Genomic DNA, 72,089 nt, shown 5'->3' on the forward strand with positions numbered 1-72,089 from the left:
TGTAGGGTTTTTGTAAGGCTTTTACCCTTTCCATATCTATACACATTTCATTTGCCACTTCTTCTAGTCTTTCATGTAGACTCTTTGCTCTCGATGTTATGCTTTTACATAGAAATAGTAATTCTTCATCCTGATAGTTTTTCAGCTTTTCTGTGGGGATAGTCCCTACTATTAATTCTTCCAAAACCATCCTTAGCTTGGCCACATCTATAGATTGGGATTCTCTGTCTTTTCTCTGTAAGATCCTCAACCATTCGCTTAATTCTTCTGAAGTGGGACCTACTGGTTTCTCCTCATTACCTCGTTCTGGGTCTCTTGGAGTTTCTGATACAGAATCTGTAGTCATTATCAGTCTTTCCACTAAACCTGGATTTTCTGTCAAATTTTTAGGCGAACTCTGTTCTGATGTACTTACTGTTTGTCTCCATGGGTTCTCATCTGATTTTATCCTTGGCCTCTCTGTCTGTTTATTGCTGTCATAAGGGACCGTTAAACAATGCTCATTATCTTTCTGTTTGTCAAAAATAGGCATTACAGGACCTATAGTTACAGGAACAGTCACGGCTTCTAAGTTTTTAGTCAATTCCCTAATCTTTTCAGTTAACTCTAAAGTTGTTTTTGCTAATTCTGCCGAATTTTCATTACTCATTTTACCATCCTGTTTCCTCTCTATTTCTCTGAAAGAATTATTTCTCCCTATCTCTTGGAGTAGTGATTCAACTTTTATGTTTTGCAAAGTCTCTCTCATTGGGGCACTTGGTGTCAACATGTCAGGATCTGGTTGATACGGGGGTGGATTTTTATAAAACATGTCGTCAAGAACATCATCCTCCGATTCATGCACTCCATACCCTCCTGATTCTATATTATGTCTCTTTTCTGTACATTTTCTTCCACTAACTTCTTCAGCGTGTCTCACAGGAAATAAACCATCAGCCATATTTGCACTTTGCCATCTCCTCATTCTGCCATCATGATTCTCCTCTCCATGTGATCTACCAACCATGTATCTATACCTTCCACCACTCCTCTGTCGTTCCCTATCATGCATCTCATCTTCCCATTCAGTCAATGCTTCGAACTGTGTTGGTCTAGGTCTCTATTCTAGATTCATCATTCTCTCTCTCCAATTCCTTAAAACCGCTAAATTAAAAGAACCATGTTCTGGAAATGCCAAAACTCCATCATCTGTTGTATACTTTGCCCAATTGTCCAACCAAACACAAGTATGATATCCGTATTTAGCAACCATAAAGGATGCGGGCGATTTCGGTGGAGGGAGCAACTGTCCCTCTCTAGTCTTAATCGGTTTATCCTTTTTAAATAAAATCTTGATTTTTCCAAATCAGGACTTTTCTCTTTTTCTGGTGGATCGTAATACATCATTTTGTCTTCCGTGTATTGCTAGATTTTCCCTACGACTATCCTGTTGTTTTAACCAATCGTAGCGTGACTCACACTAACGCACCAATCAGGAGCGTCTACGTCACCCTGTAATTCTCAACTACTAGAGCGGCGTACAGTAACGCACCAATCAGGAGCGTCTACGCTTCTTACTGACCAGCCAATCCCAGCGCGGTCTTTCTGACGTCAGCTTTTCTAGCTACTCCTGCTTCTGCTGACCCCTCCTTTACAAAATTTTCTCTGTAAGCTCTTTGCGCTCTTTTAACTTACAAATCTGTTACTAACGACATAAAAACGCCACCATTATCTGTTTCGCTAACAAAAGAATAGTTAATGACCTTTCTTACAAGAATTCCGTCTTTCCCAAGAGCAGCGCTTACCTCTGCCCTACTACGGAATCGTTACTTCCGTTGATAAAGTAGCACATCCCTCTACCTTACTCTTCTAGCAAGCATCAGCTAACCGTTTCTCCAGAATTAAGACACCTAGTTGGAGACCCAATGCTCCTGAGAAATAAAACCAGAGTTTCACAATTAACCTGAATGGTATTTCATTCACACACTTTCATACGGAAAATGTAGTTCATTCACACAGAATTCTGTCTTTCCCGAGAACAGCGAACAGTCTGCCCTACTACAGAATTATTACACTTGTTAATAAAGTAGCACATCCCTCTACTTTATCCTTCTAGCAAGCTTAGGGAACACCTATTACCTTTTCAGTGATAAGCGTAATCAGAGTGCCTTTTGGACTCCTGGTACCTAAGACCAAAATTTCACAGGTGACCTTCGCTACCATACATTTCTCTCATACAGAAAATGTACCTAATGGCAACACACGACGATGTTACCAAATCGAACCCAGACAATGCGTCGTGCAACTCCAATCGTTACACGTTTTCCCCGTGTACCTACAGGGCAACAACAATTCCGTCTTTCCCGAGAGCAGCGCTTACCTCTGCTCTACTATGGAACCGTTACAAACTTCCGACTTCCTACATCCCAGAAGCCGTCAAACAACATAGAACTCCACGTGACTCAACATAGAGTGTTAACACATAAACCAATACTTATCCACAATCAATAATCAATAAGCTATTTACAAGCAATAATCACCAAACCAAAACAATAAAAACCATCATCCTGCTGCCAGAAAAACTGATCCAGCGCAAAACCCTAGCAACGGGGTAATAACCTGTACCGGTATCCTCCCCATAGCACAGACCCGACGTCACACTAACTCGTTCACACATGCAATCATTGGTGGGGCTCATAACACCAACACTCACACGTCACTTCCACACCGGTCTGCACCCACAGGAAGGATGAGCGAATCAAGTGCCAGACATGTGAGGGGAACACCTTATAACCTATAGGGAAGGAAAAGTAATTTACAAAATATACATTAATGCCATTTCACCTACAGATCCTCAATCCCAAAACATCAAGGCACTCCTCCCTCTTCGGTCGATCGGACCAAATTAGTTGGATTGGTTGATGGTGATTTAGAACCAGCTAAAACACATTTAAGACTTCAGATCTATCTCTAAATGAAACACATAAGTCATAAATTCTCGTTAATCAATAATTGTTTATCTAATATTTCATAATGTTTTAAATTTGCATTCTAGTCAAAGTTTCAGAAAATTTTATACCAAATTTTTAGTAAGTCGCAGAGTATCATATTTACCTAATCTGGCTATTTGGAGTCCTCTAATTCATTGGCCCTGCATAATCAAATTGTCAGTCAATCGTCCAAAAGCAGGCCAAATCTCAAAGTTCTCTGCTCAGTACGCTATAGTCCCAAAGATCGGCAAAGGACCAAAAACGTGCAAGCATCTATCATAGTCCATAGACTTTAAGAAGGGTTTGCAGTCATCAAATGGTCGAACAGCATCAGGACCCTCTAAGATTCTGGAAAACAGCGGATGGAAGGCAGATCCCTCTCTATTCTACTACGCATTTTTATAATAAAATGAAGCAAAGATGATACAAATTATTATTTTAGGTCAGTCGTGATTGGCTGGTTGTGATCGTCCGATGTTAAATCTTAGCGTTTCAGTTCAGTTCGAAGGGTGAGGTCATAAATTAGTTTCGAAGTCAGCTTGTTCCGGTTTACTGTGAGGTCGATTGTTCTCAGTCTTGGCTGTTTTCCCACTGTGTCCTTGCTAGGGTACATGGTGTATATAGGTCATGACGAGGTTTAGGAGAATTCTTTGCGCAAGCGCAGCACACTCCGCACCTCGTGGAACAGGGGCCACATCGTCGTGTAGCATCGGCAGCCATCTTTGATTTAGGCCCAAACGCTAACTTAAGCGAAACAAACACAAAAGTGTAATTAATACATAGAAATAATAAATCTAATGTTAACCCCTTACTAATCCCTCTATGTGCTTGTATTTATCTAGCGTATAGCAACATTTAAAGCAATTATATTCACCCTTTTGGTCCTCTTCTCGGGCAACATTACAAGACCTTACAAAAGCAACATTTATCATGCAGTATTCTAATTACTACATATACTATTTGTTAGTATGCGTACGGATTTTAGTCATAAAGGTTATTTTGCCATGCAAAATGCAAATCCCACGTGTGATTCGAATATTATTGATGTTGATTAATAAACATGCAACCTCATTTAATAAAATTATAGTTAATGGATTACTTAATTAATAATTTTCATGCAAAATGGTGGAGGTATACAAAATTTTGTACTACCCGCTCCATCAGGAGCAAAGACCAAATTGTGGAAAATAAATCAAAGTATAAATTTAAAATGTATCAAGAAGATGACAAACATTTTGTTTATGAGATTAAGAAAAAACAAGCCTTCAAGATGGATCCGTTAGTCCATTTATCGAAATCCAGCGAAATCAAAAAATCACATGCACCTTGGAATGCAATCAGCTCCAAAAGGCCATCCATACCTTCCTTTGCAAAGAGGGCTGCCATGCAATTGAGCAAGTCAAATGAACAGACATGCTCTTCATCATGCTGTGCAACCAGGAGCATTTCCGGGCAACCTGCGTGATATTCAATGATACTCTGCTGCAAGAGGTGCTGCGCATAAGCACAGGTACTGGTTCACTATGGTAACCTCTGCCGCGCTGTCGTGGAGGGTCACCACCCAACTCCTGTCGAGGAGCAGTGTTCTCACCATCTGGGGCATACTTTGCTGTCAAAGCGGCAACTTTTTTCTTCTGAAATGGGGCACGATATGGAGATGAACCCTCCTGTTTGACTTAAACGTCAAACTGGTGCTGCTGGTCATGTCCCGCTTGCGTAGATTTGCCTTGTCTGAGATCCTGACGTTCCCGTCCGCTGAACTGTTGATCCGACGTTTCCTGAAAGTAAAGAGGAGAACGAGGATCAGGGACCTGGAACCTCTCTAGTGTCTTAATTTTAGAGCGGTCACGCAAATCATATCTACATTCGGAAGCGTCAGGTGGAGGCGAACCTGCACATGAACAAGGCTTCTGTTGCTGCTGCAGCTTGTTCCAAGCCTTTTTAGGAAAGACTGGACAGCCCTTTTTTCAGTAGGGGGCTTATTCTGTGCTTGAGCAAAAGGTTGAATTCCCAAGCTATTGCGTTCTAAAGATGTATACACATCCAAAATAACAGACGGCAGCTGCCACTGCTGATCTACATCTGCCAGTGCGGCTTGAGCTGGTGCACTTGCAAGCAAACTGCTTCATCTTTAATGTTGGCCAGAATCATTTTGGAGAAAATAGGGAGCATGCCCACTAATTTCTTCCCCAAGTCCATTGCTGGACCAGCCCCGTGTTCATCCTGAACCTTCTTCAGAACATTTGGCAGAATACTAATGGAGAGGGCGAAAAAGCACAGCGAATACATGTAGCAAACACCGTCCCCCAGGTGGAGCAGTCAGCTAAAGTAGGAATCAGACCACTTGGCAAACTCATGGTAAGGATCCTGTGTTTCTCAACTAGAGTCGTATGTGGAAAAACAGCCTTGAGCTGCTCAAACTTTTATGCAAGCCAAAATGGCAAGTCACCTCCATTTTGCCCATTACTGAGAATAACCAGACCACCGTGTCCAGGCGGGGGAAGAGCTGCTCCAGCCAGAGCCACTTGAATGGCACGTGACATAAACTGTATGACACTTCTATGTATGTGAATCAATGTCGTATGTAGCTAACGCAGCTCTGCAAGAGTAGCATTCATATAATTAGGATGCGGAGTAAAACCAGCCAAAACCGGCAACGTGGCCACATCAATAGACACGGGGCCCAGCCGGACAGCTGTAACAGGGTGAGGAAGGGTGCCATTAAACCAAATGGTATGCTCCCATGCTGTCAATGGCACTTCAAGTAAAGCATAAGGACGATTAACAAGCAGCTCCCGTATATTTATGAAACAAATTATCATTCCCAACCACCGCAGGAAAGCGAACCCAAGAGTAGAAGACCTCGAAGCGATAAGCAGCATCCGCTTCCACAACAAAAATAATATTAGCCCCTGCAACAGGGACTCCATGACCAGTCAAAAACACTGTAATAGCAGTGTGATTAGGCGCTGTAATAGCGACAGCCATGATAGACACGAAAAAAGAAAGCAAGAAAAACGGTAGCGCAACACTGGGTCAAAACAAAAACCTTTTAAATGTGAAGCTTGAAAACCTATAAACATGAAATATAGGAGGCCTAGCCCCTCCACCACGGAAGTCTCCGTAAATCAGTGAGCGGGATCGTGGACAAACACTACTCAGGGGCTCGTGAATAAATACCAGACCAAATGTTGGCAGCAACATGTTTCAGGGATTCTGCCCAAGAACAGAACTATGCGTAGGATTATGGGCCCTTAGTCAGTAGGGACTGAGTCATCCTACCACCTGAGTACCCGTAAGCCCAGGACCGACTAGCTATGGTGTCTCACTTTCTCTCTCCTACTCACTCACAGAGAAACAAGTGATTAAACACCCCAGAACACAACACTCCCAGATCTCTCAGGAATCGTGGTAACAAGACACACCCTTTCACTCTCACTTACGTACTTGTCCACAATAACATCTGACAGAGACACGAAACAGTAGGGAAAGTGTTGGAAAGCAGAGGGGTAAAAATTACTATTCCCTCTCCAAAGAGTGCAAAAGTAGGGAAAATGTTGGATAGCGAAGGGGTAAGAATTACAATTCCCACTCCAGAGAGAGCAACAGTAGGGAAAGTGTTGGATAGCAGCGGGGGAAAAAATTACTATTCCCAATCCAAAGAATGGAACAGTAGGGAAAGTGTTGGATAGCAGTGGGGTAAACATTACTATTCCCACTCCAAAGAGTGCAACAGTAGGGAAAATGTTGGACAGCAGAGGGGTACAAATTATTATTCCCACACAGGTGAATTTGAATTTGAATTTAAATTTGTAGTGCGCAACAGCTACCCAAAAAGGGTTTCCCGGCGCAAAAGCAGATCCGAGATGTAGAATAGAAATATGTCAGCAGGTTAGTTGTCAAAAAGCCATGTCTTCAGGGATTTGCGGAATTGAACATAGTCAGTTTTGTTGCGCAATGCTTTAGGCAGAGTATTCCATAAAGAGGGGCCCTGATGCGAAAACAACCTTCCGCCCGTCCGGGATAGTTTGATTTTGGGAACGATGAATTTCCCTTGCGTGGAGGAGCGGAGGTTTCGAGAGGGGACGTAGGGACAGACCATAGATTGAAGATGGTGCGGGGCATTTCCGGTTTGGCTCAAGGATTAGAGTGGCAGACCCTGATGCAGAGATCTGGCCCGGGACCAGGGTTCAATTCCCCGCCTTGGCGGGTCTTGGGCTCAAAAATTCCACGGACCTGATAATTCTCGCCTCAGTGCCATTTCAATCATGGAGTCCCACTCTGCAACTCTGGGGAATAGCTTGCTTAATCTCCACAACGGCCCCCACAACGCTAAGGATGCCTGGCCTCCACCTTGGGGGTGCCCAGGAGTGGACGCCTCACTGGGAAAGCCAGGATGGGTTCCCACAGTGGTATTCGTACAAGCGCCTTGAGACCCTTGCGGGTGAGTAGTGCGCTATACAAGTATCAATTTACAATTTTATGCATAAAGCTTAGGGCTTTGAACTTGACTCGGTTCTCTAACCTGAGCCAGTGCAAATTTCGTGAGCAGAGATAGAGGTGGCTCTCGGGACACCGCACAGGAACCTGGCTGCAGAATTTTGTACCATCTGTAGCCTTCGGGTTACGGCTTTGTTTGAGCCCAAATATAGGGCATTACCGAAGTCTATCCTTGACGTGATCATGGCATTGACCACGGTTCTCTGAGTGGACTCTGGAAGCACCAACAGATTTTTTTTAACCATTTGAGAATGGCAAAACGCGTAGCTGTCACTTTCACTGCTTGAGGATGCATGTTAAGCGAATCATCAATAGTGATGCCCTGATTTCGCGCTTGGGGGGAAGGCGTGGGTAGAGCGCCCATTTCACTTGGCCAATGTTGGGGGCCCCAGAAGTCCTTGTTTTTACCAAATACAAGGACTTCGGTGAGAGCAACAGTAGGGAAAGTGTTGGATAGCGGAGGGGAAAAAATTACTATTCCCACTCCAAAGACTGCAACAGTAGGGAAAGTGTTGGATAGCTGAGAGGTAAAAATCACTATTCCCACTCCACAGAATGCCACAGTATAAAAACTGTTGGAGATAGCGGAGGGGTAACATTTTTTATTCCCACTCCAGTGAATGCAACAGTATGGAAAGTGTTGGACAGCGGAGAGGTAAAAATCACTATTCCCACTCCAGTGAGTGCAATAGTAGAGAACGTGTTTGATAGTGGAGGTATAAAAATTACGATTCCAACTCCAGTGAGTGCAACAGTAGGGAGAGTGCTGGATAGCAGAGAGGTAAAAATTACTATTCCCACTCTAGTGAGTGCAACAGTAGAGAAAGTGTTGGACAGCGGAGGTATAAAACTTACTATTTCAATTCCAGTGAGTGCAACAGTAGGAAAAGTGTTGGATAGCGGAGGGGTAAAAATGACTACTCCCACTGCAGCGAGTGCAACAGTAGGAAAAGTGTTCGATAGTGGAGGGATAAAAATTACTACTCCCACTCCAGTGAGTGCAACAGTAGGAAAAGTGCTGGATAGCGGAGAGGTAAAAATAGCTATTCCCAAAGCAGTGAGTGCAACATTAGGTAAAAGTGTTGGATAGCAAAGAACCAAAAATTACTATTCACACTCAGTTAAAACAAAAATAAAAAACATTAAAAATGATAACAAAATCATAAAAAAGAATAAACAATATTTTGGATCAAAAAATCAAATATATTAAATATATAAAAGAAAAAGGTATATAATATTAATTACATATAAAAAGCTACAAATAAAATAATAAATACATTTATAAACAAATTCTTGTAAACTAGAAAATATTTACAAACAAATAATTGAATTAATACATACATGTAGTTATCATATTTCCTACCCTATAACACCACACCAATAACAAAACACTTAAAAAATTTTAATTACATTTCCCCCAAATTAACATAATTATTAATATAAAAATATTATTAATAAAAAATAACTAATAAACATTAATTGACTACACACACTTTAACACTAAGATATCCACAACACACACCTAAATTAAACTCTAAAATATTAAAACACAATTAAAACTTATTTATAAATTAAAAACTATTACTATTAAAAGCTAATAATAAAGTAATTAAAACATATTTATTACCCACCCTTTACCCCTTTAAAAGTAAAAACAACATACAAAAAAATGAACAATTTCCCAAAATACATATAAAATAATTAACATTAATTAACAACTATGGGGTCGACTCCGATCCTGGAGAAACCGGGTACGAACCGTCGGTCGGAGCGTTTTCTCCGTCTGACTCGTACCCGGTGAAAACACCATACAAACATGCAAGTACAATTCGTACGGAAACACCATTTCCGTACGATTCGTACAAAACAGCGACAGACACAAAAACACATACAAATGTGATCCGGGACGGCGCGTACGCGACATGCGGATATAGTTAGGCAGCTTTTTACGTACCAGCAAGTACGATTCGTTCCGACAGCACTCCGGACGGCTATATTTTTACGGCACACAAAAAGTGCCGGTAAAGCTAGGTACGCTGTGAAGCGTGAGGAAAAGGGGGCCCGGTACGTGCCGGACACCCCCCCAGCCCCCCCGTATGTCCGCGACGTCCCCCAGCCCCCCACAGGTCTGCGCCGTACCCCCAGCCCCCCCGTAGGTCCGCGCCGTACCCCCAGCCCCCCCTCGTATGTACGGTGCGGAACCTCACCCCCGTATGTACGGTGCGGACCCCCACCCCACCCCCGTATGTACGGTGTGGACCCCCACCCCACCCCCCGTATGTACGGTGCGGACCCCCACTCCCGTACATACGGGGGTGGGGGTCTGCACCGTACATACGGGGTGTGGGGTGAGGGTCCGCGACGTCCCCCAGCCCCCCATAGGTCTGCGCCGTACCCCCAGCCCCCCCGTAGGTCCGCGCCGTACCCCCAGCCCCCCCTCGTATGTACGGTGCGGAACCTCACCCCCGTATGTACGGTGCGGACCCCCACCCCACCCCCGTATGTACGGTGTGGACCCCCACCCCACCCCCCGTATGTACGGTGCGGACCCCCACTCCCGTATGTACGGTGCGGACCCCCACCCCCGTCTGTATGGTGCGGACCCCCACTCCACCCCCCGCATGTACGGTGCGGACCCCCACCCCCGTATGTATGATGCGGACCCCCACCCCCCGTATGTACGGTGCGGACCCGCACCGTACATACGGGGGTGGGGGTCCGCACCGTACATACGGGAGGTGGGGTGGGTGTCTGCACCATACATACGGGGGTGGGGGTCCGCACCATACATACAGGGGGCTGGGGGGATGTCGCGGACCTACGGGGGGGCTAGGGGAACGGCGTGGACATGCCGGGGGGATGGGGGTACGGCGCGGACATGGGGGGGGGTGTTCGGCACGTATGTGGGCACATGTTTGGACGTCTCCATGGTTGCTGTGGAGGTTCGCTCCGTACGGTGTTTTTACCATACGTGTGTGGATTTGGACAGACGGGACAGATCGTACTTGCGCGTTCGGACGTTGGTTTACCGAGTCGTACGTAAAAACGTCCGGGGATGTGTCGGACACTTTTTCCGACCCGAGGACGTGTCGGGGTATATTCCCAATGCGATTGGTATGGTGTTTTTTACATACGAATCGTACTTGCCAGTTTGTACGGGACTTGTACGATTCGTACGTAAAAAAATCCGGATACGATTCGTACGGGGAATATTTATCCAGGATCGGAATCGACCCCTATATAATAATTCATTAAGTACAAACTTACTTCCCGCCCTTTACTCCTATAAACACCAAAACATACACAGGGGTGCCGATCACGATCCGGTAAAAAAATTCCCCGTACGACTCATATCCGGTCTTTTTACCGTACGAATCGTACAAGTGCCGTACAAACTGCCAATCACGATTCGCATGGTAAAAAGTCCATACGATCCGCATTGGGATTTATTCCCCACACGTCCTCGGGTCGGAAAATGTATCCGACACGTCCTCGGACGATTTACCGTACAAATGTGAAAAGTGAAGTCCGACCGCGGAATCACGATCCATCCCGTGCGTCCGATGTTACAACTGTATGGAAAAAACACCGTCCGCACCGAACTCCCATAGCAACCATGGAGACATGTGCCCGCATACGTGCCCAACACCCCCCCAGCCCTCCTATGTACGAGTCGAATCCCCACCCGTGTATGTACACCCGTGTATGTACGAGACGTACCCCCACCCGTGAATGCATGGAGCGTACCCCCACCCCAACCCTGTATGTACGACCGGTCCCCCCACCCCAACCGTGTATGTACGATCCGTACCCTCACCTGCGTACGTATGGAGTGTACCCCCACCCCAACAGTGTATGTACAGACCCTAACCCCACCCCAACCGTGTATGTACGACCCGTACCCTCACCCGCGTACGTATGGAGCGTACCCCCACCCCAACAGTATATGTACAGACCCTACCCCCACCCCAACTGTGTATGTACAACCCGTACCCTCACCCGCGTACGTATGGAGCGTACCCCCACCCCAACCGTGTATGTACAACCTGTACCCTCACCCGCGTACGTATGGAGCGTACCCCCACCCCAACCGTGTATGTACGGACCCTACCCCCACCCCAACCCTGTATGTACGACCGGTCCCCCCACCCCAACCGTGTATGTACGATCCGTACCCTCACCTGCGTACGTATGGAGCGTACCCCCACCCCAACAGTGTATGTACAGACCCTAACCCCACCCCGACCATGTATGTACGACCCGTACCCTCACCCGCGTACGTATGGAGCGTACCCCCACCCCAACAGTATATGTACAGACCCTACCCCCACCCCAACTGTGTATGTACGACCAGTACCCTCACCCGCGTACGTATGGAGCGTACCCCCACCCCAACCGTGTATGTACGACCTGTACCCTCACCCACGTACGTATGGAGCGTACCCCCACCCCAACCGTGTATGTACGACCTGTACCCACACCTGCATACATATGGAGCGTACCCCCACCCCAACCGTGTATGTACGGACCGTACCCCCACCCCAACTGTGTATGTACGACCCGTACCCTCACCCGCGTACGTATGGAGCGTACCCCCACCCCAACAGTGTATGTACAGACCCTACCCCCACCCCAACCGTGTATGTACGACCCGTACCCCCACCCCAACCGTGTATGTACGACCCGTACCCTCACCCGCGTATGTATGGAGCGTACCCCCACCCCAACCGTGTATGTACGACCCGTACCCTCACCCGCGTACGTATAGAGCATACCCCCACCCCAACCGTGTATGTACGGACCCTACCCCCACACCAACCGTGTATGTACGACCCGTACCCTCACCCGCGTACGTATGGAGCGTACCCCCACCCCAACCGTGTATGTACGACCCGTACCCCCACCCCAACCATGTATGTACGACCTGTACCCTCACCCACGTACGTATGGAGCGTACCCCCACCCCAACCGTGTATGTACGACCCGTACCCTCACCCGCGTACGTATGGAGCGTTCCCCCACCCCAACCGTGTATGTACGGACCGTACCCCCACCCCAACCGTGTATGTACGACCCGTACCCTCACCCGCGTACGTATGGAGCGTACCCCCACCCCAACAGTGTATGTACGGACCCTACCCCCACCCCAACCATGTATGTATGACCCGTACCCCCACCCCAACCGTGTATGTACGACCCGTACCTTCACCCGCGTATGTATGGAGCGTACCCCCACCCCAACCGTGTATGTACGACCCGTACCATCACCCGCGTACGTATGGAGCGTACCCCCACCCCAACAGTGTATGTACGGACCGTACCCCCACCCCAACCGTGTATGTACGATCCGTACCCTCACCCGCGTACGTATGGAGCGTACCCCCACCCCAACCGTGTATGTACGACCCGTACCCTCACCCGCATACGTATGGAGCGTACCCCCACCCCAACCGTGTATGTACGACCCGTACCCCCACCCCAACAGTGTATGTACGACCTGTACCCTCACCCGCGTACGTATGGAGCGTACCCCCACCCCAACCGTGTATGTACGACCCGTACCCTCACCCGCATATGTATGGAGCGTTCCCCCACCCCAACCGTGTATGTACGGACCGTACCCCCACCCCAACCGTGTATGTACGACCCGTACCCTCACCCGCGTACGTATGGAGCGTACCCCCACCCCAACAGTGTATGTACGGACCCTACCCCCACCCCAATCATGTATGTATGACCCGTACCCCCACCCCAACCGTGTATGTACGACCCGTACCCTCACCCGCGTACGTATGGAGCGTACCCCCACCCCAACCGTGTATGTACGACCCGTACCCTCACCCGCGTACGTATGGAGCGTACCCCCACCCCAACAGTGTATGTACGGACCGTACCCCCACCCCAACCGTGTATGTACGATCCGTACCCTCACCCGCGTACGTATGGAGCGTACCCCCACCCCAACCGTGTATGTACGACCCGTACCCTCACCCGCGTACGTATAGAGTGTACCCCCACCCCAACCGTGTATGTACGGACTCTACCCTCACCCCAACCGTGTATGTACGACCCGTACCCTCACCCGCGTAGGTATGGAGCGTACCCCCACCCCAACCGTGTATGTACGACCCGTACCCTCACCCACGTACGTATGGAGCGTTCCCCCACCCCAACCGTGTATGTACGGACCGTACCCCCACCCCAACCGTGTATGTACGACCCGTACCCTCACCCGCGTACGTATGGAGCGTACCCCCACCCTAACAGTGTATGTACGGACCCTACCCCCACCCCAACCATGTATGTATGACCCGTACCCCCACCCCAACCGTGTATGTACGACCCGTACCCTCACCCGCGTTCGTATGGAGCGTACCCCCACCCCAGCCGTGTATGTACGACCCGTACCCTCACCCGCGTACGTATGGAGCGTACCCCCACCCCAACAGTGTATGTACGGACCGTACCCCCACCCCAACCTTGTATGTACGATCCGTACCCTCACCCGCATACGTATGGAGCGTACCCCCACCCCAACCGTGTATGTATGACCCGTACCCTCACCCGCGTACGTATGGAGCGTACCCCCACCCCAACCATGTATGAACGACCCGTACCCTCACCCGCGTACGTATGGAGCGTACCCCCACACCAACCGTGTATGTACGGACCCTACCCCCACCCCAACCGTGTATGTACGACCCGTACCCTCACCCGCGTATGTATGGAGCGTACCCCCACCCCAACCGTGTATGTACGACCCGTACCCCCACCCCAACCGTGTATGTACGACCCGTACCCTCACCCGCGTACGTATGGAGCGTACCCCCACCCCAACCGTGTATGTACGACCCGTATCCTCACCCGCGTATGTATGGAGCGTACCCCCACCCCAAACGTGTATTTACGGACCGTACCCCCACCCCAACCGTGTATGTACGACCCGTACCCTCACCCGCGTACGTATGGAGCGTACCCCCACCCCAACAGTGTATGTACGGACCCTACCCCCACCCCAACCGTGTATGTACGACCCGTACCCCCACCCCAACCATGTATGTACGACCCGTACCCTCACCCGTGTACGTATGGAGCGTACCCCCACCCCAACCGTGTATGTACGACCCTTACCCTCACCCGCGTACGTATGGAGCGTACCCCCACCCCAACAGTGTATGTACGGACCGTACCCCCACCCCAACCGTGTATGTACGATCCGTACCCTCACCCGCGTACGTATGGAGCGTACCCCCACCCCAACCATGTATGTACGACCCGTACCCTCACCCGCGTACGTATGGAGCGTACCCCCACCCCAACCGTGTATGTACGGACCGTACCCCCACCCCAACCGTGTATGTACAACCCGTACCCTCACCCGCGTACGTATGGAGCGTACCCCCACCCCAACTGTGTATGTACAGACCCTACCCCCCCCAACCATGTAAGTACGACCCATACCCTCACCCGCGTACGTATGGAGCGTACCCCCACCCCAACAGTGTATGTACGGACCCTACCCCCACCCCAACCGTGTATGTACGACCCGTACCCTCACCCGCGTACATATGGAGCGTAACCCCACCCCAACATTCTAAGTACGGAGCGCACCCCAGGCCCCAACACCAGCACCTTCACACAACATCGCGCATGTACGAGTCATACCAAGCCAGACACAAGGACAGCACTGTACAACAAAATGCCCGAAGTACACACCGTACACACGTTAAAAACGCACGTACACAACCAGGACAAAGCAAAACAACACAAGAATACACCATTCGAATGGCACAAAGCCTCAAAACATGTCCAACAAGCACAAAAACAACACATTCACTGACCTGCAACTGCCAAAATCCCAAACAGAGGCCCAAAACACAACCACTCCTTATAACACACCCACCCAAACTTCAAACACAGCCACACCCACCAACGGACCAATAAAAAGGGCACACACACACAAACCATGAGCCTTTGCAACAGACTCACTGCTGCCAGACCCCACAGACAACCTACAGCACCATACTAGAATCTTTACTACACCTTACACTTGCACACCTTCACACACACCTTCACAAACACCCCCTCATCACATTCACACACACACCTGCACAACCACACCCACACACCCACAACCATCCACACACACCCCCCCACCATCCACACCCACACCCCTCACCATGCCCACTAACAAGAATCCAAAGTTCACTAGCCGAGAGTTGGAGGTCCTTGTCGATGAAATCCTCTGAGTCGAGCCACACCTCTTTGGATCATTGGTCAGACAGACCAGCATTTCTGAAAAAACCGCCATGTGGCAGACGATTGTTGATGCTGTGAATGCTGTTGCGGACACCAGAAGGACCAGGCATGAATGCCAAGCCAGGTGGTACGATCTGCGGAGGAGGGTCCGAGCCAAAATGACCGACGACCACAACCAGGCCAACGTCACTGGAGGAGGGCCGCCCCGCAGACCCGTACACTACCATCCCTGGGAGGAGAGGGTGATGGCCATACTGCCGGTGGTGGCAGTGGACGGATTAGAAGGACTCCGAGACCCGGGTGAGTACACAAACAACTCACCTCACATGGGGGGAACATCATCCACAACCAAACTCACAAACAGGCACACAACCACCCCAAGCTATCGCATGACTCAACCACACTCCATGAACACGCACATGCCACTGGCGCCACCATGCTCCATGCACCCAGCTGGACAATGCCAAGTCACAGGCCACAGAAAACACCAACACAAGACACGGTAGGTCGGATGGCGGGAGTGTGGGCCCCAAAAATCACATAGTGCAACTCAGAAGCAGACAACAATGCCCCCTGCCCATATGGCCTAGGTCACAGCCAGACAAACAGTGTGTCCCCACACAGGAAAGACTTGCCAGCAAATGGCGGACGCCTTGCATTAACACATGGGGGTGACGGCACGTTCTTGCACATGACAGCAGCTAATCAACAGCCAACACTGTGAAAGTGGCAGCACACACCACCACAGCAGCAGCGCAGACACAGACACTACACCCAATGGGTGCCTGGAGATCAGAAACAAACTCACATCAACAATCCAAGGGCCATTCAAAGATCTGCTAACAGTGTGTGCCCAGGAAGATGGGCTGAGGTGACAGAGGGTGACACACAGAGGGAGGGAGAGGGGGACAGAGAGGGAGGGAGACACAGGGAGACGGACAGAGGGAGGAGGCTGACACACAGAGGGAGGGAGAGGGGGACAGAGAGGGAGCGAGAAAGGGACACACAGGGAGAGCAAATCAGCCTTGTGCGGTGTGGGAATGTCTGCTCGTCAGCAGGTGGACTGCGTGCATGTAGACAAGGGTGGCCAGTGCCAGAACCCCCCCTCTTCTCCATGGCAAAACACAGGGCCATTTCACAACCTGTGCACGAGCACAACGACAGCTACCTGCATTATCTAAGTGTGTGGAACCACTCCATGTGCCCACGTACAGTGCAACACTGAAGGCGCCAATGCATGGCTCGCCACACCTGCCCACTCCACTGCTGACTGCAGTCACAATTGACGCAGCAAGTAACACTGTGCCACACATAGGTAAAGTCGCAAAAGCTGTGGCCAAGGGACATACCCATGCACAAGTGCACTGTGAGTGGAATGCAAGACATATCCAAATTCCCAGAGGAAATGTGCCAACTTAGAAACCAATGAAACATGGATGTTGCATGGAACAAAATTAACATTGTCTCTCTCACACACAGGTCAACGTCGTGGATCACCCCCCAACACTGGGGGGGAAGACTCACAGGACCCGGCTCGGCGGGATGACGGAGCCACCGGCAGCGACGACTCTCACCACTCTGTGGACAAACCCGACCCCGACCAACCTGGCCCCTCTGGTGTCCAACGACCTGCAGCACCTGCGTCAGGTACAACTGGGCCAACCACCACCCCCACTCCTGCCACATCCCAGGAGACACCCAGGATCCCTGCCCCACCACCACAATGCAGCCAGGCTGGCCAGGAGGGACACGGTGTACCGGGCACCCAGGAGGAGGCAGGCGACAACGCCAATGCCACCCCTCAGGGGTCCCGGAGACCCGATGTGCCCACAAGGGCAGGCCAGGTGCAAGTGGGCAGGGGTGGTGGGAGTGGAGGACGGCGGAGGCGCGAGCCTGACCTGTTGGCTGGGGAACCGGTATATTCCCATGTCCGAAACATCCTGGACACCTACCGGCAGGACACCACGGGCATGGCCCAGGTTGTCTCCATCCTCGAGGAGATCAAGACCCAGCAGGCCCAGCAACATGCGGAGCAACATGCCTGTCTACTGCGACACCAACGGCGGATGGAGGACAGACAGGCTGAGCTTGTGACGGTGTTCACGGCAATTCACAGTACACTCCGTCGGATGGCCGACAACATGGGCAACCCTCCCTGTGCCACCAGGCGTAGAACATCACCACCCACAGGGAGGGATGAGGAGGAGGAGGAGACATCCGACGGAGCATCCCAAACATTGTCACGGCCTGCTTCTGAGGGTCCCCGCAGGAGGGCGGGTCGTCCACGGAAAAGACCGTGAGGGTCGGCGCAACAGCACCATCTCCCAGGACACCTGGCCTGGCCCACTGGAGCAACAGCAGCACAGCAGCGAAAGACATTCTCTGCCACATGGACTTGCTGGTCACTGTCTGACCAATGTTGACAAAGACTGTGGCATGGACTCTGAGGATTTCAAATGGTAAGGACACCAACTCCCCTAGAGAACTTTGGATTCCACACACCCGGAAAGCCCCTCATGTCATACCCCCTTCCCCCCGGTACCCCAACCAAAATTAAAAGATACACCATAAAGAGAAGATGCCTACCTTTTGCATTATTACCTTACATGTGTCTTGTAAAGTCTAACCATGCCTGAGTTCTCATTTGACTTCAACCATCCACACCCTGGGGCTTGAGTCTGGCACAGGACACACATGGGTCACATTGTATTAGGCAAGACAGACATGGAGCACCATACACACCCGTGATGGGCCCAACCAGCTGAGGGGGTGGCCGCACAACCGTGCCGACAGACATTTTGAGTACAGCGACAGCCATGCGCAGAGGTCAGGGATCATGTGGAGTGTCCTGGGGGGCACCCAGGTATGTGTGGAAAGGTGGCAGAACCATGTCCTGCAAGTTTGAGTCAGGTGGATGCAGAGAATGGTGGCCTGGCCAACGTTGGATGCATGGGGATGGCACATGTCACAATACCCACACAGTCATGGACATCATGCACAATGCAGTCTAATCCCACACAAACAGCTTGCATCTTGCCACTCTACACATAGACACATAGCCACTATCACGGAAAACCATGCCAGACATGCCGGATGCACCGTGGCAACACACCAGCATTGACTGAGAATAGGCACCTTGGAGGCATAGGGACACCTTTATTAGTCATGTATTCGGGATTGCAGAGGCAACTCGGAGTACACATGAACGGGTCATGTGGAGTAACATGTGGGTCCAACACTGGAACCCCCCTTCTGCAGCACAAATGCGTGATAGCCATGCAACTGGCACACAAGTGTCGGCTAACAGCTAAACACCCCCTGCTGCTCACGGAGAGACTGCCATACACCATTGATCCGCTGATGTGGAAGTCCCACACCATGTCAAGCCAATGCAAACCGTATGTGTCCGAGGGCAGTATAACACACATTGATGCCATCATCACATTCCACAATCCCTTCACTGATGACTGTCAACAAGTCTGACCATCTATTCAGGTGTACCCAGCTGCATGTCATGTGTATCATGGTGATGCGACATGTCTGCAGAGGAACCAAACATCGACAGGGGCAGTGTGCATACATCGTAAACAACTGCCACACCCAATACACCCCTGATGCATCCCTTACCCTAAGGAGACTTCCAAACTTGTCCGTGCGTGTAACGCTGAGTCAGCACACGATGACGTGTCCATGAGGAATAGCAGTGCCACAACAATGCAAGCAGCAGACGGCATGCGCAAGTACCTGGGGAAGAGAGACACACAAGAAGTCAGCCACAAAAAGCACAGCCACTTGCATGTGCATGTACTCGACACATGTATGGATGACAACATGCTAGGTCACAATTATGACTGGGGAAATACACATCACTGGCACCATCACTCCAGTGACACATCCACGCACACCTCTGACACACGTGCCATACATGCAGATGGACACACACATCGCAACACATGCCACACGGGGACCAATGCGTGCACACACAGACACTGGTACTCACCACTAAGCAAAGAAGTCGCGTATGAGCCGAGTCCGGATGTCCTCTTGCGGAACCACATCCTCCACATCACTAGCCCCATTGCCAAGACCTTCGTCCTCCACGGGTGGGTGGTCCTGATCATCTTGATCCAGGATGAGTGGCACAGCTTTCTCAACTGCCATGTTGTGCAGCATGCAGCAGACCATGAAGATTTTGCAGACCTTCACCGGGGCATATGGGAGGGCGCCGCCGGTCTTGTGGAGGCATCGGAATCGGCTCTTCAGGAGGCCAAATGTCTTCTCTATCACTCGCCTTGTCCGGCCATGGGCGGTGTTGTAGCGGAGCTGGGCCGGCATGATGGGGTTGCGGAGAGGTGTGATCAGCCATGGCATGTTGGGATAGCCAGCGTCCCCTACATGGAAAGCACATGGACATAAGTAGGACAGGAGAAGCGGTCATGCTGGAAGTCTACGTAAAATACAGGACAGACACAACACATGCTCGTTCGTTGCGCAGCTGCGTCATCATTTCAGGCACCCTGCTATGCCTCATGAGGTAGGCATCGTGTGCTGATCCTGGAAAACGAGCACAGACATGTGAAATCACCATGTTGGACAGACACACCACAAGGGCATTGATGGAGTGGTAGTGTTTGCGATTCCTGTACGCTACCTCCTGTGCCTGTGGTGGTACCAAAGCCACATGTGTCCCATCTATGGACCCAATGACATGGGGCATCCCTCCCAGGGCATAGAATCCACGCTTGACACCAGTCAACATTTCAGGGGTTGGGAAATGGATGAACTCATCCAGGTGAAGCAACATGGCCTCTAAGAAATCATGCAGCACACGGCAGAACATGCTCTGGGACATGCCACCAACATGAGCAATGGTATTTTGAAAGGTACCCGTGGCAAGAAAATGTAGGGCTGCCATTACCTTCAGCTTGGGTGTCAGTGCAGTAGGATACCTGTGCAGCGGTTGCAGGTGTGGTGCCAGCCTCGCCGTCAACTCCAGAATCAACGGTTAGGGGAAGCGGTAGCACCGGATACAGTCATTCTCCCGCATGTCAGCCAAGTCTGGAATTGCTCTGGGAAGAGGCGGCGCTCTGCATTAATTTGGAAGTGACAAGGAAGAGTGAGTGCACTACTACAACAATTTTTGGGTGCTGAGCACATGTTAATCTGTCAATACACATATGCGACATACGGAGTGAGGTATGTGCCACATGCCCTGGACACGTATGGCTGCCAGGTGACACTCCTACCAAGACACACGGAGATTGTGAACCTCCACATGCCATGGCATGGGATTAGCTGTGTCCCAGTGTAAGTGAACAGCCAGACGCAACACAGGAGTGACATACATCAACACATCAGCAGAAGTAGGATGTCGATTGCAGAGACTGGTAGCGGAACACTGGAGCCACAGGTCACATGACATTACACTAGGACAGCCCACACACCTTGCCAATAAGGTGTACATGTAATGACTCAGCACACATTCATAGAGAGGATGCAGACATGTCCTTGTTACGCTACTCCGTGTCCCATGCATACATACGCACCTCACATCCGATACCACATGTGGCCTGGTGTGCGTAACAGTGTGCCATGTCCATCTACACACAGAAACATGTTGGTTGCTGCAACAGCTGATGCTTTTGAGGGAGCTCCAACATCAAGCAAATGGCCACCCCCCACACATACATGACATAGTCACATCGTGCACCGTGGGTAGTCACATTTCTGGTGTGGTAACCCCAGTAGCGGGCATCAGGGGACACTTGCGTGTGTTGTTGACTGTGCCATGCCAGTGATGCTCATCCCAAGTGTGCAGTACGACATGCACACATGTCAAAGGAGTTAAGGCCATGCCTGGCACACATTGCACCGTCACACATAACATCTGTACACATCTCATCATACATCTGGTGCCTTCTCCACTCAGGAGTAATGTGCCACATCACAGCCTTTCACACCTGTGCCCCACACATGTAGTACTGCCCAGACAATGCCTCGATGTCCATCCATGGACAAGTATGTCAGCCCTATTCCTTCCTGTGTGCTGCCTGTCACCACTGTGATGTGTGAAAGGCACCGTACTTTCGCTCAGAGGGCCTGTGTACGTTCCCTATCACCATGGGAGTGCTGCCGTATGTGTACACATAGTGATAGTGAGCGTACAGGCGTGTGTACGGTCCGTCTCACTATGGGTGTTCTCGCGTATGCGTACTCATAGTGGTACGGACCGTACACACGCCTGTACGCTCACTATCACTATGAGTACGCATACGCGAGAACACCCATAGTGATAGTGAGCGTACATGCGTGTGTACGGTCAGTCTCACTATGGGTGTTCTCGCGTATGCGTACTCATAGTGGTACGGACCGTACACGCGCCTGTACACTCACTATCACTATGGGTGTGCTCGAGTATGCGTACTCATAGTGATAGTGAGCGTACAGGCGTGTGTACGGTCCGTACCACTATGAGTACGCATTCGCGAGAACACCCATAGTGATAGTGAGCGTACAGGCGTGTGTATGGTCCGTACCACTATGAGTACGCATACGCGAGAACACCCATAGTGATACGGACCGTACACACGCGCGTACGCTCACTATCACTATGGGTGTGCTCGCGTATGCGTACTCATAGTGGTACAGACCGTACACACGCCTGTATGCTCACTATCACTATGGGTGTTCTCGCGTATGCGTACTCATAGTGGTACGGACCGTACACACGCCTGTACGCTCACTATCACTATGAGTATGCATACGCGAGCACACCCATAGTGATAGTGAGCGTACAGGCGTGTGTACGGTCCGTCTCACTATGGGTGTTCTCGCGTATGCGTACTCATAGTGATAGTGAGCGTACAGGCATGTGTACGGTCTGTACCACTATGAGTACGCATACGCGAGAACACCCATAGTGATACGGACCGTACACACGCGCGTACGCTCACTATCACTATGGGTGTGCTCGCGTATGCGTACCCATAGTGGTACGGCCCGTACACACGCCTGTACGGGCCGTTGCTAGGCATTTGTGGTGCCCTAGGGCCCCGGTACGCACTGTACCTGTGTGTGAAACTCCAAATTACATAGGGGACACATGAGGGACAAGTATAAAGGCCTACATGCATGCTGGTTGTCATGGAGACCAAGTTTAAAGTTTGAATTTTTTTCTGCAGGTGCACAGCAGTAGTCAGTTTGAATGAATCTACTTTGTTGCAATGTGGTTCTGGAGTTGACATCATGCTCAAGAAAAAAACACAATAAGAACCCACTGACTGTGCTAGGTATGAAGGGATTGGAGGAAACATAGGATGCAAATGTGAGTGACCAATCACTCTGTACTCCTGTGCATGAAACAGGCCAGCAAGGCAGATATAAGGCAGCCAGGTCCCATGAGGGAGCACTTGCCTGCACATCTTTGTATTCGACGACCCAGCTGCTGCTAGTGATTCCCTGGAACCATGTCAAGGTCTGTGTAGAGGTCACAGCCTTTCACCCTGGAGGAGAACCTGGCTTTGCTGGATGTGATCCTCCCACAGTACCCTCTGCTGTATGGCCGACCAGGGTATCAGGTGAGTGCAGAGTCTACTAGCACAGACTGTGTCCCTTGTTTGTGACTGTGACTTCTGGCATTGTGTCCAGGTGTGGCACACATGCTATGTACTGTAGGAGGGGTCCCGGGGGGGGAATGCCTGATGTCTCCCAGCCAGTGCATGCTGTGGTGCATGCCTGCCGTCCTCACTTGCATTGTGTTTACTGTGACAATCACTGCATGGTGCATGCCACATTCTGCCTGTCTTGTCCTCCTAGGAATGTAGCCTCTACAGTCCTCATTTTATGATGTGGTCAGCCCAGTGTGACAGGTGACTGTACCCACAGATGTGTGTTAGTTCTGTGTACCTGTGCTGAGAGTGTCCACATGATGTGTTCATACCCTGGACATCGGTGTGTGTGTAAGTCCCCTGTCATGTGGGTGGGTGCCTATGTGGAGTGTGGCACCCGGGCTGCATGAGGGATGGATATACCCTGCCCATGTGATGTGAGCAGGGAGCAGTGCTGTGTGTCTGACGTGCAGGGCCAGCCCCACACCTGTGAGCCCCCCCCGTCTAGTGGCACATGTGCAGAGTGAGGTTTGTCGCTGCATTTGGCAATGGCAGGTGCATGTCCTGTGCCTGTGTGTGTCTGTGTACTCTGCTGCGGTAGCGTCAGTGGCCTGTGGCATGTGACTGCTTAGAGGTGCTGCACATTATCCTGGTGTAGCTTGTGATGCACAGTGTGAGCCTGGATCATTGATTGTGTCGTTGCCCTCATTCCACCTGTGTACTTTCAATGGCACGTACTGCTTTTGCCCTTCCCCAGAGGATCATGTCCCTATGACAAAGGTGCAATGCGTTGGATGCATACTATGCCTTGTTGTAAACAGCAAATTTGTTCCAATATGTCTCTCTGTGACATGTGCCTGGTGTATTGATGTAGTGTCACTTGTTCATCCTCACAGGTAGGCGCCTCTGCCAAGAAGCAGATATGGTTGACCGCCGTCAGTGCCGTGAGGAGTGCGGATGGTCGCAAGCGGCGCCTGGCCCAGGTGAGGAAACGCTGGCAGGATATCCGGTGCTGGACGCGGAGGATCGCACGGGTCCTGCTGGGGGACTCACCTGAGACCCATAAGAACCGCGGGTGCCGCCGTCTGACCCACATCCACAAGTGTGTGCTGGCGGTGGTATTTCCAGACTTGGACAGGCGCTTACAGGAGAAGCAGCAGCAGGAAGGGGGTAGGTACATGTGTGTTTGTTGTGTGTCACCAGCATTTGTAAGTGCACAGTTGCATGGATACACTGCAAGGGTTTAAAGGTGCTGTGCAGATCCAGTTACCCACAGTATAGCGGTGCTCTCCTGCCTCCCTTCCCCTCCTTGCAATGTGTTCCCTGGTCTGTGTGTAGTCACTCCTTCACAAGGTAATGTAGGCTGGCGCTTTCTCCACGTGAACTATGCCTGTAGCATCATGTGTGGGGGTGGTGTGTAACAGGTTTTGGGACCTTGCCTGTGCCCTGTCCAGTTCAGTACATGTGGGTTCCATGTCAGTTGGCACTGATGCTGAGTCCAGACATGGGAGTTAGTCTCTCAAGTGTCATGCCTCACAGCACGCATGTCCTATGTTGTGGCCTGTGACATGATGTGCATGAGTGTGCGATACGCATAGTGCAGGGATGGTGGCGTGTGTTGCAGTCATTCCCATTCAGGACCATAGAGTTGTGTGGCCACTACTGTCCCCTGGGGCATGTTTTCATAGGTGTCATGTGTGTCATCACAAAACGTGGACACTCTCAGTGTCTACAGCATAGGTTGTGCTCTGTGCCATTGTCCCCTGGCACCATGTATATTGACGTAAAATGTAGTACAAGTGTCAACTGTACAGCCTGACCTGATTTTCCTTGTTCATACTCACAGTGGCCAGTGCCTGTGTGTCTTGTTACAATCATCTGATGATGGCCATTTGTACATGATTATTTGGACAGGCGCACCTTGGGTATTTGGCGTCCAATCTTGCATTTATGCAGCCCCTGTGTATTTCACCCAGACTAAGAGATGTAAGTGCCACCTGTGTCTCAACAAATTGTCTCATGTAGGGGGTGGTTGGTGCGGGCAAAGCCTACATGTCAGAACCAGAATTCTCCTTTCTAGGTCTGGCCAGTGTGTGATGTTTGTCTGGACATACACTCAAGGTGCAGTGAGCCAGTCATGGTGGGCATGTTTTCAGTATTACCTATGCAGCATGTGCCTCAAGTTCATGGATATGGTCCCCGCTCATCCCTATTTTCGGGAACGCTGTGTGGTGCAGATGCAGTGCTGGATTGTCCCCAGGGCCTGGCTCCTATGTCAAACTCCATTTCATGTCATTTGCTATTGTGTCATGCTCTCCATGGATTTTCAGTGGCATGATGGGTCAACCAACTGTGTGTTGCATGCCCTACATCTGTACCTTGTTTTGTAGATGTTACTGATCTTTCTTTTCAGGCTATGCACTGTAACCTATGTAGATTGGACTCATGTGACATATGTATACAGGTGTGATTAATTGCTGTCTCTTCACCTTGCCCACAGCATCGTCGGGGGACACGGAGGGAGACATGAGCACAGACGGAGCTGAGGGACCGAGCACCAGTGCCAGCGTTGACATCGTGGCTGGCACATTGAGTGGAACTGAGGCGGAGGAGAGTGAGGCCGAGGACCTGTCCACTGGCACGACAGAATATGAAGCTGACGGGTCCAAAGATGATCTCTCCGAGTGGGCGGAGGCTGCACCAGCAACTGACAGCGGCACTACATCTCACCCCGCCCCCTCCATTGCCACCAGCCACCTCCCACTTGCTCGTGTCCCTTCCCAGCGTGCCCGGTCACCACATGTCTCCTTCCTGCCAGGCACCGCACCCCCTGCCCCTGTCTCCACTGCTGCCGCCAATGCCGAGTCAGTGGACATCCAGCGGCAGTTGCAGGTTGGTCAGGCTGCGATGCTTAATGTCCTCCATGGCCACAGCCAAGTGCTGAACAACATGGAGGCATACTTGGAGGGCATTTTTTCATCGCAGGCTGACCAACGCAACTTGCTGAGGTCCATTGAGTCGACACTGACTGCAGCAGTGGGTCTCCTGCAGCGCTACGTCCAACCCCCTACCCCTGACCCATCCACACTTCCCACTCCCATGCCTGTCCCAGGTACACCCAGACGTCAGCATGCACCCACCACAACAGACACAGGCACCACACCAGCAGGGAAGGTCATACGCACACCTCCTGGCACGCACACACAGGGTGAAGTAGGCACACCCACTGGGTCGGGGGCAAATGTAAGTCACGCAGCCAGAGTGGGAGTCCGCATTCCACCAAATCCACTCCCTCCAAATCCCCTCCCCTCAGCTCTCCTGGCCACATATCCGGCAAGGACTCCTTCATGGCCGCTCTGTCCCTGAGCCCCACTGTGACACCACCCCGCAAGCGGTCAAGGGAGTCCCCGGTTGTTAGACCTGGCACCTTGGCGTGAGTCTCCCTTCCTCTTTTTGTCGCTGTGCCTCATGTGTTTTTATGGTGTTGGCCGCTCAGCGCGCTGTGCCACTGCCAACCAGTGTCGCGGTGCGAGTGCTCCCTATATAAATTGTATATGTTGGTTGGATTCCATGATTGGATTGTTTGGTTTACTATCAGACCCCAGTAAAGTGTGCCAGGAGCGCCAGGGCATGTAAATGCAAACACCACTGGTGGGCTTGCAGCACGGGTTGTGCCACCCACAGAAGCGGACGGTAAAATATGTTTAAGGTCTGCCATCGCAGAACCTGCGTGCAGTCTGGTACTGACATGCTGACTGGTAAGTGCCCACACTTGCCGGTCCCTAAAACCTTCCCTTAGCTGCATGTTAGTCACCCCTCTGGTAGGCCCACGGGCAGAGTGCGTTGTGAGCATAAGGTAGGACAAGCCTAGATGCGTGGCATGTCCTAGTAGTGAATTACCTCCATCTTGTTGTTCACTACTGCAAGGCTACCCTGTTCTCATAGGCCAGTATGGGCGGCTTGGATTGTTACACCCTATGATCCTAACCGACCCAGGGAACATGGTAGAATATCGAGTTTAGTATGCCTGAACTCTGAATAATAAGGTACATCTTTTCGCAAGGTTTATTTTAATATTCCGGGTTTGCAAATGCCGCTTTTAGAAAGCTGGCCTTTGCTTGCCTAAACATTTCAGCCCGCCTCTGCGTGATGTGTATCTGATGTCTGGCTGGTGTGAGTGACAGGGCTGGGGAACCCAGATGGGCAGGGCTAGGTAGCCTGGTGGTGAATAGGACGATCAACAGGTAGGTGGGTGGGAGGAGTACTCCTAGGCTCTGAATAGGACAGTGCTCTGCCACCTCAATGCCGGCTCTGCCCCCTGTGGAGCGTCTGAGGACTCTGCCCTGCACTCTGAAAGAAGAAGCCTGCATCGCGTAAACAAAGTGCTCCGAAACCGGACTGAACTAGGCAAGGGCCCCCCTGGCCTGGGAGAACAAAAGATTTGCTGTATAAATGGAGGAGCCCTGCTCCTAAGAAACTAGATCCGCTTTTGACCAAGAAGAATCTCTGCCTGAGGAGGAGGCACCGGGAAAGCTGTAGGAGGAAGACTGTCCCTGTCCTGGGGGATTGCAGTGGTGACCTTGCTGCCAAAGGGGAGAAGAGAAACTGTTGCTGAAGACTTTGCTTTATTTTTACTTTCAAGACTTGTGCTTTTCCAAAACGATCTCCAAGGGCTTGGAACTGAGCTTGCCCCCTGAACTGAGCCCCAGGACCATTGGGCTCTACCTGATCTTCACTCGCCTGCCGCTGGACTGTGGTGTCCTGTCCCTCGCCGGAGCTGTGACCCTCGTGCCCCAGTCCCTCCCTGAGCCGTGACCAGGACTGCTTAGCCGCCCCCGCCTTGGGAAGAGCCTCGCTCGATCGGAGCCGCTCCCCCTACGCTGTGCTGGGCTGCCCCTGTCACCTCGCTCGCTGGAGGCTCGCTGTGCACCTTCACCCTCCCGCCGGAATCGGCGTTTGTGAGCATCTCCAAGCCTCGGACGGCCCGGACGTAATCTGCGTGCCCGGCTGCCCCGCTTTGTTCACCCGCCACCTGCAACACCCCGCTCTTGTCGTGAGCCTGAAGATCAGACCCCTATCGTGAAGTGTGGGAGCCCCGGACGCCACCTCGCCCTTCTGTGGAAGAGCCGCTGAAATCCCGCACCCACCTTCGCGTCAAGAAACAAGGTACTGTACTTACGAACTCGACCGCGAGCTCGCATCGGATCCAGGGTCCGCAACGTTCTGATTTCCCTGTCATCTGCCGTATACTTCCCGGTCGCCGCCTCAGCACGAAGTGCGCTGAGGCCCACAGTCACCTTGTGCCCGCCTAAAGAACTTTCCGTAACAAAGAGACTTTACCGTATTTCAAAGAGTTGTGGCCCCATCAGTTTAACGTTACTGGGCCTTGTATCGAACCTGCTGAAACTACATAAAAGCTTATTTTTATATACTTCCTGATTGATGTCCGTTTGTGGTGCATGCAAGGGGTTTACTGTATGTGTAATTGCAGTTGCTTAACCGTGAACGCCTGAGACTTAGCCTAGACTGCTCGCGCCACGCACCTAGAGGGTGAGCAGGGGTTATTCTGGGGAGTCATCCTTCGCCCTGACAAGAAGTAAAGGGTCCCTGCTTGTTGTGGGTTCACACCTGCGTCAACCAGAGCCCCCTCATTTCTAACATTGGTGGCAGCGGTGAGGATTTACGGATTTGCATTTGTCGTTTGCGTATAGTGAATCACTGATCACCACGTAGTGAGAGCAGACCAGTAACACAGCCACAAGACTAGAAATTGTTTTTGTTTTGCCAAGAATCTCCGTTGTTTAAACCATGCCTGGTTCACTTCCCGCCGGAAGGGCAGCTTCTATAATCTCTGGATTTGAGGACATAGATTGGGAAGAAGGCGCACTTCAGAATCATACCAATGAAGAATTGAAAGGTTTTTGCTCCAAGTTCAGAATTGCCCAAACTGGATTAAAAAACAAGGCCCAACTCGTGAAGGCGCTGAAGGCCTGGTATGAGTCAAAGGCACCAGAGAATCAGGTGGAAATGGTTCCACCAGAAAGTGTCCATGAGTTTGGCAGAGGCCTGTCGCCAGAAGAGTTGGCAGACAGGGCAGCAACCCGGGCACACGAAGTGGAGATGGCAAAACTTCATGGGCAAATGGATATGGAAAAACAAAGATTAGCCATGGAAGAAAATAAACTACAATTAGAGTATGACATGAAGCTGAGGGAGCTGGAGCTGAAAGCAAAAAGTTTGGAGCTTAATCCCTCTGGTGGCAGCACACCGCCAGTACCGGCGGAACCAAGAGTTTATATTCCCAAGGATGTAGTGAAGGAGTTCTTCAAGAATGACGACATCGGGCAGTGGTTCAGAGCCTACGAGGTAGCCATGTCTTCCCACCGGGTCCCTGAGAGAGATTGGGGAGCGGGGTTGTGGGGACGGTTCCTGAGTGAAGGGCGGGACACACTGTTAGATTTACCTGCTGATGTTCATAATTCTTATGCCCATATGAAGGAAGCATTGATGACTAGGTATGGGTTGACCCCTGAGTTATATAGACAGAGGTTCAGGGGTTGCACTAAGATTCCCAATAGTACGTATGTGGAGTATGTGACTTTCTTTTGCAGAGCGCTGGATGGTTGGGTAAAGGGTAGTAAGGTGAATGATTATCAAGGGCTTCTTGATTTAATGGCATGGGAGCACTTGTCCAGTAATTGTTTTCCTGAGCTACGCCAGCACCTGATAGATAGTAGGCTAACTAACCCTAGGAAGCTTGCTGAGGAGGCGGACCGCTGGGTCAGTACCAGGGTCCATAAGGGTCCCGTGGGAGATTCCGCCAAAGGTGGGCAGGGTCCCCAGCAGAAGAGTGGGGGGGACAGGGGTAAACAGAAGCAGTTCCAAAAAGGGCCCCAAAGTAGTCCCCAAGGGAACCAAGGGAAGGGTTCTCAGCCTCCCCCACCCCAGAAACCGACCGGGGCCCCGACAGGTCCTCCTGTTCAGAAGAGGCCCGTCAGATGTTACAGGTGTAACAATTTGGGGCATTTTGCCTCTGATGTGAAGTGTCCATTGTTTGGTAAACCAGCACCCACTGGTGCACCACCCCGGCAGGTGACTAGTGTAGCCTTGGGGGAGGAGAGGGATGTCCAAGGTGGGTGGGGTCCCGCAGAGATGTCCCTGGTCTCGCTAGGAGACCGTGAAGTGGTCCCTCCAACCCAGCTGCCTGAGAACACTAAGAAGTACAGGCAGTGGGTGACCATAAATGGCCATAGAGTGGAAGCTCTTTGAGATACAGGAGCCAGTGTGACAGCTGTCAGGTGTCACCTGGGGTCTCAGGAGCAGGTAGTCCCCAATGCATTCTATCCCGTTGTTGCCGCTGACAACACAGAGAGGCACTGCAAGGTGGCTCAGGTTCCCTTTGAGTGGGGGGGGGGTCTCTGGTACTCTTCAGGTAGCTGTGAGGCCCGCCATGCCTGTAGACTGTTTGTTAGGGAACGATTTGGAAAGCTCACCTTGGGCTAAGGTGGAGCGGAGTGCTCACCTGGAGATGTTGGGTATGCCGGATTGGGCGTGTGTCACCACACGGTCCATGGCAGCCAGTAGAGGGACTCAAGAGGTCCTGGAGCCTGAGAGGGAGGCCCAGGAACCGGCCTCAGAGAGAAGGAGCAAGGGGCGCGGGAAGCCGGCCCCTGAAATTCCCACGGTCCAGGAGGAAGCAGACCTTGAGGGGGATGCCCTGGAGCCTACAGGGGAGCAGATAGCTGAACTGGGAGACCTGCCGGAGCTGACCCATTGGCAGCAGGAAGGGGGTCCCACCAGGGAGGACTTTTGCAAGGCACAGAAGGAGTGCCCTTCTCTCGTGGGTATGCGGCAGCAGGCTGCAGACCAGGCCGCAGGTGATCAGTCAGGATCACATTTCGTTTACTGGGAGAACGACCTCCTATATACAGAGCCTAAGGTTGCTGAGCCTGGGTGAGCCCGTGCGCTGGTGGTACCCCAGGACTTCAGAGCCTTCCTACTGGGGCTGGCTCACGATGTGCCCTTGGCAGGGCATTTGGGGCAGGACAAGACCTTTGAAAGGCTTGTCGCCCACTTTTATTGGCCTCAAATGCGCAGGAGTTCAGATACTCACTGCAGGACATGCCAGACTTGCCAGGCAAGTGGAAAGAGTGGAAGGAAGCAGAAGGCTCCACTCCAGCCATTCCCTGTGGTCGGTACCCCATTCCAGCGAGTGGGGATTGACATTGTAGGGCCACTGGACCCCAGGACAGCGATGGGCAATAGGTTCATCCTGGTCCTAGTGGACCATGCCACCCAGTACCCAGAAGCCATTCCTCTGAGGACAGTGACGGCCCCCGTGGTGGGACGTGCCCTGATGGGAATTTTCTCCCGAGTGGGATTCCCTCTAGAGGTGGTGTCTGACCGAGGAACCAATTTCATGTCCAAGTACATGAAATCTCTTTGGCAAGAGTGTGGTGTAACCTACAAGTTCACCACACCTTACCACCCCCAAGGAAACGGGTTGGTTGAGAGATTCAACCGAACCCTCAAAGGCATGATAATGGGCCTGGAAGGACCCATGAGGCGTAAGTGGGACGTCCTCTTACCATGCCTTCTCTTCGCTTACCGTGAGGTGCCACAGAAGTCTCTGGGGTTCAGTCCCTTTGAGCTTCTGTATGGTCACCCAGTCAGAGGACCTCTAAGTCTGGTCAAGGAAGGCTGGGAGCAATCTCCCAGGAAACCTCCCCAGAATGTATATAGTTACATGCTGGCCTTCAGGAATCAGACTAGGCGATTCAGGCAACTTGCTGAGGCAAATCTGGAAGCCAGCCAGGAGGAGATGAAGCGGTGGTACGACCAGAATGCCACTCTGGTAGAGCTTCAGCCTGGACAGAAGGTATGGGTCTTGGCCCCCGTGGAGCCGTGCGCACTCCAGGATAAGTGGACCGGTCCCTTTGAGGTGGTGGAGCGCAAGAGTCCTGTTACCTACGTGGTGGACCTGAAGTCTCCTAGGAACCCCTTAAGGGTCCTACATGTCAACCGCCTCAAGCCCCACTAGGAGAGGTCCCAAGTGGGCAAGCTCTTGGCAATAGATGCTGGGATGGAGGAGGAGACAGAACCTCTTCCGGACCTCCTGTCAGCCAAGGAGCAAGATGGGTCAGTGGATGGTGTCATCCTCTCTTCCACCCTGACCCCTGAGCAACAGAATGGTTGTCGCCAGTTGCTGGGACAATTTTCTGATCTGTTTTCCCTGGTCCCTGGTGTCACTGATTGGTGCGTCCATGATGTGGACACTGAGGATAGTCCACCTGTACGGCACAAGGCCTACAGGGTGACTGACAGGGTGAGGACATGCATCAAGGAGGAGGTCTCCAAGATGTTTGCACTCGGGGTAATTGAGTCTTCTAGCAGTCCTTGGGCCAGCCCGTGGTCTTGGTCTCAAAGGCTGCAGCGCCGGCAGCCACACCCGAACTCCGGTTCTGTGTGGACTACAGAGGACTCAATTCGGTCACTAGGACCGACGCACACCCCATCCCCAGAGCTGATGAGCTGATCGATCGGCTAGGGGCTGCCAACTACCTCAGCACGTTTGATTTAACGTCTGGGTATTGGCAGATCGCCTTGACCGAGGGGGCCAAAGAGAGGTCAGCATTTTCCACCCCAGATGGGCACTACCAGTTCCGGGTTATGCCATTTGGGATGAAGAATGCCCCTGCCACCTTCCAGAGATTGGTCAACCAGGTGTTGGCTGGGCTGGATTCGTTCAGTGCAGCCTACCTGGATGACATCGCGGTGTTCAGCTCCACTTGGGAAGAACACCTGCGACACCTCTGGGAAGTGTTGATGGCGCTGCGGAAGGCAGGCCTCACGATCAAGGCGAGTAAGTGCCAGATAGGGCAGGGTTCCGTGGTGTACTTGGGACACCAAGTGGGGAGTGGCCAGGTGGCACCCCTTCAGCCCAAGATAGAAACCATCCTGAATTGGGAGGCGCCCAAAACCCAGACAGGGGTGAGAGCCTTCCTAGGTCTCACCGGGTACTACAGGAGGTTTGTCAAGGGGTATGGCAACATGGTTGCCCCCTTGACAGCGCTGACTTCGAAGAAGCAGCCCAGGAAAGTGATTTGGACTGACACCTGTCAGAAAGCTTTTGAGGCCTTGAAAACTGCTATGTGCACGGCGCCCGTGCTCTTGGCTCCCAACTTCTCCAAAGAGTTTATCGTTCAGACAGACGCTTCAGAGCATGGTGTGGGGGCTGTTCTTTCACAGATTAATGAGGAGGGCCTAGATCAACCCGTAGCCTTTCTTAGCAGGAGGTTACTTCCACGGGAACAGAGGTGGAGTGCTATTGAGCAAGAGGCATTTGCTGTGGTCTGGGCGCTGAAGAAGCTAAGACCCTACCTGTTTGGGTCTCACTTCCGGGCTCAGATGGACCACAGGCCCCTCAGATGGTTGATGCATATGAGGGGTGAGAATCCAAAGCTGTTGAGGTGGTCCATTTCCCTACAGGGTATGGATTTCACGGTGGAACATCGCCCTGGTACAGATCACGCCAATGGTGACGGTCTGTCCAGATTTTTCAGCCTTAGTGATGAGGAACTCCCTGGGGTAGGGTAGTTCTCCCCACTTTTCAGCTGGAGGGGACACGTGTTAGACCTGGCACCTTGGCGTGAGTCTCCCTTCCTCTTTTTGTCGCTGTGCCTCATGTGTTTTTATGGTGTTGGCCGCTCAGCGCGCTGTGCCACTGCCAACCAGTGTCGCGGTGCGAGTGCTCCCTATATAAATTGTATATGTTGGTTGGATTCCATGATTGGATTGTTTGGTTTACTATCAGACCTCAGTAAAGTGCGCCAGGAGCGCCAGGGCATGTAAATGCAAACACCGCTGGTGGGCTTGCAGCACGGGTTGTGCCACCCACAGAAGCGGACGGTAAAATATGTCTAAGGTCTGCCATCGCAGAACCAGCGTGCAGTCTGGTACTGACATGCTGACTGGTAAGTGCCCACACTTGCCGGTCCCTAAAACCTTCCCTTAGCTGCATGTTAGTCACCCCTCTGGTAGGCCCACGGGCAGGGTGCGTTGTGAGCATAAGGTAGGACAAGCCTAGATGCGTGGAATGTCCTAGTAGTGAATTACCGCCATCTTGTTGTTCACTACTGCAAGGCTACCCTGTTCTTATAGGCCAGTATGGGCGGCTTGGATTGTTACACCCTATGATCCTAACCGACCCAGGGAACATGGTAGAAGATCGAGTTTAGTATGCCTGAACTCGGAATAATAAGGTACATCTTTTCGCAAGGTTTATTTTAATATTCCGGGTTTGCAAATGCCGCTTTTAGAAAGCTGGCCTTTGCTTGCCTAAACATTTCAGCCCGCCTCTGCGTGATGTGTATCTGATGTCTGGCTGGTGTGAGTGACAGGGCTGGGGAACCCAGATGGGCAGGGATAGGTAGCCTGGTGGTGAATAGGACGATCAACAGGTAGATGGGTGGGAGGAGTACTCCTAGGCTCTGAATAGGACAGTGCTCTGCCACCTCAATGCCGGCTCCGCCCCCTGTGGAGCGTCTGAGGACTCTGCCCTGCACTCTGAAAGAAGAAGCCTGCATCGCGTAAACAAAGTGCTCCGAAACCGGACTGAACTAGGCAAGGGCCCCCCTGGCCTGGGAGAACAAAAGATTTGCTGTATAAATGGAGGAGCCCTGCTCCTAAGAAACTAGATCCGCTTTTGACCAAGAAGAATCTCTGCCTGAGGAGGAGGCACCGGGAAAGCTGTAGGAGGAAGACTGTCCCTGTCCTGGGGGATTGGCCTGCAGTGGTGACCTTGCTGCCAAAGGGGAGAAGAGAAACTGTTGCTGAAGACTTAGCTTTATTTTTACTTTCAAGACTTGTGCTTTTCCAAAACGATCTCCAAGGGCTTGGAACTGAGCTTGCCCCCTGAACTGAGCCCCAGGACCATTGGGATCTACCTGATCTTCTCTCGCCTGCCGCTGGACTGTGGTTTCCTGTCCCTCGCCGGAGCTGTGACCCTTGTGCCCCAGTCCCTCCCTGAGCCGTGACCAGGACTGCTTAGCCGCCCCTGCCTTGGGAAGAGCCTCGCTCGATCGGAGCCGCTCCCCCTACGCTGTGCTGGGCTGCCCCTGTCACCTCGCTCGCTGTGCACCTTCACCCTCCCGCCGGAATCGGCGTTTGTGAGCATCTCCAAGCCTCGGACGGCCCGGACGTAATCTGCGTGCCCGGCTGCCCCGCTTTGTTCACCCGCCACCTGCAACACCCCGCTCTTGTCGTGAACCTGAAGATCAGACCCCTATCGTGAAGTGTGGGAGCCCCGGACGCCGCCACGCCCTTCTGTGGAAGAGCCGCTGAAATCCCGCACCCACCTTCGCGTCAAGAAACAAGGTACTGTACTTACGAACTCGACCGCGAGCTCGCATCGGATCCAGGGTCCGCAACGTTCTGATTTCCCTGTCATCTGCCGTATGCTTCCCGGTCGCCGCCTCAGCACGAAGTGCGCTGAGGCCCACAGTTACCTTGTGCCCGCCTAAAGAACTTTCCGTAACAAAGAGACTTTACCGTATTTCAAAGAGTTGTGGCCCCATCAGTTTAACGCTACTGGGCCTTGTATCGAACCTGCTGAAACTACATAAAAGCTTATTTTTATATACTTCCTGATTGGTGTCCGTTTGTGGTGCATGCAAGGGGTTTACTGTATGTGTAATTGCAGTTGCTTAACCGTGAACGCCTGAGACTTAGCCTAGACTGCTCGCGCCACGCACCTAGAGGGTGAGCAGGGGTTATTCTGGGGAGTCATCCTTCGCCCTGACAAGAAGTAAAGGGTCCCTGCTTGTTGTGGGTTCACACCTGCATCAACCAGAGCCCCCTCATTTCTAACACCGGTCAGGGTGGTTGAGTCCCCCCCCTGTCCACACCCTCCCCCAGTGGCGCTGCGACCTGCGACCCATCCCTCTGACCCCCCCCCCCCTCCTTGGGGCCTGTGGTTCCTTCGGGTGCAGGGGAGACACTGGAGGACCTTGCTAAGGTGTGCAGCGACATCCTGGCCTCCGCCTTTGGCCCTGCCCCACCCCCTGTGGTGGTGTCCTCCATCCCTGCACCCACGACGCCTACCCTTCGCCCTCATGTCCCTGCGGTGCCTGGTCCTTCCCCCCCACATGATGCCCTCCCGGCTGTGGAAGACAAAGGGGTCTGACTGTGCAGGCAAGTCCCACTGTGTCCCCCATCCAGCTGTGACTCATGGACTGCCCTATGGGCTTTGTAAATATTGAACTTTATCCACACACACTTTATTTGGAAATGCTGAATAAATCTTTTTTTTTTTCCTTAGAACACTACTGCTTTTGTGGTTTTGCTGTTGGTGGGGCTGCTACATGATTTTGGGTGGTGATCATGTGTTGGGTGTGTGGGAAATGTAGTAGTGTGCTGGTCATAGGGGGTACCCTGGTATCTGTGTGCCATCACAAGGTGTTAGCTAGGTTTCTCTGTTCATGTAAGCAGTTCCTGCATGGTGAAATTGTCCCAAGGTGTGTTCCTTCCTCTGTGTACCCTGACATCTTCCCTGCAGGGTGTTCCCAATATTTAGCGGTGAGCTGTGTCTACATTAGCTGGGTGTGTGACGGACCCCTTCAACTTTGGCCATGCAAGCAGAGCGATGTCTCCACCTGCATCATTCGTGGCATCCTTGGTGATCACTGTACTTGTGTATGTAGTCTGTTGACATGACTTCATGTGGACATGTTCCCTTTTAGGCTGTAGGCATGTGTGTACTCCCAGCCTCGCACACATGTGTTACATGTACTGCAGGGTCTTTGTGCACCTGACTGACAATTGTGGCAATTGGATTTGTGGGTACTCCACCCTTTTTTTCCATGGGCACTGCTGGGGGGCTCTGCACCCACCCCTCCTGTCTCTGGGCACTGCTGGGAGGACTCTGCACCCACCCCTCCTGTCTCTGGGCACTGCTGGGAGTACTCTGCACACACCCCTCCTGTCTCTGGGCACTGCTGGGAGGACTCTGCACACACCCCTCCTGTCTCTGGGCACTGCTGGGAGGACTCTGCACCCACCCCTCCTGTGTCTGGGCACTGCTGGGAGGACTCTGCACCCATCCCTCCTGTCTCCGGGCACTGCTGGGAGTGATAGGCACACACCCCTCCTGTGTCTGGGCACTGCTGGGAGGACTCTGCACACACTCCTCCTGTCTCTGGGCACTGCTGGGAGGACTCTGCACACACCCCTCCTGTGTCTGGGCACTGCTGGGAGGACTCTGCACCCACCCCTCCTGTCTCTGGGCACTGCTGGGAGTGATAGGCACACACCCCTCCTGTGTCTGGGCACTGCTGGGAGGACTCTGCACACACCCCTCCTGTCTCTGGGCACTGTTGGGAGGACTCTGCACATACCCCTCCTGTGTCTGGGCACTGCTGGGAGGACTCTGCACCCACCCCTCCTGTCTCTGGGCACTGCTGGGAGTGATAGGCACACACCCCTCCTGTGTCTGGGCACTGCTGGGAGGACTCTGCACCCACCCCTCCTGTCTCTGGGCACTGCTGGGAGTGATAGGCACACACCCCTCCTGTCTCTGGGCACTGCTGGGAGGACTCTGCACACACCCCTCCTGTGTCTGGGCACTGCTGGGAGGACTCTGCACACACCCCTCCTGTGTCTGGGCACTGCTGGGAGGACTCTGCACCCACCCCTCCTGTCTCTGGGCACTGCTGGGAGGACTCTGCACACACCCCTCCTGTCTCTGGGCACTGCTGGGAGGACTCTGCACACACCCCTCCTGTGTCTGGGCACTGCTGGGAGGACTCTGCACCCACCCCTCCTGTCTCTGGGCACTGCTGGGAGTGATAGGCACACACCCCTCCTGTGTCTGGGCACTGCTGGGAGGACTCTGCACACACCCCTACTGTCTCTGGGCACTGCTGGGAGTGATAGGCACACACCCGTCTTGTGTCTGGGCACTGCTGGGAGGACTCTGCACACACCCCTCCTGTCTCTGGGCACTGCTGGGAGGACTCTGCACACACCCCTCCTGTCTCTGGGCACTGCTGGGAGGACTCTGCACACACCCCTCCTGTGTCTGGGCACTGCTGGGAGGACTCTGCACCCACCCCTCCTGTCTCTGGGCACTGCTGGGAGTGATAGGCACACACCCCTCCTGTGTCTGGGCACTGCTGGGAGGACTCTGCACACACCCCTCCTGTCTCTGGGCACTGCTGGGAGTGATAGGCACACACCCGTCTTGTGTCTGGGCACTGCTGGGACTGATTCTGCACACACCCCTCCTGTCTCTGGGCACTGCTGGGAGGACTCTGCACACACCCCTCCTGTGTCTGGGCACTGCTGGGAGGACTCTGCACCCACCCCTCCTGTCTCTGGGCACTGCTGGGAGTGATAGGCACACACCCCTCCTGTGTCTGGGCACTGCTGGGAGGACTCTGCACACACCCCTCCTGTCTCTGGGCACTGTTGGGAGGACTCTGCACACACCCCTCCTGTGTCTGGGCACTGCTGGGAGGACTCTGCACCCACCCCTCCTCTCTCTGGGCACTGCTGGGAGTGATAGGCACACACCCCTCCTGTGTCTGGGCACTGCTGGGAGGACTCTGCACCCACCCCTCCTGTCTCTGGGCACTGCTGGGAGGACTCTGCACCCACCCCTCCTATTTCAGGATATGTACGCTTAGAACATACACGGGTGTGGGTTCGCTCCATGCATACGAGGTGGGGCTAGGGTCCGTACATACACTGTTGGGGTGGGGGTACGCTCCATACATACGCGGGTATGGGTACGGGCAGTACATACACGGTTGGGGTGGGAGTAGGGTCCGTACTTACACTGTTGGGGTGGGGGTATGCTCCATACGTCCGCGGGTGAGGGTACGGGTCGTACTTACACTGTTGGGGTGGGGGTACGCTCCATACATCCGCGGGTGAGGGTACGGGTCGTACTTACACTGTTGGGGTGGGGGTACGCTCCATACGTCCGCGGGTGAGAGTACGGGTCGTACTTACACTGTTGGGGTGGGGGTACGCTCCATACGTCCGCGGGTGAGGGTACGGGTCGTACTTACACTGTTGGGGTGGGGGTATGCTCCATACGTACGTGGGTGAGGGTACGGGTCGTACTTACACTGTTGGGGTTGGGGGTACGCTCCATACGTCCGCGGGTGAGGGTACGAGTCGTACTTACACTGTTGGGGTGGGGGTACGCTCCATACGTACGCGGGTGAGGGTACGGGTCGTACATACACTGTTGGGGTGGGGGTACGCTCCATACGTACGCGGATGAGGGTACGGGTCATACATACACTGTTGGGGTGGGGGTATGGGTCATACTTACACTGTTGGGGTGGGGGTACGCTCCATGCATTCGAGGTGAGGGTACGGGTCGTACTTACACTGTTGGGGTGGGGGTACGCTCCATGCATTCGATGTGAGGGTACGGGTCGTACTTACACTGTTGGGGTGGGGGTACGCTCCATGCATTCGAGGTGAGGGTACGGATCGTACTTACACTGTTGGGGTGGGGGTACGCTCCATGCATACGGGGTGGGGGTACGGTCCGTACATATGCGTCCCCACGCTATGTGATGCTTGTGCGGGCCGTACCTAGGCCTTTGCCACGTGGGTACAGCCGTCCCGCCATTGTTGGGATGACGTAGGTGTGGGCGTGGTACGACTCGTACCCACGCTCTTAAGGCGTGGGTACGGGACGTATCTGTATTGTTGTGTTGCCGGTTCGCGTCGTCAAGCACTTCCGTTGTGGCGGACGCTGGCTTTGCTGGACACGCCCCCACCCCCTCGTAGTGACCAGGGCCTGGGGGTCAGGTATGTCCAGGGCATGTGTGCTGTGTGACTTTGGTGGGGGTTTTGTGGCCTGCCCCTGCTCCTGCCCCGCACCTCTTTCCCCCCTCTCTTTGTTGTTCTGACCTTCTGCGGCATCTGCGTCATAACCTGTGGAGGAGGTCGACTGCTATGAGGGCCGGGATGACACGTAGGTTCGGGTCCATGTCTGTCCGTCGCGTACAGGTACTCCTTGTTCGCGTCGTCCTGATTTCCCGGCAGTTTTTGGCTGCCGGAAAATATTCACCGTGCGGGATGACGTCGGTGCGAATCGTGATTCCTGGTTCGTGAATGGCAGGCTGCGTGCGTCCCGACGTCACGTCGGCGCTTTCCCGGATCACATTTGTATGTTTATTTTCGTCGGTCGGGGTTTTGTACGATTCGTACGGAAATGGTGTTTCCGTGCGAATCGTAATTCCATGTTTGTATATTTTTAAGACCGGGTACGCGTCAGACGGAGAATATGCTCCGTCCGACGGTTCGTACCCGGTTTTTACCGGATCGTGATCGGCACCTCTATATTAATTACACAATTACCATAACTAATTAACAACTAAAATGTCTTAATATCAAATTATTAACTAATCAATTAAAAATAAATTACTTCCCATCCTTAACACCTAGAAACACCACAACACACACCTTCAATTAAAAATAAATTACTTCCCACCCTTAACACCTAGAAAACCACAACCCACACCTAAAATTAATTACTCAATTACCATAATTAATTACCAATTAATTAATATAAATTAATTAACAACCAATTGTTAATTCATTAATAATACATTACTTTTCACATTTAACACTATAACATCTAAATCAAACAGATATTAATAAATAAAAAATAATCAATACATTTAATATAACTAGATTACTTTCCACCCTATTCCCCTATAAACCCACAACCCGGACCAGAACTAAAAACGCAAAATTCAAATACATTTTTTTTAATACCTGCTAAAAATGTAACACATATATTAAAAATACAAACAATTCTTATACAAAAAACACATACATATACATATAAAATATATACTACAATATATGACATTAATCAAGAAACAATATTTTTAACAAATATTTTTTTGCAAACGATATTAAACACTTCGACATTTTTAAAATCGATATTCCTCACCTTAAGTCAATATTCTTGGCCACAATATTCTTGCTGTTGATATTTCTGACCCACGATATTTGCAGCCCGATATTTGTGCAACTCGATATTTGTGATTCGATATTCTGTTTCTGCACCGTCCAAGGCAGGACCTGCTGGTCACCTCCAGCAGCACTAGGGCGGCCGGGTGCAGTGGTGCAATATAGCATCAGGTGCCCAATGTTAATCTGTGGGGATATGTCTTTGTGAAAAGACGATGCAGGTTTTAACTGGGAGCCCAATCTGGCTGAACCAACGGGCGTGTGTGGCTCTGGTCTCACCATGCTCTGGGATGTGGGGATATCTTTGGTACTATTCTCCTTGGGCCAGGGGTGACGGGTACAGAGGTGTTCTTAGTCATTCGGCCTTTGACACCAAGAGCGGTCTCTGTAGAGGGGGCCTGCAACAGAGGCTGCAGACAGCATCTAGAAGTCTAAAGCAGAGAAAGGTAAGATGGGCTTTGAGGCTGGAGGATCTGGGGACCACATTGTCACCATAGGCCCACTTCAGCTCAGGCTAGGCCGCTCCTTGCAGTGGTGGTTTCCTTCGTCAGGTTTTCGCGGTCTTGGAGTCTCACAGTTCTCTCTGGGTGCCTGCAAGATGCAGGAAAGAAGTTCTGCAGCTCCACAGAGTTCTTGGTTCCTGGGAGAAGTTCTGGCAGGTCTCCCAGACTTTGGAGACTCAGCAGCTGCAGGACAAGTACTCTCTGGCGCAATTGCCGAAGACAGCAGACAGGCCAGCAGGGTTGGTGCCAAGTAAGTTACTGGTTCTTCTGTGCTTTCTTCTTGTGATTCCTCACGTCCGTCTTCTTCTTTCAGGTCAGCAGGATATGCTTTCCTGGTGCCAGGGGCACCCCTAAATACTGAATTTAGGAGTATTATGAGAGTGTAGAGTAGTAGCCAATGGGCTACTTGCCCCTGGAGTCACTTCACACAAAATATGACAACTTCCTGTGGGAAGTGGGCAGAACCCTGTCCCAGTGTTCCTACGTTTGCCATCACCAAGATGATAGACTCTGAAATGTTGTCTTTACTTCAGGTAGTCCACCTTATGCGTGGGACTGGCCTGAAGGTGAACACACCTGTCTGACTTACTCACTTTTCCACCTTGTCCAGACGCCAAATGGGCCAGGGCAAGGGCGTCAATCCTCTCCTGTGAGGGAAGTGAAATTTGCATACCAAAGTCGGTTGGCTCTTTGAAGCTCCCTGCCTTTGCATGCTAATTCGCCGGTCATCCTATAGGAGGTGGTGTTAACACCCTTTGCCTGAGAAGGATTTGTCTCGGGCAGCAGGCTTGCTTTGACCAGTCCACGTACACACATTAGTAGTTGGTAGGTTTTCAAGGGGCACCTCTAAAGTGCCCTCTGGTTGCATGTGTTAATAAATCCAACACTTAGATCTGTGTGGGCTTAGCTTATTCATACCAGATGTTTGATATCAAACATCTTTAGTTTTAGTGAAGTCATCATGTAGCTGGGGAACTCGTTTTCACCATGGTCCAGAACATTTACTAAAAATGGCATCAGAACTGCCCAGCACAGAGGCACATCCTCTCATGCAGATATGTCTGCACCTAGTATAAACCCTGCCTTAGAGCTGAAAGGCCTGCTGTAGGGATGACTTACCTATACTTCATGCAATGTCTGTGAGCATGTCACATATTGATGAGTTTTAGTCAAATTGCAAATTCCCTCTGGATTCCTATATTGCAGCTATAGTAGACTCAACTTTCACTTCTTGTCATATACTCACACTCCCTACCCCCAGTAGTACAAAGGTTCAGTCCCACAATGTACTCATTTATATATAAAAGGAATTATTTTCTTTATTCATTAAATATCTTCTTAAGGTCCATTAAAAATGATTATTTCCCTTTTGTCTGCATCAAGACATGCAGCCTGCACTGACAGCCTGTTTGTGTTGATGAGGAGTCCTCTAGGGTGGAAAAAGTCGTGCTACATACCCTAAGGACCCTCTTTAGCCTCCTTACCCTAGGTACCTGGGGTAACATTGCCTAAGGACTTACTGGGAGTGCTAAAGGTATTGCCAATTGGGGAAACAATTGTACAGTTTTGGAAAGAGATCTAACACTGGTGACCTGGTTAGCAGGTACCTAGTGCACTGCAGTCAAAATCACATCAAATACCAGGCAAAAAGTGGGGGCAACATGTAAAAATGGGGCCCTTTCCTACAGTCGTCTAGGATGATCCCCCGATTTCCTATGTGGTCTATGGGTGTGGGTGTTGGTCTTAGCTCCAACGGCCACCAGGTAAAGTCCTTTCGGGAGGTCTTTTTGCCAAAAAACAGTACTTCTGTCTTGTCAGAGTTGAGAAGAAGGCAGTTGGAGCTGGTGTAGTTGATTCAGGCGGCGGTTTTTGTCCGTCAGAGTGAATGAGTTGAGTGTCATTGGCATAGGAGAAGACAGTCATGTCTTGTGATCGGATGATGTTGGCAAGTGGTGTGAGGTATATGTTTAAAAGGGTAGGGTTGAGGGGCAATCTTTGGGGGCTCCACATATCAATTTCTTGATCTGTGATGTGAAGGGTGGCAGCTTCACCCTTTGGGGTCTTCCCTTGTGGAAGGAACAGATCCATTTGAGAGCCGATCCTTGTAATCTTTAGGAGTTTAATAATGAGGGTGTAATGGGAGACAGTGTCGAAGGCTGCAGAGAGGCCTAGCAAGATGAAAACTGCTTTTGCTCCACGATGATTTGAATGTCATTGATGGCCGTGATGAGTGCTGTTTAGGTTCTGTGGTTCTTTCTTTGCTGGCTAGGGGATGGTGAAGTTCAAGATGAGTTGTGAGTTTCTTGTTGATGCATTCCCATTCACTTTGCCTGGATAGGGAGGAGGGAGGAGGGAGATGGGTCAGAAGGTGCTCAGTTGATTCGGGTCGGCTGTGGGCTTTCATCTGGGAAAGTGGCAGATGTGATGGAGATGTTGATGATATCGGTCAGGGTGGTGCAATTTGGTGAGATTCCCAAGTTGTAGATGGGATGAAGGCATGTGTCTGTTGGAGCAACTGAATACATGGTCCACATAAATGTCACTGTGTCGTTTCTGGTGTGGGTTGTCCATTTGGTCAGATGATAGGTAGGTTAGCAACACGTTCTCTGGTGTTGGGTTGGTGTGCAAAGTTGATGAAGATGTTTGCATTTTTGCTGTGGAAGAAGTTGGATAGGTTGTCACAGAGTTATTGGAAGGCACTGATGTTGGTGACAATGGCTTTGAAGATCTCATTGCAGCTGTTGTCGCTTTCGTTCGATGAGGTCCACTAGTGCTTTTTAGGTCTCGCTTACGCAGCGCACATGCGCTGCTTGGAAGAGAGACCTAATGCCATCGGGACAGCTTTGGGGGCAAAAACGTGCACGCGTTGCATTGCTTGCAATGGCAACGCGTGCACGTCTGGCGATTTCCTTGCGGGACCGCGCGGCGCCATATGGTCGCGTGCTCCCGCAAGGGAATCTCGCAGGCCCCTTCCCCGGCGCAAAAGTAAATAAGCCTTGGCATATCCAATAGGTCTCGCTTTTGGGACCTTATAAGTATGTTTACTTTTGCTATAATCACGGCACGTAAAGTGCGGGTGCTGCGATTATAAGAAAAGTAAAGAAATAGATGTTTTTTTCTATTTCTTTACTTTTGCTATAATCGCTGCACCCACGCTTTACGTGCCGCGATTATAGCAAAAGTAAATATACTTATAAGGTCCCAAAAGCGAGACCTATTGGCTATGCCAATGCTTGTTCTCTTTGTATCTCTTATTAGCTGGTGATAGCGTCTAAGTATAGCCTTGTAGATAGTTCTGTTTTTGGTGTTGTGGCTGGCTCTCCATTTCCTTTCTAGCTTTTTAAACTGTTGTTTGGTTTCTCTGAGATCTTCTGTTTACCAGCTGGCCTGCTAGTATGATCTATGCTTGTTTTGTTTGATGGGCATTAGGGGGTCCACGCAGTTCTTGATCCAGTTGTTGAAATTTGTTAATGTCCTTTTTGAGGTTGTCTGTGGGGCTAGGCTGATCTGTGGTCAGGGCTCGGAGACAGTCTATTTCTGTGATTTTGCCCCAGCTTGGAGTTTGGAACCTGTAGGGTGTGTTGCCTTTAAGTGTATTGATTTGAAAGTGGATGATGGAGTGATTGGTTCATGTGAGAGGTGGGGTGGAGCAGTATTTGATGCTATCGCTTGTGGTAATTATGGGGTCAAGTGTGTGTCTTGCAGGGTGTGTTGGTTCTGGGACGAGCTGGGTGAGTCCGATGTTGCTCAAGCTTTCAAGGAGTGCGGTAAAAGTTGAGGTATTGTCAGAATATAGGCTTTGGAGTCGATGGTGGGTGGGCAACAAAGTTGGTGATGAGGTTGGTAAAGTGGCTTGGGGTCCTGGTTGTTAGTAGGCGACGGTTCTGTTCAGGGTGAAGTTTTCTGAGATTTGCAGCTTGAAGTGCAGGTGTTCCATGGATGAGGTGGCATTCTCTGTGGTTGTTGTGCATTTGAGAGATTCTTTGTAGATGATGGTGAGTCCTCCTCCTGGCTTGTGAAGGTGGTCCCATAGAGTAAACTTGTCTTCCACTGGGATTACCGTAGTGATGTCGGGAGCCAATGAGGGGTTGAGCCAGGTCTCTATGATAAAGAGGATGTTGGGTGTGTCACTAGTAAGCAGGTCCCATATTTCGGTTGTGTGTGTTTTCTGAGTGATCGTGTGTCCAGAAGCATGCATGCAACTGGATGGTGATATGAGGGTTTGCTTTCACATGTGGTGTAGGGTGGGGGTGGGGTGTTTTTGATGCTTGTGTGCTGTGTGAGTTGAGAGGGGGTGTTGAGGGCGTTGTTAGTATTTGCATGGGGGTTTAGGAATGTGTCTGCTGAAGAATCGGCAGTGGGTACAGGTGAAAGCTCCTACTGTGGTGTGAAGTGTGGCAGGAGTTTAAGGGAACGGCAACCAGGGTCTAGCGACCTAAGAAATGTCACTGGTTGGTTATCGGACCAGATTTTCTGATGCTGGGCATGGTCCAGTGCACACAGGTGCATGCTTTCGCTGCCCGTCCATGTTGCAGCTCCCATTAACTAGGTCCTGGGTGGGGGAAGGAGTGCAGGGTGATGTCATTTTCTGTCCAGATAGATGATGGGAAATTCAGTGATGTTATTTCCTGTGTAGGTGGATGATGGTAGATCCTGTGATGTCATTTGCTGTGGGAGAACGACCTTTACAACCCAGTTGTTACACCGTGGTACGTTTACATCGCGGTCATTACAACGCAAATCGTTACAACGACTTGCGCTGGATGGCACTCTAAACTGAGGAATAGTATGATTTACTATTCCAACACCTTCCCTACTGTTACGCAGGTTGGAGTTGGAATAGTAAATCATACTATTCTTAAGTCCAGCGCACTCCAGCGCAAGTCGTTGTAATGACTTGCTTTGTAACGAACGCGGTGTAAAATACCGCTTTGTGAATGTATAAGATTTAACGTCATACATTCTTTCCTGTGCTGATGGGTGATGGGAAATTAAGTCCTCTTGCTTGGCTTCCTCTTTTAAACACGGTTTTGATGGGAAAACCAGTACTGTCACTTCCTGTCCAGATGGATGATGGGAAATTCAGTTCTGTTACTTCCGGTGTAGGGGGATGATGGGAGTGCGTCAGCCTGTAGTTTTTTGTTTATTTACATTTTATACAAGGAAAACAAATATGCAAGCTTAATAGAATAATCTAAACCATTATAACAGCAGAGCCACCATCATCAGTAATCATGATAATGATATCATTTTCAATGCATTATATACATTATGAAAGCATAACAGGCATAGTACTTTACTACAATAGGTTTGATTAGTACTCTTTTTGGGGAGTGGGGTGGAGGAGTCATGCATGAAAGAGTGTATACCTGGAATAAGATTACCTGCTACATGTCAGAGTGCCAGGACTGCCCTCCAGATCAACATAGGACTCTTCCCCCATGCTCCTACCGACTTTCATCAACATAGTCTATCACCAGCCTCATTGAATAATAGCTATTGTCTATGTGGTACACATATATATGTAGGCAAAGTTGGGGAGTCATTACCATATATGAGGTCTGGTAGCCTGTCCTTTATTGGTTGTGGGTCATTTACTCCACCCAATGGCATCCTAAGTGCTTCACCCCATTTGAGCAAGCATCTCTGGCTAGCATTTCTGTCTTCCATGGTGGCCCAAGTCCAGGTATGTAGGCCCGGGCAGCATCATCTGCGGATGCCCAGAACCTATGTCAGGAGACTTGCTACTGTGTGCTGAAACGGGGAGAAAGCATTGACTGACTGGCTGGACCAATCACTGCGGGGCCTTGAACAATGACTACAGCACTTGAAAAATATCAATAAATTGAAACACAGGAGAATAACAGCACCCAGAGCAATCCTCAAGAGCATCAAAAGACTTAAGCAAAAGCCCCACCTTTTGCAAAAACTGGGGTTGGTTATATTTGATTTTGTGCCAATAAAGTCCACAAAGATTCTCAAACACAATTAAAGCTGTAGCAACTTTGAACAGAAGAATATTATGAATATGAGACATCCAGTGCTTATCCAACCATGAGAGCTCGCATAAAACACAAGCTAAGCAGGGATACCTCTCAGTGACCCTATAAGAGAACAACATAGTACAGAGCAAACTAACCTTCAGGATTAACCCAATCCCCAGAGCTGAACATAAACAGTGATCGAGATGTGCTCAATCACTGACAGCCACAAGTTAAGCCAAGGTCTGCTAAAACCACCACGACGGGATGGAGATACTTGGTCTCAAATGGAGAACAGAGCAGTATCCCTCTTTCTTTAGGAATTCAATGAAGATGGAGGGCCTTGTGAGAAGCTGTCCATAGTTTGTTTTTACTTCATCCGTTTCTTCAGTCCCTAGTTTCCTCTTGTCGTCTAAAATTGTATACATTCTAGGAGTTCGCAGAGTAGTTAAGGGTAGTAAAGAACAACCTTATATTTACATCCTTTGTAACAGAAGATATGAAATGTGTTCATGTAGCTAGTGTTCGATTCAGTGCATCCTACCAGGCACCAATTGGGATTGCTAATCAGCCACATTGTTGGCAAACAGCCACTTTTCTGCGAGTCATGGTTTGGTACATTCCAATTAGATAATATTAGAAAAAGAGTGAACAAATTAAATTGCTCTCAGGCAGCCCAAGTATTCAAATATCTAGAGAAGGGCAGTCAATGTATAGTGCATTAGATAATAAAACACTTTCTTCACAGCGACAGAATTGTTGCTTGCAAGTTTATTGCTAGTCCCACTTCAACAGAAGCAGCAGTGGAGTAGAACAGAAAGTCATTTTAATGCACAGCAAGCCTCGGGCCAAGGCAGTGGAATATCATTGGGCAGGGTTCAAAAGCAAACACTCCAGCCTGTGCATAATGCATCTGAGAGAACTGTGTGCCGGGATGCGAGGCAGTGTTCTCCCTTCCTCCTTAGTGTGACGAGGCTCCCTTGAGCTGATGAGGTGACGAGCTCTTGTTGACGCACCTGCGCTCAGTAAGTAAATGCTGCAGACATCTGGGAACTCTATGAGCAGAATTCCCAGCACCTCTAAAACAACTTGTTACGCTCTACTGATGAAGGACAACAATCCTGAAACACCTATCTAGAGATACACAGCACTGGCGCACCAACAGTGTTGAAACTAAGGGGCACATTTATCAAGGCTTTGCGTCACCTTTGCACCAAGAGGAAAATGCCTCCTTGGATTGTTGTTGTGCAGTAAGGAGGTATCCCTTTATACACAAAAAAGAATTCTGTTTACAACGCAGTCCCCCTTGCACCATTGTGCAAGAGTGCCTGAGTTGCCGGTAGGCAGCACATTGTGGCCAGCGCTGGGAAATAAATGGAATGTGCTATATATAGTTAAGTCCGGCACATTCCCAGCTTTTCCCTGTCAGACAGCGTAGCAAGGTGACTTGCTGCGCGGTGCTGCATGATAATTTCACTAATATCCCCCTAAAGTATTTTACTGAAGTATGCGTTACCATGCTCTGCGGCTACCATAATGCATCTGAGCGGACTGAGTGCTGGGATGTGGGGCAGTGGGCTTTCTTCCTCCATTGTTTTCTAAAGGCTCCCTGGAGCTGATGTGCTCTGGTGGATGCACCTCTGCTCAATGAGGGGGACAGAGACCTGAGAAGGCTGTCAGCAGCATTTCCAGCACCTCTAAAACAAACAGCTGGCTACTGTCTGCTAAAGAAGGAATACAGTCCTGAAACATATGTCCAGAGATACACAGCACCGGCTGCACCAACAATTCTAAACTAAAGACTTGTATTGAGGTAAGTGTTGCCATGCACTGCATTTACCACAATGCATCTGAATTAACTGAGTGGTAAGATGTGATGCAGTGTGCCGCCTTTCTTCTTTGTTTGATAACACATTATAGCAGTATTGTGATTATTTGTGATACATTCAGGTAGGAGATACAGTAAGAACACTGCCACTCTCAATATTCAACATCTCTTCTGCTAAAATCAGTAACCACCTGTCCCTATTTCTGGAAATGAACACCTACACCGTGCCCAGCCCCATCGACCTCCCCTGGTGTGACATGTGGCGCAAAGGCAAGGAAGAGGGAATAGGAGGAGAGAGAATTGGAACACTTTGCAGTCTAAAGTTGTCCTAGTGGCACTCTGGGCTTTGCTTTCTGGGTGTGGTCAGTGTCGCAGGTTGTTAGAAGATAAGCCTGCCCCAGCATTTGAGAAGTATGATGCAAGAATACAAGCAAACATAAGACAACCAGAGTGGATAACACAGAACAAACTATCCTGTATATAAATGTTATGCTTCAGTTCTTTTCATAACAATGACGGCTTGCCAACACTCTATGGCGGATGTGACGTGATTTAGCTAAACTGTAATACTAAATCGCACCTTGAGATAAGACAAGAATTGATTACGACAGCACACAAACCGAGCCCTGTGACGTATCTGGTTACTATGGTGCTCAAACTGACTATGAGCTCCTAAGTCCATACTAGGGGAGTGAAAAGGGCATAGTGCTTGGGAAGTGTGCATAATTCTTGCAAAAGCGAACCCAATGCATCCGTAGTTCAGCGTGAGAGGTGGGTTCATGTGACAACTTTCACAAGCATCCTTTAGAGAAATGTAATTTGTGTCGCGTTACTTGCAAGTAAAAGCTAAGCAAGGTACGTTCTCCTATAAAAAGTGATCATAAGTTACAAATATGACAGAGAATCCACAATAAAAATATAAGCGCCTAGTTACAAATGTGGGTGTTATTTATAGCACATGATAAATAACAATAACAGGGGGGCACATATATTAAAATAACACCGATTACGAGTTTGTGGGGAATAACACATGGGGGCATATTTATAATAACTGACGCATCCCTGCATATTAGCAGGGATGCGCCAGTTATTGTGCGCCCCAGCTCCGCCACCATGGATGCGCCGCATTTATAATGCGGCTCACCATGGGGCAAAAACGGCACAGATGCGTCACGCGTCTGTGCCGTAAAAGTGGCGCATTGCTGGAGTTGCGTCGCAAGCGCGACGTAGCTCCAGCAATGCTCTGGGGGGCCCTATCTGCACAATGCTGCGTCAATCCTTACGCCTGCTTCAAGCAGGCGCAGGGTTTTGACGCAGCATGGGCTCAAAAGTGACTGAGTGAAATCTTGTAGATTTCACTCAGCCACTTTTAGGAGGCGTTCCTGCGCTGGAATGCCCCCACCTGCCCTGGAACGCCTACATGTGGCGCAGGGCTCCCAGATGAGTCACTTTGTAAATACCCCGCACCATGGCGCAGGATTTGCGCCACTGCTGCGTCACAAAAGTGACGCAACGGCGGCGTAAATGAGGCGCAAGTCAAATATAAATCTGCCCCATGGATTTTGGTGCTGAACACACCGACAGCCGCATGCTACGGTTATAACGTACAATTCCCCCAATTACATTTCTGCAGGTTTGCGCTGTATCAATTTAAGGACAGTTGAGGTATTTAACGCATCCGATAATTATTGGATACATTATATAAAACTCAACTTGTAATTCTGACTCTTATGCAAGCAGGAGTTTGTGCAGTGATCGGGAAGTAAACATGCACTGGTAATCAAGGCCCTAGGGTGTACACTCGCATTACTACCGTCACTGGTTGACTGGCGTGGCATGGTCTGAGAGTGCCCACAAGAAAAAAGTAAGCAAGTAATGCACTCATCCACAAAGTGCTCGTGAGTTACCAGTGCCACAAAGCACCCGCCTCCACAACTTCACACGGCTTCACCATCATTATAAGGAGACATATCTGCAAACATTTTAATCTTGGCCAAACTTTTGGCGGTATGCCAACGGAAATATTAATTACCGCGGTCATCACCTCAATGCTCCTATGCCAGTAAAAGCTTACTGGAGATGGTGGACACATTTATGGAAACCCACTGTAGATTGGCAGTAGTGCTGAAGTGCTGACATAACTTCTAGGAGTTACTGGGAAAGTGTTTAATGTTTCAAAGGGAGGAAAATTGTAAGTAACATAATTACTGCCTATTTACTGACAAGTGAAATTCACATTTCAATTTTTTCTAAGGATTGGCAAATCTTCTAACAGACTAAATTAATGCAGAATCCGCCATGGCAACTCCCAGGTCAAAATGCAGGAACTACGACAGAAGAGCAACAATGGGCAGAGAGAAGAAAACAAGATCCGGTCATTAAGAGGAACTCCACCCATGGAAAAAGAAAAAGAGGAAAGGTAATAATAAATCGGGACGGTTTACAGCAGTATGATGATCAGCATCCGCATGTAGTGCACAGAATCTTGTCTGTCATTGAAGGATGCAAGAAAGGACAAGCCACCTGGGCTGGGAGCGTGAGTAGACACTGACAGATACCCTGTCGGCCATTTTATCTTGGCAGTGACTCATCCCACAACACTGGGACTCGTCACCCCCTCTTCTCATTAAGGGCGAGGCCGGCATTCTTCTACCCTGGCCGTAGCTCCCCTCCTCCTTTTCTGGGTCATGCGCAGAATCCTGGAGAATGTCCTTCCTGCATGAAAGTCATGATGACGTGTTTGGAAATGGGGGTGATCTGGGATGTGCTGCTGTGTGGTTCCCCACTGACTATATGGCTGGGCTTTGTCGCTGTGTTTACGTCTGTTGACTTGGACTGTGTCAGCTAGAGTAGGAGCCACCATGCATAAAATACGTGGTTGTGTCCTTAGCAATTGTGTGTCCAGACTGCTGAGTTTTAAAACATCCTACAGGCAACAAAACATTTATTTGGATTAGTTTAGGAATTTCAAAGTACTACAGTCCAGCAAGGAAGCCTCTGAGCGCTAAACAACTAACAATAAAATATGTAAGAGGTACAAACAATAAACCATGGTGACTAGGTGAGATATTAAAGCCTCGAGGGAGAACCTGAGGACTCAGTTGTGGAGTAATCGGTGTTAGGCGTCGAAACAGACGGCTTCTGGACAGAGAGTTCAGAGGAGTGTGTGGCTGCGATCAGAGAGATGGACTATGGTGGCAACTGGAGACTCGCTTTAGACTGCCTAGTTGTGAGATGTCCGGCTGATTTAGGGTTTATCCCCATCTCAGATGGTAGAAAGAGAGTTCAAGCGGGGATCCGAGGGAGTGAAAAATCTGCCATCAATTTGTGGTGGTAGAACAGGCACAACAGGATAGGAGCCTGTGTCTCTAGTGGTTGAGGAGGAAGGTTGGGGCACTTTATAAGCTTTACTGAAAAGATTTTTATTTTAAACGTTTTACATTGAATATAAAGAAGTTGTTTTACAGACTTAAGTAAGGTGGGTTTGAGTTTCAAAGAGGTGAACCGAAGATATGAATTGAATTCCCTCAGATCTTCTTAAGGTTCAACGGGTGGACTGAAGGTAGGTTGTAATTCATAGGTTTCAAACTTCTGGGAGGTGGGTATGGGACGAATGCACTGGTTAGATGGGAAGGTTCCCTTCTATTCATGGCTGTAAAGGTGAGGCATAGCACATTGAAGTTGGATCTTGCCTTTACTGGCAACCCTCGTAGGGCTTTAAAGTGCGAGTGATATGACTGGGGTGCCTCAATACAAATAGACCCCCTGCGTGATTTTGAACTGTTTGGAGTTTGTCAGTGACTCTGTTTGGCAGAGCAATATCCAGGCTGTTATAATAATCCATGTGGAAGATCCTGAGTTGCAAGAATGACTGTGATTTATTGGGGCAAGAGTACGCAGGAGAGGGCCCCTTTTAGATGAGATAGGTTAAGCAAATTGACAGCATTGATCTGAGGAATTAAAGAAAGGTCACAGTCCAATAGAACGCCTAGGTTACAGGTAATGAAAGCAGGTAGTGAAGGAGACCCAAGGGAATCAGGCCAGGTGAAAGGTAGGTAGTAAGGTCTGGGAATTCCGATGTAGGAAATATGGGCCTTATCTACAAGAAAGTGACTCAGCGCGGCAACGCAAGCCATTTGGCTGCAACGCACTGAGTCACTTTCAAAGCACTGGGATGCGTCATATTTACAATGATATGTTGCATCCCTGTGCATTCCCCTGCACTGGTGCACAATTTGCTGCTATGCATCAATGCAGGCACCCTTGTACTATGGTGCAAGGGTGTCTGCATTTTTACGGGAGATTGTTTTTCTGCAGGATGGGACACCTTTTTCACACCCAATTCAGATGTATAGTATGCTGCTCACAAGGTGCCATCATGAACAGAGATAAACTTCTAGTATTGATCAATCCCTTGCAAGGAGTAAGCGAAAAAGACATGCATGTCATCCATCTGGAAGCAGCTACTCCATATTGGATCCCAGTTATACAACCTGTATGAGGTCTAGTGATTCTGTAGCAAAGGTCAAGAATACCTACATAAGCACGCCTCCTACTGCAACTTACCACATCTTTTCAAGTCTGGTTCTGCTTTAAAAAAATCTGCACTTCATGTTCAAGTCGATCAAACAAGGAAACAAGGATTGAACTTCTTTAAGGTGATTGTAGGCAACGTAGGGGCATGTTTACAAGCCCCTAACTCCACCGGAGCTCACTTTTTTGGATGCTCTGTTGGTGTTGCTCTCTATTTTTTAGGCAGCCTCTTGCTGCTCCCTCTGAAATTTGTAATGGGACTTTAAAGCCATCAAGGGCCACGGATGGGTGGGGGGCTCTCTGAAGCACATATAGTTGCCCCCTGAATACACACCATATGCCATTGTTCTGGAAGGGGCCCAAAGTTAAGGGAAACTGCTCATGAGAGTTGACTTGATCTAAAATCTAAAATGACCCACTGGTGTAAGAAGAATTCTGATTGGCCTAATGATTTGGTAGATGATATAGTTATGGCACTCAGAATCAAGTGTATAGGCCATCGCCCTATCTTCCAGGGATAGCTGTTTTATTGTCAATTATAAACATCCTAGGCTGGTGAGCTCCTTGATACAGTACCTGAGTAATTTAGCAAATATCAAGGGTAGGTTTTGCGCCCTTCTTTTTGGTTTTTTCTATAGGCCTTCTTTTTACACTCTTCTGGGCCTTCAAAGCGACGTAAGCGCTTGCTCCAGATTGACCTCCAAGCTACCCAATCCTCTTCAACTGCAGAACCGTATTGCTCCCTTATCTGGATTATCCGATATTGAATGACTGACCCTGTCAGTATTTACAAAACATGAGCCCCACCTTGATAATTTCCTTACCAAATAGAAAAGTTTAAGAAGCAGAACCAAACCTAGTGCCTGATATTATTAGTTGGAATATTGCACACTCAGAATGAGGATTATCATACATTGATTGCAACTCTGCTTCTTTGTTTACAGAGTTGGTACATTCCCGAAGTATATTTTCTGCATGATACTCGAAGACTCCATCAAAGCAATGTGTCTTTTCAGATGGGTCAAGCCCCATGTGAAATGCCCTGCGTCACTCCTTACACTTTCTTCAAGCAGGTGTAAGGATCTGACATTGTGGCGCCCTAGAAGTGGTGCAGTGAAATCCCATAGATTTTGCTGCGTCACTTCTATGTGGCTTTGCTGCGACGGAACGCCCAGCCTGCATACATTATACCTGATGCTGGTATAATGTAACTCAGGAGTTTACAAAGTGACGCAACTGCCTAGATGTGTCACTTTGTAAATATGGTGCAGTGTGGGGCCACAAAAATTGATGCAACTGCGGCAGAAGGGCCTCATAAATAAGGCCCCCAATGTTCCAATAAAGATATTGATGCTGTTTCAGGAAAAAAAATCCTATTTTGGAAGACATGGGTATAGGAGGTAGTGGTCCTCAGGCCCACTACCTTCCCCCCCATAAGGTTGAATGACATGATTCTGAAATAAGGAATGATCCCTAGCAGACCCCTTCATCTCTGTGAGCCAGTTACCACTTTCTATATCAAATTACCATTAGGAAGAAACAAAGTTGGTATGGGTCGCTAAACTCATTTTGCTATTCGGAAAAACATTTCTGACTCACAAAATGGGTTTAGTAGATTCTGTATTTGCAAACCCTGTTTTTATGAATCTGTACATTTTCAGATATATAGCCACTTGTCTCTTTAACAGGTAGGTTTGACTGGTTATTAAGCTATCGAGTGTGACTGCTATGTGATACTGTTTATGTTTAGCAATCCCCCTGCCATTAGCCAGTGGTTCTAATAAGCATCATAGGGAACCTTTCTTTTCATAGTCCCCAGTGTGGGGGCTAGGACTTCTTCCCGCATGGTCCCGGTACAGATTACGCCTGGCTAACTGTGCTCAGGGGTGCTTGCTGGTTTACTGACAAAATATCGATTTTGAAAATATAGAAGTAAAATATATTGATGCAAAAATACAGAATGCAAAAATATCGACTCCCAATACATAAACAGGTAAGCACAAAAATATCGGAAAAAAATATCGATGTACAAAATATAGTTGTACAAAATATCGTAATATATATATCTATATATATATTCACAGAAAAAAACATAGGTTTCAGGTACGTTATAGTTAGGAATTAGCATTTAAAAAACCTCAGAAATTCACTGAAAAAAAAATAGGTTTCAGGGGTGTTATAGTTAGCTGGACTTTTCACTTGTACAAAACCATTGAAATTCCCCCGTTATAGTTAGTTCAGCTAACTATAACTCGCGCGCCCGCAATGCACTGCTGATGACGTCACATATTACATCACTCATGACATGGTCAGTGACATCACTCATGACATCACTGATGACATCTCAAATTACATCACTGATGACATCACTGATGACATCATCCAGTGAATGTGTGTTTTTCTGAAAATTAAACGTGTTTTATATATGTATATCTCAAGGTCGATGGAAGAATAAATGGGTATATAAGTGTATAAATGGATGATTTGTTTTTGAAAAATTGATTGTGTAACTGACTGATTAATTGTATCATAGTGAATACATGGCTTAGTGAGTAATATTTAAATATGTAAATATCTGTATCAGTCTCTCACTTTGTGTATAAGTGGCTGCATGGGTTGGTGAGTAGCTACATGGGTGTCTATATAGGTTATTAGTTGTTTTTTTGAGTATCAGTCTGAGTGTCTGCATGGTTCGGTGGGGGGTATTATGTAGTGCATAGGTGCATGAATGAGTGACTCACTGTTTGTATGTGTTGAAGACAGCATGTGTGCAGGACTGTATGGGTGGATGAGTGTGTGTATGGGTGTGTTAGTGAGTGAATGACTGTCTCAATAGTGTCTTTATGAGTAACTACATATGTTTTAAACTAGTATATGTGACTATTGGTGTATATAAGTGAGTATTTGTGAGAGTGAGAGATTGAAAGAGTTCCTGTATGAATAAGTATGTGTTTCTATAAGTGATTGTTTAAAAGACTAAGTATGTGTAAGTTTCCCTAGAAGTAAGTGTGGTGGTGTGTGTATAACTGTATATGCAAGTACATGTATGTTTGATTCTTTATTAGCATGAGTGACTATGTGTGTGAGTAACTCTATGGATGAGTGGCATTGTGTAACAGGATGTATAGGTGTATGAGTACATATGATGAGTGAGTACATGTATGAGTGACTGCATAAGACTGTTGGTGAATGAGTGGATGTGTATGTGGATCTTAGAATTACTGAAGAGGTTGTTGTAACTGGTATTGGTATTTCCATTGTTTTGAAAATGTTAGTCTCTATTTTTGAATGTGTGTATCAAAGGTTATATTAGGGTGAGAGGAGGTCTGCCACTTTATCACAAGGATGATGTCATCAGTGATGTCATCAGTGATGTCATTTGAGATGTCATCAGTGATGTCACTGACCATGTCATGAGTGATGTAATATGTGACGTCATCAGCAGTGCATTGCGGGCGCGCGAGTTATAGTTAGCTGAACTAACTATAACGGGGGAATTTCAATGGTTTTGTACAAGTGAAAAGTCCAGCTAACTATAACACCGCTGAAACCTATTTTTTTTTCAGTGAATTTCTGAGGTTTTTTAAATGCTAATTCCTAACTATAACGTGCCTGAAACCTATGATTTTTTCTGTGAATTTCAAAGGTTTTTTAAATGCTAATTTCTAACTATGCCTACAGAGATGGGACATGTGAAGAAAGAAGAAAAAATGCACAGAAAGAAAAAAAGAAGTGCAGAAAGAAGCAACAGAAGTCCTCAAAGACGAAGAAAAGTGCAGGAAGAAGGATAACGTGCAGAAAGAATAAAAAGAAGAGCAGAAAGAATCCTTGTTTCAAAATCATCCTCTACCCTCAACTTTTTCAGACGGATACTGGTGGTAACTGAGTCTGACTAACCAGTCCTAGAGCCAGTGCTATGTTAAAAGACACTTAGAATACAGTGAAAACACCTACATACACTAGGGAACATTATGCGTTGGGGTCCCCCTGTGATTAGCATGACCTCCTCTGTAAGCCCCTAGTATATTATAGGGCAGGGGGATTAAAACTACCTCTTAAAACAGGCCACAGGGCGTTTTTGCACACGTTAACTCAGGCCCCATCCCCTCCCTTCACCACTGTGTAAACATGCCCTGTGTCCGTTTTTAGTTGGGAGATTAAGTTCATTTGAATCCTGAGGGTCCCTAGGGTCCAACTAGCCCACTAGGTACCTCCAGTAAGTGCCACAGAGCTGCGTTGCAGAGAGGTGTAAAAAGTGGCACAGCCTGGACCACCTCTCTGCAATGCAGCTCAGTGGCGCTTACTGGAAGCACTTGGTGGGCTAGTTAGCCCCCAGGGGCCCTCAGTATTGAAGGGAAATTATATCCCCAATTTAAAACGTGCCATAGTGCGTGTTTGCACACGTCACCTCAGGCCCCGTCCCCTCCCTTCACCACTGTGTAAACGCACCCTGTGGCTGTTCTAAGTTGAGAGATTAAGTCCCCTTGAATCCTAAGGGTCCCTAGGGTCAAACTAGACCACTAGGTACCTCCGGTAAGCGCCACAGAGCTGCGTTGCAGAGAGGTGTAAAAAGGGGCTTGGCCTCAGAACACCTGTCTGCAGCGCAGCTCCCTGGCGCATACTGGAGATGCCTGTTGGGCTAGTTGGCCCTCAGGGACCCTCAGTATTGAAGAGGAATTAATTACCCAACTTACAACTCGCCAGGGGGCGCGTTTGCAGAGTGCTGCAAGGAGGGGGGGCGTGGCCTCCAGGACAATGCCAGTCTTTTATTTATTTTAATTTTTTAAGAAGGGGGGCTGTGTGGTTCCCCTTCTTATTCTAATTTATTGGCCCTGATGACCCCATCCCCCAGGGCCTGTCTCCTAATTATATTTTTTTGACCACAATCCCCAGGGCCGGCCACTGTTTTTTATTATTTTTAAAAAATATATATTTATAGACACACCTAGGACATGCTGGACAAACCGTACATACCTATCACCATGACGATTTGCGTGATATTCATTAAAAGGCGACTATGCATACAATGAATCCACGTGGAATGTATTTACACCACTAGTGAAGCTCTGACATATCTGATGCCCTACCGTGCCTAATCCCAGTAGACACCCTTGTCGTTTATTTATTCAAACATGGGTAGCTATTGACGGGCACATTTAATACACATGCACACCAAGCCATTCAAAGGGGATTCGACAAAAATTCGACCAAAACTATGCAAGAAACCCCCCTCACGGTTAATAAAACACACATCCACTGCCGGATGTTTAATACTTTTTATTTTACTCTCTGGAAAGGGGACGAACATCACTTGAGAGTCACAGCGTGCTCCTGGCAGAGCCCAATGCTGTGTTACACCCACCATTGCCTGCCGAGTGCCACACACCTCTGTGTTGTATTCCACCAGCTAGTGCATATGCTATGACACTCTCTAGCCCATGTGCACTGTAACACCACCCCGTGAATATGTCATGCCACACTTGTCTTCGCACGGGTTATATTGCCCCATCTAACGTGCCTTACTCGATGCCTATGTTATAACGCACAGTGCTATTGCCATACATATTACAATCTGGGATCCATATCTTTGTCACAGTGCATATGCAACATTACACTCCCCAGCACATATTTTATATTACAACTTTAGAGACTAGTTAGGTTACACAACACTGCCCTGTGCATATTACACTCCAAGGCGCATATCGCATAGCACGCGCTAGTGCCTGTGCTATCTCGCGCTCTCCAATGAATCTGTCATTGCGCACAATGTATTGCATATTATATTTCACGCCCGGTTCATCTTATATCACACTTTTTGGTGCATAGTTTATACCATACACTATATCTAGTTTTCATTTTCAATCGTGCTCTCAGGACTATGTTCTATATAACACTGTGTTCACCTACCCTTTTCACGGGCATTACATTTTGCGATAGGGGGTGGAGGGTCAGGGGGTGTTTCTGCCAAGTGAGCCCGGAGTCACAGTCACAAACGTCCTCTTCTTCCTAAATAAAAGGGAGATTACGCTGCATACTTGTTCATATTTTAAGTAGTTCGCACAGACACACGTTTTAAAAACAATAAAGTTCCTAATACCCGCCTTCTCTGAACAGTTAGCTTGCTGCCCCATCCCCCTCCTCCCTATCCTCTGTTGTGTGAATCCATGGACTAGCCTCCTCCCTCCTGCCATGCATGGTCTGATGTGCTGCCACTGCCCTCAATTTAGTATGATGTACCAGTCCACTCCTCCTGCCCTCCATTGCCCAATTCTATGCCCCATCATTGACCTCCTGCTTAAACTCTGTGCTTAGCTTGCTGCCCCTATTCTCCTTCCCCCTGCCCTCCGATGTCTTTGTGCATGCCCCTGCTCCATCCTTTTTGCCCACCATGTTCCATGGACCTGCCACTCCTATCTACTCTGAGTGTTCTGTTGAGCTGCCACTCCCCTCCCACCTGCCTAGCATTGTCAGATGACTGTAACCTGTCCCTGCCACCTCCACCCTGCCTGTCCACATGCCATGCCCCTATCCTCTTCCTTCTGTCCTACATGGTCCATTGTACTGCCACACCCTTCTGCCCTCCCTGGTCTGTTGTGCTGCAACTGCTCCTCCTGCCTGCCCCGTGCGGTCTGTTGTGAGGCCCCTTCCCCTGAACTTTCTTGTCTGTGCACAGGTCCGGACCCTCCCTTCTATCCTCCATCGTCCTTTGTGCATGCCCCTGCACCCTCCTTCTTGCCCATCATAGCCATTGTGCTGCCACTAACCCTCCCACTTGCCATGCATGGTCTTCTGTGCTGCCATGGCCCCTCCCACCTTCCCTGTGTGGTCAGTTAGCTGCCCCTGACCCCCTCCCACCTTCCCTCCATGGTCTGTGTGTATGCCATCACAGTCTCACTGTTGCTCTTCACGGTGTGTCTTGATTCTAGTGCCCATCCTGCCTGACCTCCATGGCTATCTTGCTGCTCCTGCCCTGCCCCCTTGCCCCCAGCCCTCTGTTTACATGTGCAGACCCCTACTCCCTCCCTCCTGGCTTATCTGTTCCATTGTAATGCCCCTGATCCGTCCCTCCTGCCCTTTATGGTCTGTTATGCTGCAGCTTTCTCTCCTGTCTGTCCATTATGGTCAGCTAGCTACCATTGCCTCTTGCCCCTCCGTTCTCTGTTGTCCATGTGCATGGTCCTGTCCCCTCCCTCTTGCTTTCTATGGATTGTTGTGCTGCACTCCCGTCCCGCATGCCCTGTGTGGTGTATTGTGCTGCTGCAAACCCTGATGCCTGCCCTGCAGGGTCAGTTTGGTGCACCTCTCCATGTCCCTCCTGTCCTCTGTTATCCAAGTCCATGTCCCTACCCCATTTCCTTCCATGATCCAATGTACCATACTTGCGAACATTTTGAACTTGGTAAGAGGGAGATTTTGAAAAAAAAACTGGGGTATTGATTTTCCCCTTTGAGTTACATTGAAAAAGAGGAGATTGTAGACAGGAGACAGATCAAATAAAGCCCATTTGAGCTTAAAAACATTGGACGTTTCCTGGCTGAATCGGGTCTGTTGGCATGTATGGTTGTACTACCATTGCCTCTTCCTTCTGCCCACAATGGTCTATTACATTGCCACAGCCTCTCTTGCAAGTCCTGTATTGTTGGTTTGTTGCCCCTGCCTCCCTTTCCACTGCCCTCCATAGTCTGTTGTGCTGCCACGGCCCTTCCTGCCTGCTCAGTGTGGTTAAATTGTTGCCTTTGCACTCTCCTACCTGCCTTCAATTTTCAGAGTCCGTGCCCCTGGGCTCTGCCTCTCAACAATATCCTAATGAACAACTAGATTGCTAACATTCTATATTTATTACAAAAGTGTGGAACGCCTGACGTCATCTTGATGTAATCAAAACTGTAATACCTAGAGCATTTCCTTTAGAAATTACATATATGAGAGGGTCTTATTGGCATCAAAATTATGGTTAGTGCTCTAAAAGACTAAAATAAGGACATATTTTCTGAGTTTTCAAATAGCGACAAAGCACTTTTAAATTATTTGTTATCTTTATGTTTTTTTATCCAGTTGACCACTTGATTAAATGTTGCACTTAGGGGACAGGATGTGGTGTTACTTCCAGAACTGCAGACTTTGCAACTGGGGAACCAGGTTGGAGTTTCTGCTTCAGCTCGACATTCTGTGATTCTGGTCAAATCACTTAGTCTCCCCATGTCTACAACCAAAATGAATTTGTTCTTGTGTGATGTAACCAATGCTCATGTAAAGCACTCCAATACCTGACAAGTCTGCACTATATAACACTGCAAAAACACAAAATAATAAGTGTTTTGCACACTTCTGTCATTGGGCTAAATGTGGGCTACATCTGGGTGATTTTGGGCTACATTTGGGCTCTTTTGTCTCCGGTGGCCATCTTGGGAGATTTATTTGTTATGAAGTTTCCTAATTTCCTCATGTACTGCAGTCTCCTCAGTAGGAAATGCTTTCAGTTTTTTACTTTGATTCCATCATGAAGGTATTCAGATATGTCACACATTTGCCATAAATTCTGAAGGTTAGCACTCTAGTTGCTCATTAGATCACTGTAGTAAAACTACTGTTCGCCATGGAAGTCTGCTCCTGGTATTAAAAGTGCATGTTTCAGTCTGCATGTCAGAATTGTTTAATGAAATAGAAGAGGATTTGAGAAGTCACTCAAAATGTGCCCTCATTTTCTTTCTTCAGCATTAATCATAATTTCTATGGCAAAATGAACCCCCTCATTGTGTTCCTTTTTAAATTAAATGTTTTAAGTGTTACCAGTTTATTGCAATCAAGATGGCTTCAGGTGTGCCATACTTTTGTCATAATGAAGACAGTAAGCGCTCTAGTTGTTTTTCAGAACACTCTGGGACATTCTGTCATTGGGCTATACTTGGGCTACATGTGGGTGATATTTGGGATACATTTGGGCTCTTTTGTCTCTGGTGGCCATCTTGGGAGACTTATTTGTTATGAAGTTTCCTAATTTCCTCATTTACTGCAGTCTCCTCAGTAGGAAATACTTTCAGTTTTTTACTTTGATTCCATCAAGAAGGCATTCAGATGTGTCACACATTTGCCATAAATTCAGAATGTTAGCACACTTTTTGCTCATTAAATCACTGTAGTAAAGCTACTGCTCACCAGGGAAAACTGCTGCTGGTATTGAAAGTGCATGTTTCAGTCTGCATGTCAGAATTTTTTAATGAAATAGAAGAGGATTTGAGAAGTCACTCAAAATGTGCCCTAATTTTTCTTTCTGCAGCACTAATCATACTTTTTATGGAAAAATGAACCCACTCATTTTGTTCCTTTTTAAATTAAATGTTTTAAGAGTTACCACTTTAATCCAAGCAAGATGGCTTCAGGTGTGCCATACGTTTATCATAAGTAGGACTGTTAGCGCTCTAGTTGTTCTTTGGAACACTCTGGGAAGCTGCAGTAGAACACAAAGGAATCAACTGACAGTCTCTGCCCTTGTTGGATGTACATGTTTTACTGAGAATGTCAGACTTCATTCTCACATGACTGAGAAAGATAATGTGAATTTACAGAAAATAAGCTCTCAGTTTAGCTTATAGATCACCTTCCAAACCTCTGTGGGAAAAGCATGAGAAAATATTTTTCTCTCAATCATGATATCCCAGCAGAAGGCTTTTTCACATGGTGAAATCACCTTAGAACATACCACAATTCCTAAAATGAGTATGGTACCATCAACAAATGATTTATAATGTAACTAAAGTCTTAAAACCTTCTATTAACTGCAATGCTTTTTAATGAGGTGCTATCATGTATAGTGGTCCCAAGATGGCTGCCAACACTTCATGGATGAAGTGCTGACAGCCAATCAGATCTCAGGATGAGATGTGTGGTTAGGCTCCGCCCACATATATATATGGTTTTACTTTTGATTTTCTCAGGAACTACTGAACAGATTGACACCAGACCTGCAAAAGGCACTTCCCTGACCTGAGGACTACCTCTCTGCCAAATTTCAAGTCATTCTGTTCAGCCGTTCGGGCGGTACCTTGGACTAAAGGTCCCTATGGAAAATTGCATGGGGAAAACGCGTTTTGGGACCCCCCCTTTTTTCTCAGCCCCCGCTTGACGAATCCCCCCGAGACTTTCAGGGTAGGAGCGGAGCGCCCCACCTATTTTGAAAATTTCGCGAGGATTCGTCAACCGCGCAAAGTTATTTCAAATAGAATGTTGCGGATTTCCTATGGAAACACGGTCCTAACTATAACCATCTACTGGCGACCGCCAGTAGATAATATAGATATATATATATATTTTTTTTTTTACCACATTCCTTTTTCAAAGAAAAACGGGATGCACTCCTGAAGTTAGCACAGCTTCCGTTATTTAATTTTCACAGGTCAAAAGCGTGATGATCTACGTGATGATCGTGAGCAAGGTATCAGTGATACCGAAACGCGTAGATCATCACGCTTTTGACTTGTGAAAATTAAATAACGGAAGCTGTGCTAACTTCAGGAGTGCGTCCCGTTTTTCTTTGAAAAAGGAATGTGGTAAAATAATGAAGCGCCGTGGTTCTGCCGCAGGGAGCCGCACCCATGGTGAGCGCTGAGGAATCCTGGTGAAATGGAACCAATGTGGGGAGATATATATATATATATATATATGTATATTCAAGTTCCCAATTGCCCAAGCATAGGATTCACTCGTCCAACAGCAATAATATCAGGCTGCAGCACAAACGCAAACTCAGTGTTCAATCAATAATGCCTGACGCGTTTCAGACTTCCATCGTCCTTGTTCACAGGCAGAGTTCTCGCTAAAAAATGAAGCCAAACCACTGATTAGTAACACCTCTGTATTTATTGCCCATATATATATATATATATATATATTGCGCTTTCTTTCTCCCACAGGCAAAGATTGATGACGCTATGTTCTGGCCAAATAATGTATTGGGACCGCTTGTAAGGACGCGTTTCGCCTTCCCAGCAGCCTTGTTCACCAATAGTTTAACTATTTTCAAATCGGCCATTTTAACCACAGTGCATGAGTACCTTCTCACGTGATACAACTACAACTTTAGTGTATTAGACGAAAGACGAGTAGTTCTTTGATAGCGAACTTTCCTATTTTCCTACATCGGCTTATAGACTAAATCATACATTTCTTGAGGTAGGTAATAGTACAGCACATAATACAAACTGAATTATTAAGCAGTTTACAAGTGCGTATATTGCAATTCATTATTTAGCAATTTCAATAAAACTTTATCCAACCGCTAATGCACACACAACCCTTATTAAATCAAGCGATTGTGTTATTTTAGCAATACAACCCTAGTGGGTATAGCAGGATCTGCTCTATATATAATTGTACTTTAAGTTCTTCCTGACAATTGCCAACATGTGTTTAAATTAATTCAGCCTCCGTGGGCACATACAAATTTTGCTATTTCAATCAAACTTTATTCAACCGCCGGTGCAAACACAGCCCTTATTGAATCACAGCAGCATCTGCTCTGTATGCAGTTATTATTGCTATTCTACCTGTCAATTACCCACAGTTCCTTGGAATAATTCAGCCCCAGTGGGCAAACACTACTCTTAGTCAATCTTTGATTTTTAAATATATGTGTCTACCCGTGAAATATCTAAAAAAATGTGTGACAAAACTATATAGAAAAAAATAAAATAGTTAAAACCAGATTTATGAGGGGTGCAGTATTTATCTCTTTTACTTACTGATAACGTTTCTTGTACCTAAGATTTTACAAGTGTGTAATCAAATCTTCTTCCATATTTAATCTCATAGGGGCTTTTGTATTAAATTCTACAATGTAGCGTGACTCTAATCTCCTAAGCTTTTTTTCCCGATTGCCGCCACGGATATTAAGTGGCACGCAATCTATCACGAAGTAGCTTAGCCCTTGTAAGTTTTTATCATGATGTGATTCAAAGTGACGTGCCACTGGATATGTCTTATCCCCATTCCGGATAGCTCTCAGATGTTGTAGTACCCTTATATGTGCTGGGTGAATTGTACTGCCCATGTATTACAGGCCACATGGGCACCGTAGCACGTAGACAGCATATTCTGTCTTACAGGATAAAAATCCTTTAATCTTTTTCTCTCTTTTGGAGAGTCCAGGTGTATATGAAAATGTGTTCTTCTCATGGCTACAGGCTTTGCATTTTGTACATTTTAAAAAAACATCCTTCCTTCTTAACCATGTTTTCATCTGTGCATCTTGCTGCTGTGGAATCATATTACTGACTAGCATTTGTTTGAAAGATCGAGCTCTTCTAAAAGTAATAGCTTGTCTTTTTTGCACTAGCTTGCCTAACAATGAATCGTTCCGAATAAGGTGCCAGTGCTTGTTAAGAATATTCCTCACTTGACCGTGTTGTCGATTAAAAGAAGTGATCATTCTCACTTGATTGTTTTGTGTGCTTTTTCTTTTGAACTTACTTTGACTATCATTAAACAATATGTCCTCCCTGGTTCTCTTTTTTGCCTGTTCAATGGAAGCCTGTATATATTCCTCCTTGTAGCCCCTCGATTGGAATCGTCGTTCCAAATTCACAAATTCATTGTCTAGGATTTCTTGGTCGCTACAATTACGGATAGTTCTAAGGCATTCTCCATATGGAATACTCTTGATTAAATTTTGCGGATGGAAACTAGTTGCATGCAGCAACGTGTTCCTCGCTGTTGGCTTCCGATACATCTTTGTATGCACTTTAGAGTCTTTTATGTAGACAGTTAAATCTAAAAAATTGAACAAAGATATCTCAAAGTAGGTACCGTCTTATTCTACCCTTCCCACAAATAAGGAAGTTACCTTTGCTGCCACAAACATATATAAAGAGAAGACACAGAGTATTGACTGCCACACTTCCGGCAAGAAATGAAACTGTAGAAGACCGGACTAACCATTTAATTTTCGACGATGGTTGCGGAAGTCCTCTGTTTCGAATAGCCAGGTCACAGTGTATTCAATACTTCTCAGAGTACCATGTGCTACGGTAGTATCATGCAAACTAAACCCATCCGGCAATGCCACCCTGCTAGTCGTTAACCCGAGGTGGTACGCTGTAGTTACACGCCCTCCGACGTTCAAACTCCAGTCCCCCACCCAACAGGACGAACACACAACGGGCAGGCTTACCTCTGAGTCAGCTGCAGATCAATCCATCCAATGATGGAACCTTGCACTTAGGTACTGTTGCGTCGCGTGCAGCCGGTCCAAGTTGTAATCCTCATTTCAATTCCAAACAACGAAGTTGCTCCTTCCGGATTACGATGATCCATTTCCACTATAAGCGGAAAGTATGGGCACGTACTCGCGTGCGGAGACTCAGTAATATACTTTTGGTATATTACTTATTATTATTACTTTCTACTTTCCACACAGTTGATTTGTACGATGTCGAAATTGATCATCTCTTAAAAACTTGTATGCACTTTGCCATATATTTGTTACATTGCTGGTTGCTGGGACACCGATCCAAAATGGAGATTACATTAGACCGTGCAACCATACAACCTCGTGTTTTACCTATTTTGGTTAAGTTTACAATGAATTCTTGTTTTTCTTGACAAATAGCAATATTGTATTATGCATGCACGAGCTCCGGTTGTGGGCATCAGAGCGGTGGGGTGAGGGAGAGGATAATTTGTAACACCGCCAACTTGAGAGGACTCGGTGTGCTTTGGGAAGAAGGGAGCAGACACCGCCCACTGGGGCCAGTACTGACATTTGGTGTCTGCTCCGCGTGAATCCACTCCTGGGTTTGCGCCTCTCCAGTGCTCACACACCAGAGAAGCCCTACCAATCAGAGAGAGGCATCCTGTTCAAAGAGAGGGTGGGAGAAGCACTGTCTATTTCCTTGGCGGCATCTGAAGAAGTTTTATCCAAAACGAAACGCGTCATGCCAAACGCCTAATAAAAGAGGAATTTTTACATTTTACCTGGAATCCTGCATGTGCTCATTTCCTCTGCATGCTGGGGGAGAGTGGAGTCGATGTTTGGGGATGCAGCCACGAGCGTCCCAAGAGCACACACCCCGTTAGAGTCCGGCGATTCTGGTGGCAACCTTTGTATAACCACATGTTCTGTGGTGGAGCCTGGAAACGCCGCTTACCTGGGATCAGCTCGGCCACTACCAGTGGACTACGACTACGTGAGGGACCATGCCCCCTACTGAGGGGACAATCACGAGCTCCGGTTGTGGGCATCAGAGCGGTGGGGTGAGGGAGAGGATAATTTGTAACACCGCCAACTTGAGAGGACTCGGTGTGCTTTGGGAAGAAGGGAGCAGACACCGCCCACTGGGGCCAGTACTGACGTTTGGTGTCTGCTCCGCGTGAATCCACTCCTTGGTTTGCGCCTCTCCCAGTGCTCACACACCAGGGAAGCCCTACCAATCAGAGGGAGGCATCCTGTTCAAAGAGAGGGCGGGAGAAGCACTGTCTATTTCCTTGGCGGCATCTGAAGAAGTTTTATCCAAAACGAAACGCGTCATGCCAAACGCCTAATAAAAGAGGAATTTTTTACATTTTACCTGGAATCCTGCGTGTGCTCATTTCCTCTGCATGCTGGGGGAGAGTGGAGTCGATGTTTAATTAAGTACGAACATTTTAAGTACATTCAGTCTTACTTATTACAAGATGTAACCCTTTGGTTTTGCACAGTGTAAGATGGCCGCCGATTTCCGGCAGTCTGTTTGCACAACAGAGTAGTCCTTTGTTGATTTCAATTATGTGAGTGACCGTAAGCATATGTAAGACTGCTGTTCGTGATTCTCTTTTACACGTGAACAAGGCTGCTCGCCTGAGAGCATACTTCATTTTCGACTGTAATTGGATATTGTTAGCCGGCTGGCTCCGCCGGTGTGTATGCCAACTTTCAAGGGTCCCAGTAATCCGGAAGGAGCAACTTCGTTGTTTGGAATATATATATATATATATATATATATATATATATATATATATATATATATATATATATATAATAAAATAATAAATATTAAAGATGTTAAATGGTAAAATTAATATAAAAAATAAAGTAGATTTAATATAAATTAAATAATATATAATAAATAAATGTAATTACAAAAGTTAAACACATACATAATAATTCATATATATTTACTTTAAAACAATTGATAAACTATTCATTTTAATTTATTTCATAATTTTAAAATTATATGAAAATTTGCAAATATACATATACAAATACATATATATATATATATATATGTGTGTGTGTAGACCAATAACATAAAATATAATTTTAAAAAACATTCTATTAGAAATAAAAACATTAAACTATTTAAAAATCTTCAAACTTAAATTTCCCACTCCAGTGAGTGCAACAGTTGGAAAAGTGTTGTCTAGCGGAGGGGTAAAAATTACTATACCCACTACAGTTGGAGTCACAGTAGGGAAAGTGTTGGATAGCGGAGGGGTAGAAATTACTATTCCCACTCCAGTGAGTGCAACAGTAGGGAAAGTGTTGGCTAGCGGAGAGGTGACAATTTCTATTCCAGGTCCAGTAAGTGTAACAGTAAGGAAAGTGTTGGATAGCGGAAGGGTAAACATTACTATTCCCACTCCTGTGAATGCAACCGTAGGGAAAGTGTTGGATAGCGGAGGGGTAAAAATTACTATTCCCACTCCAGTGAGTGCAACAGTAGGGAAAGTGTTGGATTGCAGAGGAGTAACAATTAATATTCTCACTCCAGTCAGTTCAATTAAAAACAAACAAAATTTTAACAACAATAAATATATTTTTAAACATAAATTAAAAATATATAAATATGTAAAAAATGCAAATTCAAATATATTTAATATTAAAACTTTTTTTAAACATATTATAATGTTAAATACATATAACAAATATTATATTAAACAAAATAAAAAATAATTTCAAAACAAATAAATATTTTTAATTAAAAATTATTTAGAAAAAAACTATTATTACATAAATGTACTTTTTTTATTTCCTACCATATAACACCACACAATTAACAACACGCATCTACATGTACTTCCTCAACTAACATAATTAATTACCAACTAAAGAGCTATTATTAATTAAAAAATAAATTAAAACTCATAACAATTATTTAACTTCCCACACTTTACCCCAATAATCCCCACAGCCCACGACCAAAATTAAACTGTAAAACAATTAATTACCCAATTAAAACTTATTTTCAATTCAAATAAAAAACTAATAGTATTTAACAACTACTTATAAAGTAAGTAAAATTAATCTCCTCCCTACACTGTACCCCTATACCAATAAAACCCACACACAAAAAATATAAACTATACATTAATTAAATATAAATTGATGCATTAATATTAATTATCAACTAATTTTCAATTCATTCATCAAAAATTACTTCCCACCCTTTACCCCTATAAATTCCGTAACCCGCACCTAAAATTAATAACACAATTTCCATAATTAATTTTCAATAAAATGATTCACATAAATTAACAACTAATTATTAATTACTCAAAAATAAATTACTTCTCATGCTTCACCCCTATAAACCCACCAACCCACACCTATTTTTTTTACACAATTACCATAATTGATTATCAATTAATTAATTAATATTAATTAACAAACAATTACAAATTAATTATAAATAAATTACTTCCCACAATTAATTCTATGAAATCTAAATTAAATAAATATAAAAATAATCATTAATTTATTATAATTAAATTACTTCCCACCCTATTTCCCTATAAACCCACAACCCACTACGGAACAAAAAAATGCAACATTTTATTAAAATAAAATTCATAACTACTAAACATTTAACATATGTATTAAAAAACATATTCAAAACATAAATCACATACATATAAAATATAAACTAAAATACATAAAACTAATTAAAAAAATCGATATTTTAAAACATCTATATTTTTGTAAACGAAATTGACTTCTATATTTCTAAAAATGATATTTCTTACCTTAAATTCGATATTCTGGACAACGATATTCTTGCTGTCGATATTTCTGAATCACAATATTTTCAACTCGATATTTGTGTATTTCGACATTTCCAACTCGATATTCTGTCTCAGCTCCGTGCTTGCTGGTGGTGACTCAGCCTAGTAGCCTCTGCATCAGAGACTAGCAACATTAGGGACAATACAATCTGAACCAATACAACAATACTAGTGGACAAGCACAGCTGCCAGGCAGAGCAGGTAACAGACATGTTACACATCACTAAGTGAGCTGTTCTATGCCTAGATCAGTAACAGAGATTCTGACAGCTATCCAGGTTTGAAAGGGTGCCGGCGTGGCATGCAAGTTTGTTTTTGTGCAGGAAGGGGAACCTGGGAGGCATATTCCTCTTTCTATATCTGCTGCAGATGCATAGAAAGAGGAAGAAATGAGAAGAAATGGAGATATTTCTTCTTGTTACACCTCCCCAGGAAGGCATAGCATTATGACATGTTCTCAGGTTTAGCTGTCTTGGTAAATTCGCCAAAATTCACGGCTGGATGAGTGGGAACACCCACGCTCCACCTATAGAAGGCCTTCCCAAGTAGAGTAACACAAGGCAGCCATTTGCATGGCCTTGAGTTACTCCAGAATTACCAATGTATGCACGGCCATGTGAGTTGGCCTTACATTTCTTGGTAAATTGGATTTAGGGATTGCGCTGCCATTGTGATACGCTGCGTGATGTAAGGTTAACACAATCCCTTGATATTCCTAGCCCCAGTATTTATTAAGGCAAAGGGCTAATAATGGTTGTTGAAAGCATTTTCAGGATAAGAGCCATTTTTAAACAAACAAGGTTAGCGCTCAATACATTTCATGTTCCATCTGTGCCTGTTAACGCTGTGTCAGCAGATCGCTACAAACACATTTT

This window comes from Triturus cristatus, chromosome 3_1 (genome assembly GCF_964204655.1).
Source record: "Triturus cristatus chromosome 3_1, aTriCri1.1, whole genome shotgun sequence".
Lineage (NCBI taxonomy): Eukaryota > Metazoa > Chordata > Amphibia > Caudata > Salamandridae > Triturus > Triturus cristatus.